Source organism: Coregonus lavaretus, assembly GCF_964263955.1.
Source record: "Coregonus lavaretus genome assembly, chromosome: 23".
NCBI classification, from domain to species: domain Eukaryota; kingdom Metazoa; phylum Chordata; class Actinopteri; order Salmoniformes; family Salmonidae; genus Coregonus; species Coregonus lavaretus.
In genome coordinates, this window is record NC_140010.1 from 2,968,718 (window position 1) to 3,040,644 (window position 71,927).

The window sequence follows — 71,927 nt, forward strand, 5'->3', positions numbered from 1 at the left end:
AATCAAAGGGGGGAATGGGTTTATGTGATTCATGCATCATTTATATATCATTTTTATATTCTTAGTGGATATTGATGTTTAATTTGAAAGGGTTGTTTTGCAAAAGATACTGTTTGGTCGTTTCTTTTCTTTTCTTCCAGAAGCATTTGGGGGAACATGTGACTCAAACAAGGACAATATGAAGGGACAATATGAAACGACAATGACTGGAGGAGATGAAACAAGGAGGGTGTGGCTGATTCCATCATCAACAATCCATTGGAAGAGGAGACTACGGGGAGATGAAGTGTAGTGGACTACATTCCAGTGTCTGCAATGAAATATAGACATGTGTAATACATAATTGTGTCATATTCTTAGGGATTAATTTTGTAGAATGATGTTTGATGTTTTTGAATACATGTGAGGATCTTAGATGTTTTTGTTTATTTCGTGAATGCTTAGGGACAGAGGAAATTTAGGTAGGGAGAGTTTCACTGTAAGGTCCAATGGGTTGACCAGCCTTACAGTGGATGTTTTTGGATAGGATTTTGTTTGCAGGGGCTTACATGTGTATTTAATTGCATTTGAATGGTTTATGAGGTTATCTGGAGTACCGAGGTGGTTGCCTGGGGCAGAGGGACCGTGAGAGAATTTTACTGTCTTGATTAATGGATGGAAGGTTGCCGGACAGTTTTTCGCTCTTACACTCCATAAAGATTTGTTCATATGTCATAGTAATGTATTCACACTTCATAAACAGTTGTTCATATTTCATAGAAAGGTATTTACACTCTAGAGGAGAATGTTTTTGGTTTAATGTTAAAGATACTCAATAAGATAAATTGTTACTTGTTATAATCCTATTCTGTTTGGTTTCGAGACGTTTAGGTTGTCTCGAAAGGGGGGAATGTAGTGTATTGACAATATGATGGTGTTAAATGTTTTTTCAATGGAACTGAAAGAATGTTGATTTTTGGTATCAAGAGGGAAGGTTTTAGTGTGACGCCACATACGACAGATAGGAAGTGTGTTGTAGACACGGGGATTGGACAGTAGAGGGAGCCACCCACATCTTGGAAGGTTATATATACTGGGGGAACAACGACGGAGGGGCAGAAAGCATTAAGATTCATTTGGGACTGCTTCTCCGGATCCGCGGGTCTGTTAACTTATGCTGTAACCTCGTGGTATTAATAAAGGCCTTTGAACACGATGCAGCCTAAGCAGACTCCTTGATTGACGGTAACAACTACGAATAACCGACACTACAAAACCATTGAGGGCTAAAAGTTGTTTTTGTTCTAATAAAACATATGATGTAAGGGGTATGTTTATGGGAATATCAGATTGTGATGATTATATGATAACTTTGGGTATGCATGACCTTAAGGGTAGTAATGAGAAATATGTTACTTTTTATGTTCCAGTTAGTAAGAAGAGCAGGACTTTGAGGGTTAAAAGATTAGCTTTTGCCTGACAATGTGACTATTGGGAATTTTAGAGATATTTTGAGGGTTTGTGGTGATAAAGCATATATATTCTTACCCTATGGATGGATAGGATGTTGTTACATGTCAACGTTGAAGCTTCCATATGAGGCTTTTACTATTAAAAGAGGGGTAGCACCGGACACAGATAAATCTGAATCTAGGGTTGAAAATAGGGTGAAAAGAGACATGGCTACATGTCATAGTCTTCAAGCCAATCATTGAAGGATGAGTCCAAGAGAGAAGGGGGGACTTTTTCCATGATATGGTGTAACATTTGGGAAGATCATATTGATAATGTTAGTTATACTTTCAGTCCAGATAGTTCAGATATTATCACTAGGGTTATATATGCATTGAAGAATATAAGGGATGCATTTGGTAGATCTGAAGGAGCGGAAGTCAGCGAAGACTTGGTTGCAAGATCAGTTAGGCCAGTAGGAGCAGTGATGGATTACATTTTAATAGCAGCTTTGGTAGCACGGTGTGTGATGTTTGTAATGTGTTACTGACCTTTGAGAAAGTTATGATATTGAGATAGGTTGGAGTAGTGATGCCTGGAGACAACACTCAGATGCCGTTGTTGACTGTTCCTGATCTGGATGAAGATGGACAAGGGGGTCTGGATGGAGTATTAATGGATAAATATCCTTTTTGATTATTTGATCATTTTTCAAAAAAAAATTCAATATTAGTGTGATTTTAGTATGATTTTATGAATCAAAGGGGGGAAATGGTTAATGTGATTCATACATCATTTATATATCATTTCTATATTCGTAGTTGATATTGATGTTTAATTTGAAAGTGTTGTTTTGCAAAAGATACTGTTTGGTCTTTTCTTTTCTTCCAGAAGCATTTGGGGGAATATGTGGAGATTGAAATACTCAAACAAGGACAATATGAAGGGACAATATGAAAGGACAATGACTGGAGGAGATGAAACAAGGAGGGTGTGGAAAGGTTCCCATTCCATCATCAACAATCCATTGGAAGTCGAGACTACGGGGAGATGAAGTGTAGTGGACTACATTCCAGTGTCTGCAATGAAATATAGACATATTTGCATGTGTAATACATAATTTGTGTCATATTCTTAGGTATTAATTTTTGTAGAAGGATATTTGATGTTTTTGAATACATGTGAGGATCTTAGATGTTTTTGTTTATTTCGTTGATGCTTAGGGACAGGGAGTCTAGGCAGGGAGAGGTCCACTGTAGGGTCCAATGGGTTGACCAACCTTAGAGTGGACATTTTTTGGATAGTATTTTGTTTGCAGGGGCTTACATGTGTATTTAATTGCATCATAGTTTCAAATGCATTTACATGGTTTATGAGTTTATCTGGAGTATCTAGGTGGTTGCCTGGGGCAGAGGGACCGTGAGAGAATTTTACTGTCTTGATTGATGGATGGATATCTAGAAAGATGGCTGCCGGACAGTTTTTCGCTCTTACACTCCATAAAGATTTGTTCATATTTCATAGTAATGTATTCACACTTCATAAACAGTTATTCATATTTCATAGAAAGGTATATACACTCTAGAGGAGAATGTTTTTGGTTTAATGTTAAAGATACTCAATAAGATAAATTGTTACTTGTCATAATCCTATTCTGTTTGGTTTCGAGACTTTTAGTTAGTCTCGAAGGGGGGAAATGTCGTGTATTAGGATTATGCCTTTGTTAAATGTTTTTCATGAAGAAATGGAATGTTGTTTATCTTAGTTCAAATGTAGCAGTTGGAGGGTGACGCCCCAGGGGGGATAGGTGATTGGACGAAAAAGGGAGCAACCCATTTATTGCCATTGTTTATAAGTAGGACCTAGACGAAGAGCGGTCAGAAGCATTCAGATTAATTTTGGACGGGACTTCTCCAGACACCGCGGGTCTGTAACTTATGCTGTAAACGTGTGATATTAATAAAAGCCTCTAATCATGGTGCAGCCTAAGCGGACTCTTTGTTGACAGCAATAATTGCCAGCATTCACCCGATATGACAATACAAATAGTGGAATCATGCCATAATGGAATAGATCATGCTAAACGAGGTTGGAATGTTCTTATATAAATTCAACAAAATACAATAATTGGTTAATATAACAAAAATCTGTTGAAATCACACGGGATGTATTAGACTTTAGAATTGCATTGGGGGCATAGTTATTTCACTGTACAGCCGTACCTATGGATTGTGGATCAATGACATGTGGTATCAGTCTACTCAGTGACACCCAGAGAACATTAGCGTCGTAGCTCTTATTGCGGGACTCTGAAACCACTGTGAATTGAGCCACATTTATTGTACCAGTCACCCTACTATGTGTACTGAACACTATTCCAGAGGCATGATTCCACCAATTGTTACCTTCTGCATCACTCTCAGAGGGAGTTTTATTTTGAAGGCGAAACGCAAATTCCACTATTGTGGCTCATCCTTATTGTGGCTAGGTTTACAACACATAACCCGGTCCGGTCAAACCGTACTAGCCATATGAAGCTAGCTGGCTTCTTATAACGTTCGTTTTGGGCAACAGGGTTAAGTAGCTGGCTAGCTAGTTATTGCAATAGGAGAACAACAAGTGGCTACCTAGCTTCCTAAATCATTGCTAAGGATATTGAAAATGACTACAGTTTCTACTGGTCATTGTTTTCAGGCTGGTTGCATTGGTGCTAAGGTACCCCAGAAGTTGCTGTCACGCCCTGGCTCTGGGGACTATGTTATGTTGAGCCAGGGTGTGTAAGTCTATGTTTGTATATCTATGTTGGCCTGAGTGACTCCCAATCAGAGGCAACGAGTGTCAGCTGGTTGTCTCTGATTGGGAGCCATATTTAACTATCGGTCTTTTCACTTTGTGTTGTGGTTTCTTGTTCTCATTTTGGTTTGTTTATGTAACCAGAGACATCACGTTTTCGTCAGTTATTTTGATCGTGTGATCAGTCTAATAAATACTATGTTCACTTTCAACGCTGCGCCTTGGTCCTCCTCATTAGACGATCGTGACAGAAGAAACCACCAAAACCAGACCAAGCAGCGTGACGAGGAGAAAGGCTGGAATTACGAGAAGTGGAGAGAGAATTGGATGAGAACCATGGAGGCCTGGTCCACGGGGGAGAGACAAGCCCAGAAAATTTTTAGGGGGGGGCTCACGCCGTGGACGACGGGGCAGCAGGAGTACGGGATAGAGTGGTGCAGAGGGTTGGCAGAGAAGGCCGCCAGGTTAAGGGGGCCACTGGTCACAGAGGAGAGGGAAAGTGTGGAGGCACGGCGAGAGGTACTGGGGTGTGTTACCAGTCCGGTCCGGCCCGTTCCTGATCCCTGCGTAGGGCCAGTGGTGTGTGTCCCCAGTACGGTCCGGCCTGTTCCTGTTCCTCGCATCGAGCCTGTGGTGCGTGTCGTCAGCCCGGCGCGGCCCGTTCCTGCTCCCCGCCCCAAGTCAGTGGTGCGCGTCGTCAGCCCGGTCCGGCCCATTCCTGCTCCCCGCACCAAGTCAGTGGTGCGCGTCGTCAGCCCGGTCCGGCCCATTCCTGCTCCCCGCACCAAGTCAGTGGTGCGCGTCGTCAGCCCGGTCTGGCCCGTTCCTGCTCTCCGCACCAAGTCGGTGGTGCGCGTCGCCAGCCCAGTCCGGCCCATCCAAGCTCCCCGCGCCAGGTCAGTGGTGCGCGTCGTCAGCCCGGTTCGGCTCATTCCTGCTCCCCGCACCAAGTCTGTGGTGCGTTTCGTCAGCCCTGTCCGGCCCGTTCCTGCTCTCCGCACCAAGTCGGTGGTGCGCGTTGCCAGCCCAGTCCGGCCCATCCAAGCTCCCCGCATCAAGTCTGTGGTGCGCGTCGTCAGCCCGGTCCGGCTCATTCCTGCTCCCCGCACCAGGTCAGGGGTGCGCTTCGTCAGCCCGGTCCGGCCCGTTCCTGCTCCCCGCACCAGGTCAGTGGTGTGCTTCGTCAGCCCAGTCCGGCCGGTCCCTGCTCCACGCACCAAGCCTACGGTGGGCGTCGTCAGCCTGGTAAGGCCCGTTCCTCCTCCACGCACCAAGCCAGGGGTGCGCGTCGTCAGTCCAGCACAACCCGTGCCTGGGTCATGTCCGGAGCCGGATCCGCCGCCGAGGCGGAGTGCCCACCCGGTCCCTCCCCTGTTGTGGTTGTTTGGCGCGGTCGGAGTCCGCGCCTTTGGGGGGGGGTACTGTCACGCCCTGGCTCTGGGGACTATGTTATGTTGAGCCAGGGTGTGTAAGTCTATGTTTGTATATCTATGTTGGCCTGAGTGACTCCCAATCAGAGGCAACGAGTGTCAGCTGGTTGTCTCTGATTGGGAGCCATATTTAACTATCGGTCTTTTCACTTTGTGTTGTGGTTTCTTGTTCTCATTTTGGTTTGTTTATGTAACCAGAGACATCACGTTTTCGTCAGTTATTTTGATCGTGTGATCAGTCTAATAAATACTATGTTCACTTTCAACGCTGCGCCTTGGTCCTCCTCATTAGACGATCGTGACAGTTGCTAATAACATCTGTATCAAAGATATTTGCAAAAAATGTTGATCCTGCTCGTTTGAACCTGATCTAATTTCAAATGCTCACACAGACGTTTTCCCATTCGGTCGAACAAATAATGCCTTATTACCAACGCAGTATTGTACAGCTTTGACACTGATCGTAACGGTGGCGTTTGGCTTGCGCCTGCAAAGTCAGCACACACACCAGTCTATAATAGAATTGTGTTATTTGACGTGTCAAATTAAAAGCTTATTTGACGCTTCAAATAGTGTTATTTCACGTGTATCTTTTTTGACAAGCAAAGACCCAAACGGCGTTCCATACAGGCGCACCGGTTTGTGTGTGTGTTTACACCTTGTAGTCCATGCCCCGGCGAATTGAGGCTGTTCTGAGGGCAAAAGAGGGTTCAGGAAGGTGTTCCTGTTTTGTGCACTCAGTGATGCATCTAAGGACCCTAAAACAGGGAGGACAGGCACAGCTTTTAATGTTCTTGAGTTTGAGGCGGCAGTGACAAAAAGCGCAACAGATCACTTCTGTTAACACAAGAAGTTGCATGGCCATTGTTAACATATAGACTAATATGTTATAAATTGTGTTCTTACACTGGTACAGTTATGCCCTATGAGAAATGTACAACTGCGCATGTGCGAAAATAAAGAAAGGGCATTTTCCCGCGTTCTGGTTGAAACACCAACGATGAACATGTGTGTTTATTCCTCCGTTAAGTAAGCCGGTATTCCTGTCCTGAAGATGACAGCACCAACAGGTTATGGGCCCAGGAGGGAACATGGAAGCCGATGGAATAGATTATGTTTCGACGGAGATGAAAAAAACTACGAGTTATGGGAGACAAAGTTTTTGGGACACTTGCGTTTGCTAGGGCTAAAGGCCACCATATTGAGCGTGGATGAAGATGAAGAAGACGGAGAGAAAAATGAAGAAGCCTACGCCGAATTGATACAGGTTTTGGATGATAAAAGTCTTTCCCTGATAATGAGAGAAGCAGCAGATGATGGGAGAAAAGCGTTGAAGATATTGAGGGAACATTATGCAGGTAAAGGGAAGCCACGTGTGATTAGCCTCTACACTGAGCTAACTTCTCTTCAGAAAGCCAGTGACGAAAGTGTTACGGATTATATCATTCGTGCTGAGACGGCTATTACAGCACTGAGGAATGCTGAAGAGACTTTAAGTGACGGGCTGTTGATTGCAATGATTCTGAAAGGTTTGCCCGAATCATTTAAGCCGTTTGCCATCCACATAACGCAGAGTGACGAGCCGACAACTTATGGCAAGTTCAAGACCAAGTTGAGGAGCTATGAAAGCACTGAGAAGTTTAGCGCCATTTCCACTGACGACAACGCGATGAAGGCAAGTAACATTAAAGTTAGCTGGCCAAGAGGAAGAGATAAAGGGACCGAGATAACCTGCTTCAACTGTGGCCAGAAAGGGCACAAGGGCCGGGAATGTACCGTTACTGGAGAGCACAGAGAACGGAGACAGTGGTGTAGTTTTTGCAAGCGCTCCACTCATACTGACGCAAATTGCAGACGAAAAAGAAGAGACAATGTGAAACAAGCAACAGATGCTGAAGGCCACACATTTGCATTCAAAATAAGTGACTGTCAGGTTCGTGGACTGAAACATAAAGGGCTGATGGTTGATACGGGAGCAACGTCACATATAGTCACAGACATCGGGAAGTTTAAGGAGTTTGACGAGACTTTCAAACCGGAAAAACATTCCGTGGAGCTGGCTGACGGAACAAGAACGAATGGTGTCGCGGAGAGGAGAGGTGCAGCGGAGGTTTACCTGAGAGACAACACGGGTCGTCGGGTGAAAACAACGCTGACGAAGGCGCTGTACGTGCCGTCGTTTCCACAGGACATTTTCTCTGTTAAAGCAGCGACAGCCAACGGAGCTTCAGTCAACTTTCGACAGGGGTGTAACAAGCTCATCCACAAGAACGGTACCACTTTTGACATCGAGGAGTACGATAGACTTTACTATCTTAACACTGTAAGTGATGAAAATGATGATGGATGTCATGGGTGCTATGATATTCACACATGGCACAAAATTATTGGCCACTGTAATTTTGAGGATGTGTCAAAGTTAGAAAATGTGACAGAGGGAATGAAAATCACAGGTAAGATTGACAAATCTACCCTCAACTGTGAAATCTACACACAGGGAAAATTTGTTCAGAGCAGAAACAGAGAGCCTGATGAAAAGGCAAAAGCAGCTCTTGAGCTTGTGCACACTGATTTGGCTGGCCCTATTGAGCCAGAGGCGAAAGATGGGTTCAGATATACTCTAGCATTTACGGATGATTATTCAGGAACAGTTTTTGTGTATTTCCTAAAAGCAAAAAGTGATACTGTAAAAGCTACTGAGAAGTTTATTGCTGATGTGGCCCCTTATGGAAAAATAAAGTGTGTCAGGTCAGATAATGGCACAGAGTACACAGCCAAAGAGTTCCAGTCACTGCTCAGTAAGAATGCCATAAGACATGAAACTTCAGCCCCTTACTCACCCCATCAAAATGGGACTGCTGAGAGAAATTGGAGAACACTGTTTGAAATGGCAAGATGCATGCTACTTGAGAGCAACCTACCAAAGAAATTGTGGACATATGCTGTAATGACTGCTGCAGTAATTCGCAATAGGTGTTACAATAAGCGTGTAGGACAGACTCCACACTACATGTTTACTGGGAGAAAGCCTGATCTTTCAAAGATGAAAGAATTTGGATCTGTTTGCTATGCATAAAGACAGAACAAGAAAAAGTTGGACTCAAGATGTGAAAAGGGTATTTTTGTCGGGTATGATAAAAATAGTCCAGCATACCTAGTCTACTACCCAGACACTGGAAAAGTTCTTAAAAACAGATTAGTCAAGTTCGTTACAAAATGTGTAGTCGAACGCCAAACTCAGACAGATTTGGAAATGAGTGATGATCTTCATGGGGAGAGATTTCAATCCCCCATGCCAAAAGCCAAGATGGCAGATCAAAATTCCGAAGGGACACAAGATGTGCAAATCGAGACTTCAGATAGTCAGAGTCCACGCTATCCAGACAGAGAGAGGAAGAAGCCACAGTACTTAAAAGACTATGAGTGTAAAGTGAAGTGTGATGACCAGATACCACCTAGTGTTGACTACTGCTACAGAGTAATGTGCAATGCACCACAAACCTTCAAAGAAGCAATGATTTCACCAAAATCAGAGATTTGGGCTACTGCTATGAAGGAGGAGATGGATTCCCTTAGGGAAAATGATACATTCACATTGACCACACTGCCAGAGGGTAAAAATGCAGTGGGGGGCAGGTGGGTCTATGCGGTCAAAAACAATTCAGATGAGACTGAGACATACAAGGCAAGATATGTTGCAAAGGGATATAGTCAAGTGGCAGGAATAGACTATAAGGAGACTTTTTCTCCAACTGCAAATATGACATCAGTACGTTGTTTGATGCAGCTAGCAGCTCAGTATGACTTAGAGTTACATCAGATGGATGTCAAAACAGCATATCTACATGCTCCTATTGACTGTGAAGTGTACATGGAGCAACCAGAGGGTTTTGAAGTCAGGTCAGATACAGGTGAGCAACTAGTCTGCAAACTGAACAAGTCACTGTACGGCCTGAAACAGTCAGGAAGGAACTGGAACAAAATGTTGCATGATCACCTTAGTGAAAATGGTTTTACACAGAACCCAGCTGATCACTGTGTTTACAACAAACAAACTGCAACAGAAAGGATCATTTTGATAATTTGGGCCAGATGGATAGTGAGTGCCAATATGCACCAGTAACAATCTTTGAAGATAACCAAGGTGCAATTGCTCTGTCAAAGAACCCAGTATGTCGTCAGAGATGTAAACATGTTGACATCAGATATCATTTCATTCGATCTGCGCTCAGTGATGGCAAAATAAGTATTGAATATTGTCCAACGGCAGACATGGTTGCAGATATTTTGACTAAACCTGTAACGAAGTTCAAAAATGAAAAATTCTTGGGTTATATATTTGGAATGTAAACTGACATTTGTGAGATGTATAACTGTAAGCTAAATGTGTTGATAGTTAGGTTGAATACGACTTGTACAGTATAAGAGCAAGTGGGGGTGTTAACATATAGACTAATATGTTATAAATTGTGTTCTTACACTGGTACAGTTATGCCCTATGAGAAATGTACAACTGCGCATGTGCGAAAATAAAGAAAGGGCATTTTCCCGCGTTCTGGTTGAAACACCAACGATGAACATGTGTGTTTATTCCTCCGTTAAGTAAGCCGGTATTCCTGTCCTGAAGATGACAGCACCAACAGCCATACATATTGGCTGCACAGTGGGTGGAAGAGGTGCGGCCAAACAGGGTACTCATCTGTTCTGACTCCTGTGCAGCACTGATTCGTTTAAATTAATTTGTGTCACTGCGCAGACAAAGATGTGTTATATGAGATTTTGTATTGCTTGTTTAGGGCTAGCTAGGGTAGTTGTGTGTTCCAGCACATGTGGGAGTGACAGGGAATGAGGAAGTGGATGTTCTCGCCAAGCAGGCTCTCAAACATCTTAATGTCAACATGGAAATGACAATCAATAAAAACCAGAAGATAAGAGGTTAATAAGAACAGTGGTTACATTTTTTTTTGCAAGAGTTGTGGAACAGGGCGGAAAAGGGAAAGGGACTCTACCCACATGTACATATTACCTCAATTACCTCGACTAACCGGTGCCCCCGCACATTGACTCTGTACCGGTACCCCCTGTATATAGCCTCCCTACTGTTATTTTATTTTACTGCTGCTCTTTAATTATTTTATTTAAAACAATTTTTTTACTTATTATCTATTTTTTACTTAACATTGCTGGTTAAGGGCTTGTAAATAAGCATTTCACTGTAAGGTGTTGTATTCGGTGCATGTGGCAAATCAAATTTGATTTGATTTGATCCTGGAGAAGGGAGGAAAGTGTCATCACAAGGCTCAACAGCACTTTGACATTACAGTAGTAGGAAAACATCCAACTGGGAAGTGTGCAGTGATGTAGTGGTAAAAAAAAAAATGTTGGGGTAAAAACTCTGATCACTGGTCGTGGTGGAAAAAGTAACGCTTCCAATACTTTAAAAAATGTTTATCTCAAAAGTTTGATAAACTGTTGGGCATTGTGTTAAACATGCATATTAAGTACATAAAAAATAAATAAAATAAAAACATTTTCTCCACGGGAAGTGTGATCACTGCCAGGAGGAGATACCAGACTGTGGAACACATCCTATTTCAGTGTCAGTGTAACAGGGTTGGTTATGTTTCCTAAAGAAATGTGTTTTTTAATATTCAAGCACTCTTATTGGTTGGTTCAATTCCGATGACAATAAGGCGTGTTGTTATTGGCCCCGCTTGCAGATAAGGGGAGATCGAACGTCAGGTCTCCCTAGTATGAAAATGTGATGCAAGGCGTAGGTCACGTTCTGAATCCTGTATTCTATTTCTATATTTTACAATGTGTACAAGTTCGCTGTACATTCCTGATTTATACCTGTGTGGGTATATGGTACCTGTTAGGGATTGAGGGGCTTCCTGGGATGTGCTTTGGTATATGATTTCCTGTATATAAGTGTGTTAGCTAGCATGCACCGATGAAATGGTCACATAAACTCACTGCTAACACAGTTGTTTTCATGCTACAGATTTTACCATCGACAGCCATCAACATCATTACGTCCTGCACAACTAAAGTGCTGTTTCCTATTTAATCACAGGTATTTACACATATTTTGTATTGTATTTGTGTATTTTGTTTATACCCCAGTATGAAAAATATGATGCAAGGGATTTTACCATCGACAGCCATCAACATCATTAAAGCCCTGCGCAACTAACGTGCTGTTTCCTATTTAATCACAGATAATAAATAAAGATAAACTGGGACCACTGACTGGGGTGATTTCTTTAAACTAAACACAACGCAGGGAGAGTACGATTAACATCTGTTAAACCAGCAATATGGGATGTTTAAGGAATAATGTTATTGAGGAGCCAAGTTTAATTGATTTGTTAAGAAAACCTTCAGGTGGTCCTCTGTAGCTCAATTGGTAGAGCATGGTGCTTGTAACGCCAGGGTAGTGTGTTCGATCCCCGGGACCACCCATACGTAAAAATGTATGCACACATGACTGTAAGTCGCTTTGGATAAAAGCGTCTGCTAAATGGCATATTATTTTTATATTCCATTTCGTTTAAGACTGGTTTAAGGGAATGGAAGAAGTGTAGCTCAGTTGGTAGAGCATGGCGCTTGCAACGCCAAGGTTGTGGGTTCGATTCCCACAGGGGGCCAGTGAAAATGTATACACTCAATAACTGTAAGTCGCTCTGGATAAGAGCGTCTGCTAAATGACTAAAATGTAAAATGTAAGAAGAACAGAGTTCTCAATCTCAAAGCCCACGCTCCAGTACAGTAGGTGGAGATAATGCGCCATTAACGTTGGATGCCAACCTCCGATAAACCCCACCAAAGAAGAGGACATGTCCCAATGCAGACGCCGTAGTTGTACCACAGATTTCTTATAACTAACTCAAGATAGACCACAACCTGTCGTTTCCAATGGGAGCAAATTAATCATAGTGAGCAGAACAAGCAAGGAGGTGGGCAGAGCCAAGCACGAGCTAGCGAGATCCTATTTGCGCGTTCTAGCATGTATTTGCATATTTCCGTTAGGGAACGCCTAGGAACATATAGATTTTAGTTTGGGGAACAGATAACTGTATTGAGATCAAATGTTTCGTAAATGAGAAAATTAGCAGAATGTCGGCTAAAATCCATCTCGCTCCATCTTCTCCCACCGCCGGTCACTGGGCTTCCTCTTGTCACCATATTTGGTGGTGAGTGGAAATGCTAACCGGATGCTTCAGATTTATACATCCGGTGCAACATCTGGCTCATTGTTCTATCTGTGGTTGTTACTGTATGACGAAAGGTTGTTGAAATTTTTGCTAGTAGCTAGCTAACTAGTTGTCAAACAAACACCATGTCTAGCAGAGGAGGAAAACAGAAGAAAGGTAACGTTGCCAGTGAGCAGGAGGAAGAGGAGCAGCCGCTTCAAGCTGTGTTAGTCGCCGATAGCTTCAACCGGAGGTTTTTCCCCATCTCCAAAGACCAACCTAGGGTATGTGATGATGCCATGGATTGAATAGTACATGCTAGCGGCTCGAAAACTCTAGGTGGCTAAGTGCATGTTATTGTCAATGGATGACAGCGCTAGCATAGCTAGCTAGTTAGCTACCGTTCTTGCAGCGACCTCGTGTTCTTGAAATGCAACATTTCATAACAATTGTGGTCAATATGTTTTCCTGCTAGCTAGTTAGTAATATTGGTGGGAGTAAATCTGTGGGTGCCACATGCCAGCAGTTCTTGTCGGTAACTTAGTCAGGTAGCGAGCCAGCTAATTTAGCACTGTTCCAGATGGCATGATATATGATCATCTCTTTAAGTGGGACACAATCAGATCCATGTAGCGGGACTAATCGTGACAAAAGCACAATATCAACGACAATGTTAATTTATTCATCCTGCTAATAACTGAACATTGGTTAAAAAAAAATAAAAAAATAAACTTGGCTACATAAAGTTGTCATCAGTCTAATCTTGGAATCCAAAACCAAATATCGCGTAATTGCTAGCCAGCATCACTCAGAACTTCAGATTTCTTGACACCATCTTATGCTTTATATGTGAGACTCCAAACCCGATGGTCATTGTTGCACTCATCACATCTCTGCTGTGTTTTGTGCCATCCAGGCTCTCCTACCGTTGGGCAATGTGGCCATGATAGACTACACCCTGGAGTTCCTAACATCCACTGGGGTTCAGGAGACATTCGTCTTCTGCTGCTGGATGTCCAACAAGATCAAGGACCACCTGCTGTAAGAACACACATACACACACTGTCTGACCAGGAAAAACTAGTCATAGAAAATATTTAGCGCCCAAACACACACACACACACACACACACACACACACAGGGTTTTCTCAATATAAATGTTCCCTCATCCTCCCAACAGTAAGTCCAAGTGGTGTCGTCCCACTTCTCCCAACGTGGTCCACATCATCACCTCTGATCTGTACCGTTCCCTTGGCGACGTGTTGCGGGATGTGGATGCCAAGACTCTGGTGAGGAACGACTTCATCCTGGTCTACGGAGACGTGGTGTCCAACATCGACGTCAGCCAGGCCCTACAGGAGCACCGGTCAGTCACATTTGACCCTTGACCTTAGACAACAGGGCTGGAGAAAAAGCCTGCACACCCAGCATCTCGCCAGGAGGAGGGTTTGGGTGGCCAATCCTCATGAGTTGGCCAAACCTCTTCCTGGAGAGCTACAGATACTGGGTGTGTCAGCTTTTGCACCAGCCCTGCTTTAATCTAGCACAGTTGATCCAGCTATTCAAGATTGTGATGAGCAGCTGATTAGTAGAATCAGGTGTATACAATGTAGTACACCAATGGGCAGGTAGGACTATTTCTATACCTTTTCATAGTGATCATGTATTAACACTAGGATTTATGTTGTTCATGAAGGCACCGGCGTAAGGTGGACAAGAACATCTCTGTGATGACCATGGTGTTCAAAGAGTCCTCTCCCGGCCACAAGTCTCGCTGCGAGGAGGATGATGTGATTGTTGCCATGGACAGCAAGAGCAAGCGGGTCCTCCACTACCAGAAGACACAGGGCCTTAAGAAGCTACAGTTCCCCATGGTAACGTAACAGTTCCCCATGGTAACGTAACAGTTCTCCATGGTAACGTAACAGTTCCCCATGGTAACGTAACAGTTCTCCATGGTAACGTAACAGTTCTCCATGGTAACGTAACAGTTCCCCATGGTAACGGAACAGTTCCCCATGGTAACGAGGGATAGGATAGAGTATGATGTGTTTATAAAACTATAGTATCCCCCAAAAGGTCAATTTACTTCACAGCAAGTAGTATAGATAAAAACACAAATATATTTTCAGAATGTGTGGATGTTCAGCGGTGTTGGACTGACTATTGTGTTTTCTCTGTATCGTTGCAGAACATTTTCCAACATGGAAGTGATGAGTTTGAAGTTAGACATGATCTGCTGGACTGCCACATCAGTATCTGTTCCCCACAGGTAATCTACTGTCTGGGCAATTCCATGGTAACGGAATTACGCGGGAAACGGTTTTAAATGTATACAAAACAAAAACCATTGATTTCAAAGTTTAACAAACCATAGAATTTACTCAGAAAGGTCGCATATGCACAGTTGTTCCAGTAAAGTTTTTTTTTTTTTTTTGTTTTGTTTACTCTGTAAATTGTTCAAAGTAATTATTGTGCATAGAGTTGTATGGAATGTTAAACTTTTGAATTCAATGGTTTTTGTTTGGCATACATGTTAAAGTGAAAAATCTGACTCTCAGCTAATTCCTTTACTGTGGAATTGCTCGTCTTTAACCAGGTGAGCTGCAAGTCTCTTGTATGGAAGACAGGACACTGGCTTACAGACATTGTATATGGTTTTGTTTACAGGTAGCTGAGCTCTTCACAGACAACTTTGACTACCAGACCAGGAATGACTTTGTCAGAGGGATTCTGGTCAATGAAGAGGTATGAGAAGACGAATTCAGTGATTATGCTACAGTATATAAGATGTACTGTGTGTGTGTTGTATTGAAACCAGAACAGCCCAAGCAATGCCCCAACCATAGCTTATACACATCCTTACCGAGCAAAACAAGTCTACCATCTCCTCCTCCTCCTGCTCTATAGATCCTTGGCAACCAGATCCACCTGTATGTAACACAGGATGGCTATGGAGCCCGCGTGTCCAACCTGCAGATGTACGACTCCGTCTCCTCGGACATGGTGCGTCGCTGGGTCTATCCCGTCACTCCTGAGGCGAACTTCACAGACCAGCGGGGGCAGGGGTGTACCCACTCCCGCCATAACGTCTACCGGGGCGCGGGGGTCAGCCTGGGGCACGGCAGCCAGATGGAGGAGAACGTTCTGATTGGTCGAGACACCAGCATCGGGGCCAACTGTCATATATCGAACAGCGTCATCGGCAACAACTGCACCATAGGTATTATACTGTTTTACTGTTTCTACAGGGTCACGACAAAGTCATGGAATTTTGAAATGGTGTTTTCCAGGCCTGGAAAAGTCATGGAAAATGTTAGTCCGAAAAGTCATAAAAATGTATTTCACAATGTCTGTTAATGTTATTTATTTAGGCACGGTTTTTTAAAAATATTTCTATAAATAAAAGTCAACATCAACCAGGATTGGAATGGTGCATCAGCTGCATGGGCCGTTTCCCAAGGAGAGACAGACAGTGGGCCGTTTCCCAAGGAGAGACAGACAGTAGGCCGTTTCCCAAGGAGAGACAGACAGTAGGCCGTTTCCCAAGGAGAGACAGACAGTAGGCCGTTTCCCAAGGAGAGACAGACAGTAGGCCGTTTCCCAAGGAGAGACAGACAGTGGGCCGTTTCCCAAGGAGAGACAGACAGTAGGCCGTTTCCCAAGGAGAGACAGACAGTAGGCCGTTTCCCAAGGAGAGACAGACAGTAGGCCGTTTCCCAAGGAGAGACAGACAGTGGGCCGTTTCCCAAGGAGAGACAGACAGTAGGCCGTTTCCCAAGGAGAGACAGACAGTAGGCCGTTTCCCAAGGAGAGACAGACAGTAGGCCGTTTCCCAAGGAGAGACAGACAGTAGGCCGTTTCCCAAGGAGAGACACAGTGGGCCGTTTCCCAAGGAGAGACAGACAGTAGGCCGTTTCCCAAGGAGAGACAGACAGTAGGCCGTTTCCCAAGGAGAGACAGACAGTGGGCCGTTTCCCAAGGAGAGACAGACAGTGGGCCGTTTCCCAAGGAGAGACAGACAGTAGGCCGTTTCCCAAGGAGAGACAGACAGTAGGCCGTTTCCCAAGGAGAGACAGACAGTAGGCCGTTTCCCAAGGAGAGACAGACAGTAGGCCATTACAGCAGGTAGGCCTATCCTATAAACTATGATAGAGCAGACTGACTAGGAAGCCAATTCAAAACATATCTTCTACCCTCTAGTTAACGGTTGAGCTGTTATTAGCATGTAGTCATGTTTTCGTCATGTCCCCAAAAAACTTTCCACCGACACTCGAGAATAAGGCCATACAAAGTTGATTCACTTTTTTAAACAATTGATATGATTCATTTCAACTATTAATTTTGACAAAACTAACAATTCACTTTGACATTGTATTAGTTGGGATTAGGTTCAATTGCGGTGAATCAAATCATGTGTTTGAAAATAAACATTTGATAACCGTGAACATGAATTTTAGGAAAAAATATTAAATGTAGCCTTTGGGATTATGTGGCTTGAACTTGTTTTGTAGATACTTCCAGTTGAGTTGGGCATCCAATGTATGGGACATTGCAACTCAATAGATGCTAGTCAGCCTGCAAAGTAAACACTTCCAAGGTATCTCAGCCCTGTGTAGCTCAGTTGGTAGAGCATGGCGCTTGCAACGCCAGGGTTGTGGGTTCGATTCCCACGGGGGGCCAGTATGAAAATAAAAATGTATGCACTCACTAACTGTAAGTCGCTCTGGATAAGAGTGTCTGCTAAATGACTAAAATGTAAAAATGTAGCTAAGATAAATATGACTAAACTAGAAAAGGTACATTTCCTGAAGAAAATTTATGGGCTTGCTTCATCTGAATAAAAATATTTGTTGCCTGCCATAGCTATTTGATCTTTGATATATTGAATGAGCGAATTATTTCAAAAGGCATAACCTATTTGGTTGTAATGTTGAAATGTTTAACATCAAGAGTGGTCAACCATCTTTCAGGAGAGATAATAGATGCAGGCTTTTGTTCCAGCCCCCCTCTAACAAACCACATTTTAGAAATTAGCTGCTCAACCAGACCTTGATAAACTGGCTCTGATGTGTTTGAGCAGGGCTTGATCAAAAAGCATGCACACCCAGCAGCTCTCCGGACTGAGGGTTGGCCACATTGTTTTATACAGCAGGTATTCTACTTTGTGGATTTTAAGTGCCTTGCTGAACGACATGGTATCAGAGAGCAGCCTCCCAGTGTTGATACCACATCACACATACTTTATTTATACGTACAGAGAGACGCCGCCAAGTGTTGGTAATGGAAATGTTGTTAAAAGTCATGATATTCCATCTGTCAAAATGTGTATGAACCCTGTGTCTATCGTAGGTACAGTAGTGAAGCTAACACCTGAGCTTATGACTACCTATGGTGGTGCGGTTCCCACGATCTAACCTCATGACTACCTATGGTGGTGCGGTTCCCACGATCTAACCTCATGACTACCTATGGTGGTGAGGTTCCCACGATCTAACCTCATGACTACCTATGGTGGTGAGGTTCCCACGATCTAACCTCATGACTACCTATGGTGGTGAGGTTCCCACGATCTAACCTCATGACTACCTATGGTGGTGAGGTTCCCACGATCTAACCTCATGACTACCTATGGTGGTGAGGTTCCCACGATCTAACCTCATGACTACCTGTGGTGGTGAGGTTCCCACGATCTAACCTCATGACTACCTATGGTACAGAACTGAGGTTAGATCGTGGGAACCTCACCACCATAGGTAGTCATGAGGTTAGATCGTGGGAACCGCACCTGTCCTTTCAATATAAACATTCTGAGTGAATCCACGGTGCAGTTTTCCTTCAATCTGCTCTTTGCTCTGCATTACTACTCTGCTAGGTTCTACCAAGATGCCAGTGATCCTGGAGAACCTAGCAGTGGAAAGTCCAACTCTTACCGCCTCTCTCTGTTGTCTCTCTGTAGGGGACAACGTGGTGTTGGACCGGGGCTACATCTGGAACAACGTAGACATCTCCAGCAACGTAGAGATTCACCAGTCAGTAGTGTGTGACGGGGCGGTGGTCAAAGAGGCTGTACGCCTTAACAAACAGTGTGTCCTCGCATACAACGTAAGGCAACTGAGTCTTTACAACCAAATAACACTGTTTTTAATGAAAACAGATTACCCTCTTGAATAGAGATAATCGACTGTTGTTTCTGTAGTGCCTTTCAGTAGCTCTCGAAGTACTTTACATTGTAGGTGCTCATTGTAGGTGCTCATTGAAATATTTATGTAAACATTAGCTACATATTGTAAAACGCCAGCATGAAACATGTTGATAACTGTTTTGCTTTCACTCTTTCCTAATATCAAAATGTTATTAGCTACAGTAAGCTTTCAAAATAGTAACTGTTGAGTACTTTTGGAGTATTTTTTTCCCATTATTCCATGTTGTCTGTTTCCCCAGGTGGAGATTGGTCCGAACCTGTCCCTCCCAGAAGGGACTGTGGTGTCCATGCATCACCCTGAGGAAGAGGAGGAAGATGATGATGATGAGTTCCTCAGTGATGACCAGGAGGTGGGACACAGCAAAGACAAGACCAGGCAGAAAGGTGTGTATTAGTAGTATACCCCCCCCCCCTAATAACTAATTGATTCTAATAACCAACTCATCATCAACCTTTGATTATTTGAATCAGCTGAACTAATTGATCAGTTCAGTGAATGCCTAAATTCAACATACCTGCTGATCTTCCAGGTTGGTTAAATCAAAAAACATGAAGTGCCTCCTGGACCAGGGTGACCTACCCCTGCTCTATACCTTCTACACATTCTTAGTATTTATTACTGTAGTGGGTTTATGGAAAGGATTATGCGATGCTTCAACAATTGATAAGTCTACAAACGATGTTTTGATATGAAATGTATTTTGATCTTGTTTCCAAAGTTATATTGTTATTTCAACGTTATGGAAATCTGTTTTTGGAAATAATATGTCAAAGGTATCTCAGGACATAGCTGTGATATTTATGTCCATGACAGTGAGCAAAACCTTGACGACTGTACAGTACACTTACCTCCCTGTTTCACCTGTTCAGCATTTAATCCAGCAGAGGTAGGACCTGAGGGTAAAGGTTATATCTGGAAGCCTAGTGTGGACGACACTGAGGACGAAGAGCTGGCACAGTGTCTATGGGGTAGGCCACTTTCAAAACAAAACTCATGCAAGGTAGTGTGAAGAGACTGGGTCAGGCCAGCTGTCCATGCCCTCAGTCATAAAATATATATCCTGTTTCCCTAGGCCTGGTGCTGAACCCTGACCCAGAGAGTGACAGCGAGAGTGAGGCCAGCGAGGAATCTCAGGATCGCAGTCGCAGTGTCTCACCTGAGATTGACGACGTCAATGGTGAGGGGTACTGATTGATTTATTAATTGATTAGTTGAATTGATGATACACATCGAAAATGACATATTATCAGCCATAACAAGAATGTGTTTGTGTAGCTTTCCAGTTGGAAGTGGTGGGGACACTACAGAGAGGTTTGGAGGAGAACATTGTCTGTGACAACCTGGTCCTAGAGATCAACTCTCTCAAGTAAGTAGTGGTCAGCTCCTGATAAGTAAGTAGTGGTCAGCTCCTGATAAGTAAGTAGTGGTCAGCTCCTGATAAGTAACTAGTGGTCAGCTCCTGATAAGTAACTAGTGGTCAGCTCCTGATAAGTAACTAGTGGTCAGCTCCTGATAAGTAACTAGTGGTCAGCTCCTGATAAGCAAGTAGTGGTCAGCTCCTGATAAGTAAGTAGTGGTCAGCTCCTGATAAGTAACTAGTGGTCAGCTCCTGATAAGTAACTAGTGGTCAGCTCCTGATAAGTAACTAGTGGTCAGCTCCTGATAAGTAAGTAGTGGTCAGCTCCTGCTCCTGATAAGTAACTAGTGGTCAGCTCCTGATAAGTAAGTAGTGGTCAGCTCCTGATAAGTAACTAGTGGTCAGCTCCTGATAAGTAACTAGTGGTCAGCTCCTGATAAGTAACTAGTGGTCAGCTCCTGATAAGTAACTAGTGGTCAGCTCCTGATAAGTAACTAGTGGTCAGCTCCTGATAAGTAAGTAAGAGTAAGTAGTAGTCAGCTCCTGATAAGAGTAAGTAGTGGTCAGCTCCTGATAAGTAACTAGTGGTCAGCTCCTGATAAGTAACTAGTGGTCAGCTCCTGATAAGTAAGTAGTGTTCAGCTCCTGATAAGAGTAAGTGGTGGTCAGCTCCTGATAAGTAAGTAGTGGTCAGCTCCTGATAAGTAAGTAGTAGTCAGCTCCTGATAAGTAACTAGTGGTCAGCTCCTGATAAGAGTAAGTGGTGGTCAGCTCCTGATAAGTAAGTAGTGGTCAGCTCCTGATAAGTAAGTAGTAGTCAGCTCCTGATAAGTAACTAGTGGTCAGCTCCTGATAAGAGTAAGTAGTGGTCAGCTCCTGATAAGTAACTAGTGGTCAGCTCCTGATAAGAGTAAGTAGTAGTCAGCTCCTGATAAGTAAGTAGTAGTCAGCTCCTGATAAGTAACTAGTGGTCAGCTCCTGATAAGTAACTAGTGGTCAGCTCCTGATAAGAGTAAGTAGTAGTCAGCTCCTGATAAGTAACTAGTGGTCAGCTCCTGATAAGAGTAAGTAGTGGTCAGCTCCTGATAAGAGTAAGTAGTGGTCAGCTCCTGATAAGAGTAAGTAGTAGTCAGCTCCTGATAAGTAACTAGTGGTCAGCTCCTGATAAGTAACTAGTGGTCAGCTCCTGATAAGAGTAAGTAGTGGTCAGCTCCTGATAAGTAACTAGTGGTCAGCTCCTGATAAGTAACTAGTGGTCAGCTCCTGATAAGTAAGTAAGAGGAAGTAGTAGTCAGCTCCTGATAAGAGTAACTAGTGGTCAGCTCCTGATAAGTAACTAGTGGTCAGCTCCTGATAAGTAACTAGTGATCAGCTCCTGATAAGTAACTAGTGGTCAGCTCCTGATAAGAGTAAGTAGTGATCAGCTCCTGATAAGTAACTAGTGGTCAGCTCCTGATAAGTAACTAGTGGTCAGCTCCTGATAAGTAACTAGTGGTCAGCTCCTGATAAGTAACTAGTGGTCAGCTCCTGATAAGTAACTAGTGGTCAGCTCCTGATAAGAGTAAGTGGTGGTCAGCTCCTGATAAGTAAGTAGTGGTCAGCTCCTGATAAGTAAGTAGTGGTCAGCTCCTGATAAGTAACTAGTGGTCAGCTCCTGATAAGAGTAAGTAGTGGTCAGCTCCTGATAAGTAACTAGTGGTCAGCTCCTGATAAGTAACTAGTGGTCAGCTCCTGATAAGAGTAAGTAGTGGTCAGCTCCTGATAAGTAAGTAGTGGTCAGCTCCTGATAAGTATGTAGTGGTCAGCTCCTGATAAGTAAGTAGTAGTCAGCTCCTGATAAGTAAGTAGTGGTCAGCTCCTGATAAGTAACTAGTGGTCAGCTCCTGATAAGAGTAAGTAGTGGTCAGCTCCTGATAAGTAGTGGTCAGCTCCTGAAAAGTAAGTAGTAGTCAGCTCCTGATAAGTAACTAGTGGTCAGCTCCTGATAAGTAACTAGTGGTCAGCTCCTGATAAGAGTAAGTAGTGGTCAGCTCCTGATAAGTAAGTAAGAGGAAGTAGTAGTCAGCTCCTGATAAGAGTAAGTAGTGGTCAGCTCCTGATAAGTAACTAGTGGTCATCTCCTGATAAGAGTAAGTGGTGGTCAGCTCCTGATAAGTAAGTAGTGGTCAGCTCCTGATAAGTAACTAGTGGTCAGCTACTGATAAGTAACTAGTGGTCAGCTCCTGATAAGAGTAAGTAGTGGTCAGCTCCTGATAAGTAACTAGTGGTCAGCTCCTGATAAGTAACTAGTGGTCAGCTCCTGATAAGTAACTAGTGGTCAGCTCCTGATAAGTAAGTAGTGTTCAGCTCCTGATAAGAGTAAGTGGTGGTCAGCTCCTGATAAGTAACTAGTGGTCAGCTCCTGATAAGTAACTAGTGGTCAGCTCCTGATAAGTAACTAGTGGTCAGCTCCTGATAAGTAAGTAGTGATCAGCTCCTGATAAGAGTAAGTAGTGGTCAGCTCCTGATAAGTAACTAGTGGTCAGCTCCTGATAAGTAACTAGTGGTCAGCTCCTGATAAGAGTAAGTAGTGGTCAGCTCCTAATAAGTAACTAGTGGTCAGCTCCTGATAAGTAACTAGTGGTCAGCTCCTGATAAGTAACTAGTGGTCAGCTCCTGATAAGTAAGTAGTGTTCAGCTCCTGATAAGTAAGTGGTGGTCAGCTCCTGATAAGTAAGTAGTGGTCAGCTCCTGATAAGTAAGTAGTGGTCAGCTCCTGATAAGTAACTAGTGGTCAGCTCCTGATAAGTAACTAGTGGTCAGCTCCTGATAAGAGTAAGTAGTGGTCAGCTCCTGATAAGTAAATAGTGGTCAGCTCCTGATAAGTAACTAGTGGTCAGCTCCTGATAAGAGTAAGTAGTAGTCAGCTCCTGATAAGAGTAAGTAGTGGTCAGCTCCTGATAAGTAAGTAGTGGTCAGCTCCTGATAAGTAAGTAGTGGTCAGCTCCTGATAAGTAAGTAGTGGTCAGCTCCTGATAAGTAAGTAGTGGTCAGCTCCTGATAAGTAACTAGTGGTCAGCTCCTGATAAGAGTAAGTAGTGGTCAGCTCCTGATAAGTAAGTAGTGGTCAGCTCCTGATAAGTAAGTAGTAGTCAGCTCCTGATAAGTAACTAGTGGTCAGCTCCTGATAAGTAACTAGTGGTCAGCTCCTGATATGTAAGTAAGAGCAAGTAGTATTCAGCTCCTGATAAGAGTAAGTAGTGGTCAGCTCCTGATAAGTAACTAGTGGTCAGCTCCTGATAAGTAAGTAGTGTTCAGCTCCTGATAAGAGTAAGTAGTGGTCAGCTCCTGATAAGTAACTAGTGATCAGCTCCTGATAAGTAACTAGTGGACAGCTCCTGATAAGTAAGTAGTGTTCAGCTCCTGATAAGAGTAAGTGGTGGTCAGCTCCTGATAAGTAAGTAGTGGTCAGCTCCTGATAAGTAAGTAGTGGTCAGCTCCTGATAAGTAAGTAGTGGTCAGCTCCTGATAAGAGTAAGTAGTGGTCAGCTCCTGATAAGTAACTAGTGGTCAGCTCCTGATAAGTAACTAGTGGTCAGCTCCTGATAAGTAACTAGTGGTCAGCTCCTGATAAGAGTAAGTAGTAGTCAGCTCCTGATAAGAGTAAGTAGTGGTCAGCTCCTGATAAGTAAGTAGTGGTCAGCTCCTGTTAAGTAAGTAGTGGTCAGTTCCTGATAAGTAAGTAGTAGTCAGCTCCTGATAAGTAAGTAGTGGTCAGCTCCTGATAAGTAAGTAGTGGTCAGCTCCTGATAAGTAAGTAGTGGTCAGCTCCTGATAAGTAAGTAGTGGTCAGCTCCTGATAAGTAAGTAGTGGTCAGCTCCTGATAAGTAACTAGTGGTCAGCTCCTGATAAGAGTAAGTAGTGGTCAGCTCCTGATAAGAGTAAGTAGTGGTCAGCTCCTGATAAGTAAGTAGTGGTCAGCTCCTGATAAGTAAGTAGTGGTCAGCTCCTGATAAGTAAGTAGTGGTCAGCTCCTGATAAGTAAGTAGTGGTCAGCTCCTGATAAGTAAGTAGTAGTCAGCTCCTGATAAGTAAGTAGTAGTCAGCTCCTGATAAGTAAGTAGTGGTCAGCTCCTGATAAGTAAGTAGTGGTCAGCTCCTGATAAGTAAGTAGTAGTCAGCTCCTGATAAGTAACTAGTGGTCAGCTCCTGATAAGTAACTAGTGGTCAGCTCCTGATAAGTAAGTAGTGTTCAGCTCCTGATAAGAGTAAGTAGTGGTCAGCTCCTGATAAGTAAGTAGTAGTCAGCTCCTGATAAGTAAGTAGTGGTCAGCTCCTGATAAGTAAGTAGTGGTCAGCTCCTGATAAGTAACTAGTGTTCAGCTCCTGATAAGAGTAAGTAGTGTTCAGCTCCTGATAAGAGTAAGTAGTGGTCAGCTCCTGATAAGTAAGTAGTAGTCAGCTCCTGATAAGTAAGTAGTGGTCAGCTCCTGATAAGTAAGTAGTGGTCAGCTCCTGATAAGTAAGTAGTAGTCAGCTCCTGATAAGTAAGTAGTGGTCAGCTCCTGATAAGTAACTAGTGGTCAGCTCCTGATAAGAGTAAGTAGTGGTCAGCTCCTGATAAGTAAGTAGTGGTCAGCTCCTGATAAGTAAGTAGTGGTCAGCTCCTGATAAGTAATTAGTGGTCAGCTCCTGATAAGTAACTAGTGGTCAGCTCCTGATAAGTAACTAGTGGTCAGCTCCTGATAAGTAACTAGTGGTCAGCTCCTGATAAGTAACTAGTGGTCAGCTCCTGATAAGTAAGTAGTAGTCAGCTCCTGATAAGTAAGTAGTGGTCAGCTCCTGATAAGTAAGTAGTGTTCAGCTCCTGATAAGTAAGTAGTGGTCAGCTCCTGATAAGTAAGTAGTAGTCAGCTCCTGATAAGTAACTAGTGGTCAGCTCCTGATAAGTAAGTAGTGGTCAGCTCCTGATAAGAGTAACTAGTGGTCAGCTCCTGATAAGAGTAACTAGTGGTCAGCTCCTGATAAGTGCTCTACAGAGAAGTGCAAACTTTGTTGAAGTGCAATAATATTTCAGTCCCATTAGAACATATCCAGCTAAATGTTGCTCCATGCTACTATCTTCAATGTATAGATCTTGTACTTCCCCTCTCCCACCAGGTATGCCTATAACATCACTCTCAAGGAGGTAATGCAGATTCTTACCAGAGTTGTTCTGGAGTACCCCTTCCAACTGCAGGGGACGCAACTCACCACCCTACAGTACACTGGTTTACTATTGCCTGTAAGTACCTACAACTACAGCCCTACAACCACCACACCCCAATAAATTGTTCTACAACCAATAATTTGTATAAATATATGTTATTTATCTAGCTCTTCATTTTTACAGACAAATCACTTACAAAAATGACCAGCTCCTATCTCTACCCCAAAACAACTTTTACAGAGGTGTAGCTGTGAATGGGGGACAGAGGGCGAGACGGTCACAGAATAACCTATTTTCTCTTCTCCTCCCCACGCCTCTCAGCTGCTGAAGAAGTGGTCTCCGGTGTTTAAGAACTATATCAAGAGAGCTCAGGACCACCTGGACTGTCTGTCTGCTGTGGAGGAGCTGTTTCTGGAGCAGGACACACACCAGACTGCTATGGTCAAGGTGGGTGAGAGGGTGGGTGAGAGGGTGGGTGGGCCAAATTGTCCGGGAGAGGCTGTCCATCATAGCCTACACCCCGAATATGAGCGTCAGCGCCATATTCGCACTCCTTTTGGGCGCACGTGCGCCTGCTGCTGAGGAGAGAGCGGGAATGAGAGAGGGGGTCACTGTTGATTACGAAGATGGAGGCCTTTTTCATTGAAGTTCGAGGACGAAGAGTAGGTCTATGTCTACAGTGAGTAGAGTACACGTGAAGAAGTTTTAATATTGTAGTGGACTAAGATGAGGAGAACTTTGGCGGGGCCAATTGCAGGCTACTGTCTTTGTAATTTGCTATAGGCTGCTTTTTAAGGACGCAAATGTGTCTCATTTGGCCAATATCCCTTGTTTATTGATGGCCAGTTCGGATCTGAATACATATGGATGTCGGGTAAATTTCTCAAATGTCCGGTGAATTTAAATCTTCCCGGCACCACATTTCCCTAACGGAAACCCTGGCACACACACTGGCAAAGATTTTTCCGGCAGGCAGGCAGACAATGGAATGACTTTGAGTGACAGTGTGAGGACTTTGCATAGGCGGTTTGTTGTGTTTTTTTTTGTGTGACTGTAAAAAAATTCCTGTAACGTAAAATAACATAATTAACCGGTTCCCATCATTATTTAAATAACAGTTCTGTCCCGGAACAGTATAGATCACTTTCGTTTGCGTTTCAGATTCTGTTCCTCTAAAAAAAAAATGCATTTTCAGTTCTGTTCCCTGAACCGGTTCCAACCTGCTTTTTACATTTAAAAAAAAAAATACGTGTGATGTTGGATGTTAACTTGTCTGTTGTTGTCGCCTTCCCTGTAGGTGCTGATGAAAATGTACCAGCTGGAGATCCTTGAGGAGGCGGCCATCCTAAAATGGTTCTCTACAGGAACCACCACAGACAGGAGCAGACAACTACGGAAGAACCAGGGAGTGAGTACCACTTACAGGGCTTCTTACATTATGACAGCAACAAAGGCATTGTGTAGGGAAAGCGATTTTGTTTTCCAACGGAGGGGGCAGTTAAACGTACCCGAAGTGCGTGCCTCTGTGTCTTTTAGAGGTGGCACTGTACGTCCTGAACAGGCCCCAGGCCTAAAACACATGGCTGAGAGGTGATGTCCTGTCTTCCTCAGCTCCAGAAGTTTATCCAGTGGTTGGAAGAAGCAGAGGATGAGTCTTCGGAGGAAGGAGAGTGAGGAAGAGGAATAGAGACTGAAGACTTGAGACTGTTGTGTGAATAGAAACCAATGGTGGTTCCACTTTAAATCTGCATTTAAGAGGACCGGTTTCCCAGACAGAGTTAGGGCTGGATTTAATCCGTATCGCGGAAGATCCGCGTGAAAACATAAAAGGTCATTTCCGATTGAGCCGACATATACAGTGTTTACCATTAATGCAGTCTCATCGAACATTGCCTTTCAATTGAGCTATAACGCAGATCTTCCGCGATACGGATTGAACACAGCCCTAAACCTAGTAGTCCTGGAGTAAAAATCTATTTCAGTGGACGTTCTCCACTGAGGACGCTTTTTAGTCCAGGGTTAGGCTTAATCTGTGTCCGGGAAAACCGGCCCAGAATGTCAAAGGTTATCAGGTTGTACACTGCGGCAGCTTCATATTGCTTCTCCAAAAGGAAATGGTGTTGTTGATATTTAGTGTACAACACAAGGTGACATCTTGCTCACAATGTCACAAGAAGACAAAAGCTGTGGTATGATTTAAACACCCTAATAAAAGAAAGCTTGAACACACTTGAGTAAGGTTTTAATGAGTGAAAACAAGATACTCCCGACACAGACCATCACCAATTAATAAAGAATGTCACAGATCTGTTTTTTTTTACAGTGTTCAGTATAGACAGGTTTTACCGGTCTCTTGTCAGTTCAGAACAATACAACAGATTTCCCTGGGGGCGGTTTGAAGTAACCACAGTGGTTTAATGCTGTATAGAGGTAGTTGTTATACTAGCAAGCTCACCTGCTGACGTTAGTCATACGTCTATCACATAATACACCACAATCTCAGACACCTTACAATCACCAGTTTTGTGGACCGCAGCGACTGGCAAGGAATGATTCAAAGAAAGTACGATTAAAACTTAAATATTTGAAAAATAATCTATTCAGAACTTTTTTCTTTTTTTTTTTTTAAACGACTGGTCTACATTCCAGTATAAGAACTCCTTTGTTGAAGCATCTACTTAAAACACTTGATGTGCCACTGATACGCTGTGGACGGGATTCGTCAGACACAGTCTTGCAATACCTATGGTCCGCCATAATCCTGTAAATTCGGAGTGGTTTTAGTAATATTCACTACAGACGTTTCCCATTCAGCTAGGACATCATCCCTCATTAAAACAAAATATTTGGTTTGGTCCATCATGAATGACTGATCAGCTGTAAAATCACCACGGTTACAATTGTGGACCATGCACTGTCCATATCTACAAAGAACTAGGATAAAGTTTTAAGCGATACTTCACCTTCTGATAGGCTGAGTTGAATTTTCCCCATATTGCTTAAAACCTATCCAATCATTTTAGATGTGCAGGAGGGCATCATCACTACTAGTCCCTTCTGTCCTTTTTCCCCATCGTACTATAAACCGCCCCGGCCAGCAGCGATGCCCCCGTAATCCCAAACAGCGCCGTCAGCCCCTTCCACAGATTGGCCGTGCCCTCGTGTCCCTCTATGAACCCCCTGTAGTCCGTGGGGACCAGGATGTAGCGGCGGCCGTCCTGTGGCGCCTGTAGTCTCACGGTCCCTCCCTCCAGCACCACCTCCCCGAAACCCGTCATAGTGGTCCCGACACGGAGCAGCTCCTCAGTCTCCTTCTGCACCGTGGGCCGCTCGCCGCTGAGGCCCTCCAACAACACGTTCACCAGACCCTCCTGGGCGTGTTTGACCCCGCAGTGAACCCTCTCCAGGAACGAGCCGGAAGCCTCCAGAGGGGAATGGACCTTGACGGTGATGTCGGTGATGCAGGCGCCCGGTTCAACAAGACTGAAGGGGACGGCGTTGTTGGTCTCCTTCCTGTTGGTCATTCTGGTGTTCCTGAGAGAAGAGGGATGAATGGTGGTGTTGAATTTACAGTATGTACTGAATTGTGTTGCAATTGCATTACTTTTAGGTGATGTAGACTCCTGTCAGAAAATGTGATTCTTGAAGACCTACATGATTCCAAGTTCCACTTTGAGCCGGACCACCAAGAGTGTATAGCCTCCATAGTACTATTTAGTTTCCATATGTCCATACTACACTATATATACACAAAAGTATGTGGACACCCCTTCAAAATGTGTGGATTCGGCTATTTCAGCCACACCCGTTGCTGACCGGTGTATAAAAATCGAGCACACACCCATGCAATCTCCATAGACAAAAACATACTGAAGAGCTCAGTGACTTTCAGCGTGGCACCGTCATAGGATGCCACCTTTCCAACAAATCAGTATGTCAAATTTCTAACGCTGCTAGACCTTCCCCGGTCAACTGTAAGTGCTGTTATTGTGAAGTGGAAACGTCTAGGAGCAACAACGGCTCAGCAGCGAAGTGGTAGGCCACACAAGCTCACAGAACGGGACCGCCGAGTGATGAAGCACATAGCGCCTAAAAAAATCGCCTGTCCTCGGTTGCAACACTCACTACCGAGTTCCAAACTGCCTCTGGAAGCAACGTCAGCACAAGAACTGTTCGTCGGGAGCTTCATGAAATGGGTTTCCATGGCTGAGCAGTCGCACACAAGCCTAATATTAGCATGCGCAATGCCAAGCGTCGGCTGGAGTGGTGTAAAGCTCGCTGCCATTGGACTCCGGAGCAGTGGAAACACGTTCTCTGGAGTGATGAATCACGCTTCACCATCTGGCAGTCCGACCAAATGAATCTGGGTTTGGCGGATGCCAGGAGAACTACTTTTACATCTTACATTTTAGTCATTTAGCAGACGCTCTTATCCAGAGCGACTTACAGTTAGTGAGTGCATACATTTTTCATGTCATACAGCCATCACTAATCTAACTATTTACCAACAGGACATGTCTCACGTGATTGATTTTTCATTTCAAAGCCAAACTGAAAACAAAAGGATTGAAAAGTAAATCACATTTAAGAGGTGTTGTGGTCAAAACAGACTGACATACCGTCAAACTCATTGCACTTCAACATACACAGACAGACATACAGGAGTCCCACATTTTTGTCTTTACATGGTGGTCCTCATGGCCAGCAGACAGACAGGAATCCCACCGTGGCAGTCATCCTCTGGTCCTCATGACCAGCAGACAGACAGGAATCCCACCGTGGCAGTCATCCTCTGGTCCTCATGACCAGCAGACAGACAGGAATCCCACCGTGGCAGTCATCCTCTGGTCCTCATGACCAGCAGACAGACAGGAATCTCACCGTGGCAGTCATCCTCTGGTCCTCATGACCAGCAGACAGACAGGAATCTCACCGTGGCAGTCATCCTCTGGTCCTCATGACCAGCAGACAGACAGGAATCCCACCGTGGCAGTCATCCTCTGGTCCTCATGACCAGCAGACAGACAGACAGGAATCCCACCGTGGCAGTCATCCTCTGGTCCTCATGACCAGCAGACAGACAGGAATCCCACCGTGGCAGTCATCCTCTGGTCCTCATGACCAGCAGACAGACAGGAATCCCACCGTGGCAGTCATCCTCTGGTCCTCAGGACCAGCAGACAGACAGGAATCCCACCGTGGCAGTCATCTCCTGGTCCTCATGACCAGCAAAGTTGTGTTTAAAGTCATCTGTCTGCATGTCATGTCCTTCACAGACGTGGATGTCCCAGTATATGATTAAAGTAAACCATAAAACCATGAGTATAAACAGGGCCTAATATGTACTGTTAGGGTCCACCAGCCATTGTGGCAAGGTAGATGGACAAAACATATATAATCTACCAGCCACTCAGATCTTTTTTACCAGCCAAAATATTTTTGACATAATTACAAAAAAAAAATGACCATGCTTTGTAATGTTTCTAGAACAAGAAATGTTTTAGTAAGAAGTACATTTCATATCTTTTTTTTTGTCTTTTAAATCAAAATATCTGAGACAATTATCCAGCTGCCCCTTTAAGAGCGGGAGGTTACCGTAGTAACGGGGCCACTCGAGTTCTGTCACGTGTGATATTTGGGATCTGATTATGGCGTCTCTTCACTCAGTTTAAGCAGCGGACTCAAACTAACGTTGAAAAACAACCGAGCTTGTGAACAAAACAATTTAAAATCGCCAAGAAACACGAGGACAAAGTCTCACTTTGTAGACTTTCAAGTAAATTAGACTAACTTTCATGCCTACAAAACTGTATCTATCAGCACTTCACTCAGTGAGCTCAGCTCCCATGCAGTGTTGCTGCGCGAGGTTGGATATAGGATTAGTATTTATTTGCGCAATTAGCTATGATGCAAAAGAGCAGAAATACTTTGAAAACAGCTACTGCATTATTTTTCTAACATGTGCATGCATACTTGACCTTTGACTGTTTATTCGCAAATGTAAGGCTGGCACTGCAGAGCCCTGCAAACTGACCACCCGCCAACGTGGCTGGTGAAAGACCTTACCCGCCAATATCTAAATCTACCCGCATTGTATGCGCAAGATTATAAAAATCTATAAAGACCTGACCCATCACCAACCACTGTCTCTATAGCTTCCTGAACACGCCAAGCATCACACAATGGTGCAAACGAACCCCGAGGGCTGGGTTGGGAGGTTAAGTCGAGAGTTGTTGGGTTGCTGAACTGGTTGGAAAATCCCAAAGATGGAGAGCAAGGGTTGAGGCGTGCTCTGTGTATGTATTGATGGCACAGACGGGGCAGTCAGGGGACAGAGAGAGAGATGTTGTGAGGGAGTCCCAGACCCAGACCCAGACCCAGTCCCAGACCCAGACCCAGACCCAGACCCAGTCCCAGACCCAGTCCCTCCCTTGGTCATTGGTAGTTCTTGATCGAGGCCAGTAGGGCTGGGCTGTGGTTCCAACTCCATATTAAATGCCCATGATTTTGGATGAGCAGGTGTCCGCATACTTTTGGTCATGTAGTGTGTGTGTACATATTGCTGTATTTATGGCTAATGAATTTTCTGTGTACTTACCATGTTCTAGTGATGTTGTTCCACACATTCCAGTGTTCCTCTACAGCTATCCTCTGGATCACACCAAAGCATCTTGGGACAAACTGACTGGCCAGAGTCTCACCGTCCGCCTGGACCAAACCTGGAACAAGAATACTTCACACGTCTCTAAATGCATACTGGTAATAAAAACACATTATTTAATCAAAAGGCTGTTTAATCAGTTTCGGGGGAGGGGGGTTCCACTTACCTTCCACTGCGACGTACTGCAGTTTTCTGTGGGGCGATGCCTTGAGGATCCTTACCAAGTGTTGATCCGGGATGAATTTGGGTATTTCCTAGTCGGGAGAGAAAAATGAAAACACAGAAACTGTACTGCATTTCACCTTCATGAGTTTGTGTGTGTGTTACCTTCAGCTTGACTAGGTCATCTTTCTTGTCTTTGTATAAGTGGTAAAACAAGCCAGAGAAGGCGAAGCTGGAGCCCACACCGATCAGGACCAACGGGTTGAAGATGGGAAGGTCACTCATCTTGTCAATCTGTGATAGAAAATAAGACATTTCAGCAGAGAAAAACTCCCAGATCAGAAACCTAAAACCAAATCTTGTGTGACTGCTGGCCAACTTCCACAACAACATCCACATCCACATCCACTGTTTGTTGATGTGGATGTTGTGGACAGGAGTTTGGTGGCGCCTTAATTGGGGAGAACGGGCTCGTGGTAATGACTGGAGCGGAATTAGTGTAATGGTAACAAATACATCAAATCAAATTTTATTGGCCACATGCGCCGAATACAACAGGTGCAGACATTACAGTGAAATGCTTACTTACAGCCTTTAACCAACAATGCATTTATTTTTAATAAAAAAAGTAAAATAAAACAACAAAAGTGTTGAGAAAAAAAAGAGCAGAAATAAAATAAAATAACAGTAGGGAGGCAATATATACAGGGGGGTACCGGTGCAGAGTCAATGTGCGGGGGCACCGGCTAGTTGAAGTAATATGTACATGTGGGTAGAGTTAAAGTGACTATGCATAAATAATTAACAGAGTAGCAGCAGCGTAAAATGATGGGGTGGGGGTGGGGGGGCAGTGCAAATAGTCCGGGTAGCCATGATTATCTGTTCAGGAGTCTTATGGCTTGGGGGTAGAAGCTGTTGAGAAGTCTTTTGGACCTAGACTTGGCACTCCGGTACCGCTTGCCGTGCAGTAGCAGAGAGAACAGTCTATGACTAGGGTGGCTGGAGTCTTTGACAATTTTGAGGGCCTTCCGCTGACACCGCCTGGTATAGAGGTCCTGGATGGCAGCAGAAGCTTGGCCCCAGTGATGTACTGAGCCGTACGCACTACCCTCTGTAGTGCTTTGCGGTCGGAGGCCAAGCAGTTGCCATACCAGGCGGTGATGCAACCAGTCAGTATGCTCTCGATGGTGCAGCTGTATAATTTTTTGAGGATCTGAGGACCCATGCCAAATCTTTTCAGTCTCCTGAGGGGGAATAGGCTTTGTCGTGCTCTCTTCACGACTGTCTTGGTGTGTTTGGACCATGATAGTTAGTTGGTGATGTGGACACCAAGGAACTTGAAGCTCTCAACCTGTTCCACTACAGCCCCGTCGATGAGAATGGGGGCGTGCTCAGTCCTCTTTTTCCTGTAGTTCACAATCATCTCCTTTGTCTTGGTCACGTTGAGGGAGAGGTTGTTATCCTGGCACCCACGGCCAGGTCTCTGACCTCCTCCCTATAGGCTATCTCATCGTTGTCGGTGATCAGGCCTACCACTGTTGTGTCGTCGGCAAACTTAATGATGGTGTTGGAGTCGTGCCTGGCCATGCAGTCATGGGCGAACAGGGAGTACAGGAGGGGACTGAGCATGCACCCCTGAGGGGCCCCCGTGTTGAGGATCAGTGTGGCAGATGTGTTGTTACCTACACTTACCACCTGGGGGTGGCCCGTCAGGAAGTCCAGGATCCAGTTGCAGAGGGATGTGTTTAGTCCCAGGATCCTTAGCTTAGTGATGAGCTTTGAGGGCACTATGGTGTTGAATGCTGAGCTTTGGTCAATGAATAGCATTCTCACGTAGGTGTTCCTCTTGTCCAGGTGGGAAAGTGCAGTGTGGAGTGCAATAGAGATTGCATCATCTGTGGATCTGTTGGGGCGGTATGCAAATTGGAGTGGGTCTAGGGTTTCTGGGATAATGGTGTTGATATGAGCCATGACCAGCCTTTCAAAGCACTTCATGGCTACAGACGTCAGTGCTACGGGTCGGTAGTCATTTAGGCAGGTTATCTTAGTGTCTTTGGGCACGGGGACTATGGTGGTCTGCTTGAAACATGTTGGTATTACAGACTCAGTCAGGGACATGTTGAAAATGTCAGTGAAGACACTTGCCAGTTGGTCAGCGCATGCTCGGAGTACACGTCCTGGTAATCCGTCTGGCCCTGCGGCCTTGTGAATGTTGACCTGCTTAAAAGTCTTACTCACATCGGCTACGGAGAGCGTGATCACAGTCATCCGGAACAGCTGGTGCTCTCATGCATGCTTCAGTGTTGCTTGCCTCGAAGCGAGCATAGAAGTGGTTTAGCTCGTCTGGAAGTCTTGTGTCACTGGGCAGCTCGCGGCTGTGCTTCCCTTTGTAGTCTGTAATAGTTTTCAAGCCCTGCCACATCCGACGAGCGTCAGAACCGGTGTAGTACGATTCATGGTTTCCATGTGTTTAATGTCATTCAATTTATTCCGTTCCGGCCATTATTATGAGTGGAAGTTCAGCCCCTGATGACACACGCTTGCATGTAGCTCACTGTAGGACAAGAGGCCAGCCCCGTGGTAAGCTGAGTACACAGCGTGTGCTTTTGTTTTGTTCATCCAGAAATCGTTTTTAGCATAGACCAGGGCTGCCCAACCCTCTTCCTGGAGATCTACTGTCCTGTAGGATTTCAATCCAACCCTAATTTAGCGTATCTGATTCAGCTAGTTAAGGTCTTGTTGAGCAGCTAATAAGTAGAATCAGGTGTGTTTAAATTAGGGTTGGTCTGAAAACCCACAGGACCGTAGATCTCCAGGAAGAGGGTTGGACTGCCCTGGCATAGACGTTACAAGCATTTCGCTACACCCGCAATAACATCTGCTAAATGTGTGTACGTCACCAATACAATTTGATTTAGATACACTACTAGGTTTCTTGGCGTGTGTCCTCTCGCAAATGCCACTATAATAGTACACTACATAGGGACTTTTGACCAGGATTTATTGTTTTCCAATAATCTAGTATTTTTGATGTGGTTTGTTTGGAGAGACTGTGCTAATGATGTGTAAATGCTATTTGCAGTAAAAGTTTAAAGCCGCAATATGTAACTTTTTGAGTGACAGCCCAAATTCCCATAGAAATGTGACTTATAAATCTGTCATTTTCATTGAAAGTAAAGTCTTAAGAAGCGGTAGATCTGTTCCATGTATGCTATTTTTATGCTTCCCGTTCTGAAGTTTAGTTTTTGCGTCTTTTACTTTTGGTTTTGTACACCAGCTTCAAACGTCTGAAAATGCTATATTTGTGGTTATTGAAGATATTTCACAGCGGTTTAGATGTTACAATGACTCTCTACATTCTCTCTTGCTTGTTTTGTGACAAACTGAAATTAGGCCAACTATTAGACTTTTAGCAACCAGGAAATGTCGAAGAGATTTTAAGCATTGGTATTCTTGTCCAGAAACACCTTAATGTCCCTCTCCTGTGCAATGGATATAACAGGGGCGTATTCATTACGCCGATTCTGATCAAAAACATACGAAAGCAAACGGAACGAAACGGGGAGGGACCTACCTGAACTTGTCCAATAGAAACTCTCGTTTTCGTTGCAAAACTCAACTGTTTGCAACTGTTTGGCTAATGATTACACCAAATATTTTTTTTTTATAACTAACCCTCATTGTTCTATCTGTGATTACACCCTGTAGCCTGGCTGTTCACCTTGTAAGAAGAACAAGAGAGGAAGAAGAACTCAACGATATATATTCGTAATGACGGATTTAGTCAAATGGCCTTGATGTGAATGAATAAATCCCAGTACTCACCTATTCGAAAACACAGTCAAAATGTGGGAACGAATAAATCTGAAATAACTCTAGGCGAGTCATTTAGGTTTCACTTCCTTTATTTTACGCGTTGATGACGTTGCACTTGCTAAGCCAGTGGCAATGGCAGGTAAATTGCAATCGTAACCGCCCACTAGTAGTTCTACAAAATGAGTTAGAAGACGAGTCCTACAGGTGGCAGCAAAGCCAATGGTTTTGGTTAGAGCCTTTAACTTCAGCAAAGGGCTCTGAGTTTAGGACGCTTGTCCACTTAATAATTGAGGCAGATAGTTCTCTTTTCAACTGATGTATAATGTATGGTACATTGCATCAGTCACAAAACTATCAATGTTTTGTTTAATATGTCTACTATGAGTTATGAGACATTCAAACTGTCCCTCTCTGTATTATATCTGACTGTGTTGGTTTGTTGGTTGGTTTGTATGTGCGAAGGCTAACTGTCCTGTGTGTCTCCCTCAGCTCAATGACTCATGGGTAAAACTCCACTGATTGTGTCAGTCAGCTTCCTCATCCTGTCTGTTTTATTATTTAAAATGTTCTCATATCTTAGTAGGCTAAACTTTGCTATTGCACACACTGTCTTTAAAATAACGTGTACTGCTACTCTTTGTCTGTCTGTCTCTCTCTCGCTCTCTTTCTGCACCACATTTATCTGTGGAGTGAGTCTTTAAAACCTTTTGAAAAAAAAAAAAAAAAAAAAACTTCAAGGCACTCCTTAGGTTGAGGTGTAAAGTCTGTGTCTCTTTGGAAGCTGTCCTGCACAAGACTTTGCCGCAAACTAAATGTCACTAGCAGACATCATCTCTGTTTTGGTTTGATTTAAAGTACCCAGGCAGAATTTCAAACTACAAAATGTGAGGGGAAAACTGTGATAAACCTCACCCAACTTTCTGTCCGATTCCGGATTCTGAGTAACTTTGTCTGATTCCAGATTCTGTGTAACTTTCTGCAGTCACCTGAGGACGATCATAACAATTGTGCTTAACGGTGGGTCCCCAGGACTGGAGTTTATCCCACAGCGCCTCTAAAAGATAGATCCGTGGGATGGCATGGGCTTATTGTGGCATAATGCTCCACAGGGAACGAAGAAAGAGTTAGTGGCTACACAAAGTAGTCCCCTACTTTTGACCAGAGCCCAATGAGACGTAGCCATCTAACTCTACATTAATTGTAGCTTAAGGCCACAATAAGCCCATAGGGTGCCATTTGGGCCACACCCAGTGAGTCTTGTAATGGTTAGAGGATGAAGCCCTGTGAGTTGACAGACGCTGATCTACAGTAGAGTTAGACAGGATAGGACCTGCTTTGATGTGGAATGATATGCTCTATTTCTCCTGCTGGGCTCAGAAGCCGAGACAGACAGCAGGGAAGACATGCAACCTCGTGTGTCATAAATCATATTACCACCGTATTGATGGCTGCTAGTAGACCAGTGAGTTTTGTGAAGCGAGACTAATTGCCCATCAACTCACCTGTTGTGGATAGTCAGAAACATTCACTTAGTCATGCTTGGGCATTCATCTTTATGTGCTGCCAAATAGTTTAGTTTCTTCAGTTTGCTATGCTTTGTTTCATATTGATAGTCTAAGGTCCCATAGAACTTATTATTATTATTTTTTGTCACGATCTTGCTTTTCAGCTCGGTTTGACTCAGGTATAGATTTATTCAGTTTGAATCATCTTTGTGTCCTTGAAGTCTTGATTTCTTTGTCATTGTGACTGCACCATTCTGAGTACAGCGCTTTGTGATCTAAGAAAAAACTATGGAAGAGAAGAAGATAATAGAGAAATGTATTGCTGACGCATTGCTATTCATATAGATATTTTATTTTTTTGTCATTTAGCAGACGCTCTCATCCAGAGCGACTTACAGTTTTCCTCGCCTGAAAACAGTCTGCTCAAAAAAAACGAAAATGTAACGTGTAAAAAAAACAAAAAACAGATACCTGAAGGATCCTGGAAGATTTTCATATGTTAACATCATACAAACAACATATGACATCTTTGAATTAAGTGCGAAAGACATTTCAGATCTTCTCAACTTTGATACTTTAAACTGTGTGTCTCAACTGAAATCAGCAACCCTCAGTAGCTTTACAGTTACATCAGAAACGAATGGGGCAATAGGGTCTTAGTTATCATAAAATACGGTAGTTCTAATCTCATTAATGCATTTATAAATTATATTCTTCCAAATGAAGAGGTTTATATTATTTTACTACTACAAGACCATGGCGCTTGCCTACGGAGCCGTGAGGGGAACGGCACCTCCTTACCTTCAGGCTCTGATCAGACCCTACACCCGAACGAGGGCACTACGTTCATCCACCTCTGGCCTGCTAGCCCTCCTACCTCTACGGAAGCACAGTTCCCGCTCAGCCCAGTCAAAGCTATTCGCTGCTCTGGCACCCCAATGGTGGAACAAGCTCCCCCACGACGCCAGGACAGCGGAGTCACTGACCACCTTCCGGAGACACTTGAAACCCTACCTCTTTAAGGAATACCTGGAATAGTATAAAGTAATCCTTCAACCACCCTCCCCCACCCCCCCATAAAAAAAAAGTGGTTGTCCCACTGGCTATCATAAGTTGAATGCACCAATTTGTAAGTCGCTTTGGATAAGAGCGTCTGCTAAATGACTTAAATGTAAATGACTGGAAATAACACTGTAACTTCAATGTCTCCCCATTACCTCCAACCGATTCAGTCAGAACTCAGATCCATGACAAAAGTAGGCTAATCTCCTGCAGCCTTGTCCAGCCACCGGAGGTATCTTGTTAGATACTGCAGAACACTGTGCGATTACATTCAGGTTGAACAGCTAAATAAATCCTGTTGTTAACAATAAAGGAAAACGTACAATTTTGTCATTTCATTATATTGTTTTTATCACCGTGCCCTCATTGGACCATGCTTCCTGCCTGGTGGCTATGACGATGAGAACCTGCGACAGCCCTTACCGAAAAAAACGGGCTTCTGGCAAACACTTGTGGCAAACCTTTGGCAAATTTGTGGCAGATTCGTTTTGTGGCAAACTGTGAACTTGGTAAACTTGTGGCGAACATTTTACTGTTTGCTGCAAACTCTGTGTGAATATGTAAAATACAGTGCATTCGGAAAGTATTTAGACCCCTTCACTTTTTCCACCTTTTGTTACGTTATAGCCTTACTCTAAAATTGATTAATTAGTAATACCCCATAATGACAAAGCAAAAACCAGGTTTTTAGAAATGTTTGCAAATTTATAAAAACGGAAATATCACATGTTACATAAGTATTCAGACCCTTTACATTTACATTTTAGTCATTTAGCAGACGCTCTTATCCAGAGCGACTTACAGTTAGTGAGTGCATACATTTTTCATACTTTACTCAGTACTTTGTTGAAGCACCTTTGGCAGCGATTACAGCCTCATCTTCTTGGGAATGACGCTACAAGCTTGGCACACCTGTATTTGGGGAGTTTCTCCCATTCTTCTCTGCAGATCCTCTCAAGCTCTGTCAGGTTGGATGGGGAGCGTTGCTGCACAGCTATTTTCAGGTATCTCCAGAGATGTTAGATCGGGTTCAAGTCTGGGCTCTGGCTGGGCCACTCGAGGACATTCAGAGACTTGCCCGAAACCACTCCTTTGTCGTTTTGGCTGTGTGCTTAGGGTCATTGTCCTGTTGGAAGGTTAACCTTCGCCCCCAGTCTAAGGTCCTGAGCACTCTGGAGCAGGTTTTCATCAAGGATCTCTCTGTCCTTTGCTCCGTTCATCTTTCCCTCGATCCTGACTAGTCTCCCTGCCGCTGAAAAACATCCCCACAGCATGATGCTGCCACCACGATGCTTCACCGTAGGGATGATATTGGCCAGGTGATGAGCGCTGCCTGGTTTCCTCCAGACATGATGCTTGGCATTCAGGCCAAAGAGTTCAATCTTGGTTTCATCAGACCAGAGAATCTTGTTTCTCATGTTCTGAGAATCCTTTAGGTGCCTTTTGGCAAACTCCAAGCAGGCTGTCATGTGCTCATACCTGAGGAGTGGCTTCCATCTGGCCACTCTACCGTAAAGGCCTGACTGGTGGAGTGCTGCAGAGATGGATGTCCTTCTGGAAGGTTCTCCCATCTCCACAGAGGAACACTGGAGCTCTGTTAGAGTGACCATTGGGTTCTTGGTCATCTCCCCGACAAGGCCTTTCTCCCCCGATTGCTCAGTTTTGCCGGGCTGCCAGCTCTGGTTTGGCCGGGCGGCCAGCTCTAGGAAGAGTCTTGGTGGTTCCAAACTTCTTCCATTTCAAAATGATGGAGGCCACTGTGTCCTTGGGGACCTTCAATGCTGCAGACATTTTTTGGTATCCTTCCCCAGATCTGTGCCTCGACACAATCCTGTCTCAGAGCTCTACGGACAATTCCTTCGACCTCATGGCTTGGTTACTCTGACATGCACTGTCAACTGTGGGACCTTATATAGACAGGTGTGTGCCTTTCCAAATCATGTCCAATCAATTGAATTTACCACAGGTGGACTCCAATCAAGTTGTAGAAACATCTCAAGGATGATCAATGGAAACAGGATGCACCTGAGCTCAATTTTGAGTCTCATAGCAATGGGTCTGAATACTTATGTAAATATGGTATTTTGTCCAGGCTGTAACGTAATAAAATTTGCAAAAAGTGAAGGGGTCTGAACGCACTGTAGATCAGGTTTTTGGTTACTATGTGTTGACACTGAAATGTTGTATCTACATAAACCATAACTTTTTAAATGAACTTTTCATAGAAAAAACTGAACATACTACATGTAGTAAATATACTAAACAACATGTATTCAGTGTCTTAACAGATACAAATATATTCAATACAACTTGAAATGTGGTCCTCTGTAGCTCAGCTGGTAGAGCATGGCGCTTGTAACACCAGGGTAGTGGGTTCGATCCCCGGGACCACCCATACGTAAAAATGTATGCACACATGACTGTAAGTCGCTTTGGATAAAAGCGTCTGCTAAATGGCATATTATTATTATTATTATTATTATTGAAATCATCAGCATGGTAATGAAGAAGACTGGATATTTCCCAAATCAATTGTTTGTTCAATATTTATATGTAGCTACAACATTTACATGAGAAAAATGTGAACACTATGGGGATGTTGACCGTAGGAGGTTTAAATGGGCAACTACATAATTATTTACATGAGCCAAGTGATAACTGAGCAACAGATTTCAACCAATGGAAGTTTAAAAGATAATTAACACAATTGTAATAATTTAAATAAAAACTAAATCATACCCAGTTCAGAACTATTGCCTTTTTGAGTGTCCTTTGTCCAAAGCATGCACTGAAACAATCACGCTAAACAAAAACAAAATTAGGATACTGAAAACATTTTACTGATTTTATTTTATTTTTGCATCTTAAAAAGGTAGAAATTGAGTTATGCCTAATATGGCATTTCATATTATTTTCCCAAAATGAATTATTGTTACACTCAACAACAAAAAAAATGCAGTGTTAAAAATAACCCAATTTGGGTAATTTCGACAACCCAGCGCTGGGTCAGTATTGGACAAACACAGCGTCGGGTTGATTCAACCCAGTGGGATTGGGTTGTACTTCTAACCACCTTGGGTTGAGCACTTGACCCAGCTGCTGGGTATGTTAGACTATATTTCTGGGTTAAAACAACCCAGTGTATTGGGTTGTAACATAACCCAGCATATTGGGTTTGGGGTCATTTTTAATGTAACCCTTGTGTTATTTTCAATGTAATCCTAATTGCTAAATGGCATATTATTATTATTATTATTATTATTATTATTATTATTATTATTATATTTTGCTTATACAGTATATGCCTGCCTTCTTTACCATCTCCCTTTCCTACACACAATCAAGAGACAATGTTGAATGTCATAATTAATTACTATTGCCTGCCTTTCAGAACATACATCACGTCAGAGAATTGTCCACAATGCACAAGAATACAGTGGGGAAAAAAAGTATTTAGTCAGCCACCAATTGTGCAAGTTCTCCCACTTAAAAAAATGAGAGAGGCCTGTAATTTTCATCATAGGTACACGTCAACTATGACAGACAAATTGAGGAAAAAAAATCCAGAAAATCACATTGTAGGATTTTTTATGAATTTATTTGCAAATTATGGTGGAAAATAAGTATTTGGTCACCTACAAACAAGCAAGATTTCTGGCTCTCACAGACCTGTAACTTCTTCTTTAAGAGGCTCCTCTGTCCTCCACTCGTTACCTGTATTAATGGCACCTGTTTGAACTTGTTATCAGTATAAAATACACCTGTCCACAACCTCAAACAGTCACACTCCAAACTCCACTATTGCCAAGACCAAAGAGCTGTCAAAGGACACCAGAAACTAAATTGTAGACCTGCACCAGGCTGGGAAGACTGAATCTGCAATAGGTAAGCAGCTTGGTTTGAAGAAATCAACTGTGGGAGCAATTATTAGGAAATGGAAGACATACAAGACCACTGATAATCTCCCTCGATCTGGGGCTCCACGCAAGATCTCACCCTGTGGGGTCAAAATGATCACAAGAACGGTGAGCAAAAATCCCAGAACAACACGGGGGGACCTAGTGAATGACCTGCAGAGAGCTGGGACCAAAGTAACAAAGCCTACCATCAGTAACACACTATGCCGCCAGGGACTCAAATCCTGCAGTGCAAGACGTGTCCCCCTGCTTAAGCCAGTACATGTCCAGGCCCGTCTGAAGTTTGCTAGAGTGCATTTGGATGATCCAGAAGAGGATTGGGAGAATGTCATATGGTCAGATGAAACCAAAATATAACTTTTTGGTAAAAACTCAACTCGTCGTGTTTGGAGGACAAAGAATGCTGAGTTGCATCCAAAGAACACCATACCTACTGTGAAGCATGGGGGTGGAAACATCATGCTTTGGGGCTGTTTTTCTGCAAAGGGACCAGGACGACTGATCCGTGTAAAGGAAAGAATGAATGGGGCCATGTATCGTGAGATTTTGAGTGAAAACCTCCTTCCATCAGCAAGGGCATTGAAGATGAAACGTGGCTGGGTCTTTCAGCATGACAATGATCCCAAACACACTGCCCGGGCAACGAAGGAGTGGCTTCGTAAGAAGCATTTCAAGGTCCTGGAGTGGCCTAGCCAGTCTCCAGATCTCAACCCCATAGAAAATCTTTGGAGGGAGTTGAAAGTCTGTGTTGCCCAGCGACAGCCCCAAAACATCACTGCTCTAGAGGAGATCTGCATGGAGGAATGGGCCAAAATACCAGCAACAGTGTGTGAAAACCTTGTGAAGACTTACAGAAAACGTTTGACCTGTGTCATTGCCAACAAAGGGTATATAACAAAGTATTGAGAAACTTTTGTTATTGACCAAATACTTATTTTCCACCATAATTTGCAAATAAATTCATTAAAAATCCTACAATGTGATTTTCTGGATTTTTTTTTCTCATTTTGTCTGTCATAGTTGACGTGTACCTATGATGAAAATTACAGGCCTCTCTCATCTTTTTAAGTGGGAGAACTTGCACAATTGGTGGCTGACTAAATACTTTTTTCCCCCACTGTATATAACATGTTTAAATAGCACATTTAAACAAAGCCTATAGTCTATAGTATGTCTTATTTCGTAAAATAAGATTTCATAGAATAGGCTTGATTTAAAATTGATTTATATTATTTCGTGAACCAAACAGTCCAAACATCAGACTCAGCCGAACTTGAGGTGCTTTAACTTAGATTGGCGTGCGTGTGAGACACAGCCTGTCTTAAGTGGTATTAACACAGATCTACAGTGGGGGAAAAAATATTTAGTCAGCCACCAATTGTGCAAGTTCTCCCACTTAAACAGATGAGAGAGGCCTGTAATTCTGTAAAAGTGGTATTAACACAGATCTATCAGACAGTGCCAGAGCTAATCATTAGATATTACACATTCACTGACACACTTCAGCTGTCTTAGGCTCATAGGTGACAGCACACACACACCATGATGTTTTGGTCTACATTTGGGTCGAGTCAAAACGTTGTTACAATATTACATTTAAAAGGTCACTCTACTAATGAAATGGACAAATGACTCATTACTCAATAACTGTATTTCATTCATAAAGCACTTTTCACAATCCCCAAAATATAACATTTGTATTTTAAAATACATTTTGTTGCGATAGAATGAAAGCGTACCAGAATGCACTTCGGCCCAGCTTGAACAAAACATTTCATTTTATATTAATCATAAATGTATGAAGACATACAGTATCAGAAAAGTTTGGACACACCTACTCATTCCAGGGTTTTTCTTTATTTTTACTATTTTCTACATTGTACAATAATAGTGAAGACATCAAAATTATGAAATAACACATATGGAATCATATGGTAACCAAAAAAGTGTTAAACAAATCAAAATATATTTTATATTTGAGATTCTTCAAAGTAGCCACCCTTTGCCTTGACAGCTTTGCACACTCTTGGCATTCTCTCAACCAGCTTCACCTGGAATGCTTTTCCAACAGTCTTGAAGGAGTTCCCACATATGCTGAGCACTTGTTGGCTGCTTTTCCTTCACTCTGCAGTCCAACTCATCCCAAACCATCTCAATTGGGTTGAGGTCAGGTGATTGTGGAGGCCAGGTCATCTGATGCAGCACTCCATCACTCTCCTTCTTGGTAAATTAGCCCTTACACAGCCTGGAGGTGTGTTGGGCGTTTGTCCTGTTGAAAAACAAATGATAGTCCCACTAAGCGCAAACCAGATAGGATTGTGTATTGCTGCAGAAGCTGTGGTAGCCATGCTGGTTAAGTGTGCCTTGAAGTCTAAATAAATCACAGATAGTGTCACCAGCAAAGCACCCCCACACCATAACACCTCCTCCTCCATGCTTTACGGTGGGAAATACACATGCGGAGATCATCCGTTCACCCACACCGCGTCTCACAAAGACACGGTGGTTGGAACCAAAAATTTCCAATTTGAACTCCAGACCAAAGGACAAATTTCCACCGATCTAATGTCCATTGCTCGTGTTTCTTGGCCCAAGCAAGTCTCTTCTTCTTATTGGTGTCCTTTAGTAATGGTTTCTTTGCAGCAATTCAACCATGAAGGCCTGATTCACAGTCTCCTCTGAACAGTTGATGTTGAGATGTGTCTGTTACTTGAACTCTGTGAAGCATTTATTTGGGCTGCAATTTCTGAGGCTGGTAACTCTAATGAACTTATCCTCTGCAGTAGAGGTAACTCTGGGTCTTCCATTCCTGTGGTGGTCCTCATGAGAGCCAGTTTCATCATAGCACTTGATGGTTTTTGCGACTACTCTTGAAGAAACTTTCAAAGTTCTTGAAATGATCCGTATTGACTGACCTTCATGTCTTAAAGTACTGATGGACTGTCGCTTCTCTTTGCTTATTTGAGCTGTTCTTGCCATAATATGGACTTGGTCTTTTACCAAATAGGTCTATCTTCTGTATAGCCCCCCTATCTTGTCACAACACAACTGATTGGCTCAAACGCATTAAGAATGAAATAATAATTCCACAAATTAACTTTAAAGAAGGCACACCTGTTAATTGAAATGCATTCCAGGTTACTACCTCATGAAGCTGGTTGAGAGAATGCCAAGAGTGTGCAAAGCTGTCATCAAGGCAAAGGGTGGCTACTTTTAAGAATCTCAAATACAAAAATATATTTTGTTTTGTTTAACACTTTTTTTGGTTACTACATGATTCCATATGTGTATTTCATAGTTGTGATGTCTTCACTATTACTCTACAACGTAGAAAATAGTAAAAAAAAAAAAAGAAAAACCCTTGAATAAGTAGGTGTTCTAAAACTTTTGACCGGTACTGTTTACCTGCACTTCGAAGAGAAGATCTTGGGCTTCTCTCAGCTGGCAAAGCAATGTTTTTTGTCCTTGAAGTCCGCGATCCAGTTTCCCCGAACCTTATCTTAGCTCACTGGTCACCATAGCAACACCCACCCGTAGTCTGCGCTCCAGCAGGTATATCTCACTGGTCATCCCCAAAGTCAACACCTCCTTTGGCCGCCATTCCTTCCAGTTCTCTGCTGCCAATGACTGGAACGAACTTCAAAAATCTCTGAAGCTGGAGACTCTTATCTCCCTCACTAACTTTAAGCATCAGTTGTCAGAGCAGCTTACCGATCACTGCACCTGTACACAGCCCATCTGTAATTAGCCCACCCAACTACCTCATCCCCATATTGTTATTTATTTTGCTCATTTGCACCCCAGTATCTCTATTTGCACATCATCTCCTGCACATCTAGCATTCCAGTGTTAATACTAATTGTAATTATTTTGCACTATAGCCTATTTATTGCCTTACCTCCATAACTTGCTACATTTGCACACACTGTATATATATTTTCTGTTGTATTTTTGACTTTATGTTTTATTTACCCCATATGTAACTCTGTGTTGCTGTTTTTTATCGCACTGCTTTGCTTTATCTTGGCCAGGTCGCAGTTGTAAATGAGAACTTGTTCTCAACTGGCTTACCTGGTTAAATAAAGGTTAAATAAAAAAGAAAGTAAAAAAAAATTAAAACACAAATCCTCCTGTATGAGCCTCATCTGCACAGCATACAAATTCCTCATTCATCACTGTGTGGTGGATATACTGGCTATCCCATGCCCCCTTTTACAGTATGATTTGTCTAGCTGCTGATCACCAATGAAGGATAACTCAAATAAGAGCAATGTTATGGTTTCAGCCAACTGATTCAAGAGGAGGTATAAGTGATGCTGTCTACACCCTCAGATGATGCAGGTTAGGTTAGATTAGACAGATTTGGGCATTTCCACATACTCCTAATGTAATCTCTGTATTGTATTGCTTCCAATTGGCTCAATCATCCCCCCTTCCTCTCCCCTGTAACTATTCCCCAGGTAGTTGCTGTAAATGAGAATGTGTTCTCAGTCAACTCTTGTTGAAAATGGCGCCAACAGACATGGCAGCTCTGCTCCTAAGCAACTTTGCAGTATGTTTTTTTTGTGTGTTATTTCTTACATTATTAGCACAGGACATTTTTGTGTTATTATATACAGACGGAAATAACTTTTGGATATCAGAGCGGCAGTAATTCACCTAGCATTAAGACCGGGAATACGACTTTCCCGAATTGGATCCTTTGTTCGTACACCCCAGGGTGATTCCAGAGGCTGATCCAAAACACAGACGGCAGAGAAGAGGTATTCGGAGTGGACTTCTAGTCCGACTCAGGAGGCGCGCACACCATCCACCGCTTCCGAGTATATTACTCGCTAATGTTCAGTCCCTGGATAATAAAGTAGACGAGCTCAGGGCGAGAATCTCCTTCCAGAGAGACATCAGGGACTGTAACATACTCTGTTTCACGGAAACATGTCTCTCTCAGGATATACTGTCTTTGTCCATACAGCCAGCTGGGATCTCAGTACATTGCGCAGACAAAAAAAAATACTCTCCGGGAAGAAGAAAGGCGGGGATGTTTGTTTCATGATTAACCACTCATGGTGTGATTGTGATAATACAGGATCTTAAGTCCTTTTGTACCTCACAACGACCTAGAATACCTCACAATCAAATGCCGACCGTATTACCTCCCAAGAGAATTCTCTTCGGTTATAGTCACAGCCGTGTATATTCCCCCTCAAGCCGATACCACGACGGCCCTTAAAGAACTTCACTGGAATTTATGCAAACTGGAAACCACATATCCTGAGGCCGCATTTATTGCAGCTGGGGATTTTAACAAAGCAAATTTGAGGAAAACGCTACCGAAGTTCTATCAACACATTGACTGAGGTACTCGCGCTGCTAAAACATTCGACCACTGCTACTCCAACTTCTGGGATGCCTACAAGGCCCTCCCCAGCCCTCCCTTTGGCAAATCTGATCACAACTCCATTTTGCTCTTCCCTTCCTATAGGCAGAAACTCAAACAGGAAGTACCAGTGCTAAGGACTATTCAACGCTGGTCTGACCAATCAGAATCCACGCTTCAAGATTGTTTTGATCACGCGGACTGGGATATGTTCCGGGTAGCCTCCGAGAATAACCTTGACGAATACACAGATACGGTGACTGAGTTCTTCAGGAAGTGTATAGGAGATGTTGTACCCACTGCGACTATTAAAACCTACCCAAACCATAAACCGTGGATAGACGGCAGCATTCGCACAAAACTGAAAGCGCAAACCACCACATTTAACCATGGCAAGGTGACTGGGAATATGGTTAAATACAAACAGTGTAGTTATTCCCTCCGTAAGGCAATCAAACAGGCAAAACATCAGTATAGAGACAAAGTGGAGTCTCAGTTCAACGGCTCAGACACGAGACGTATGTGGCAGAGTCTACAGACAATCACGGACTACAAAGAGAAAACCAGCCACGTCGCGGACCTTCTTCGCCCGCTTTGAGGATAACACAGTGCCACCGACGCGGCCCGCTACCAAGGACTGTGGGCTCTCCTTCTTCGTGACCGACGTGAGTAAGACATTTAAGTGTGTTAAGCGTGTTCTTGCTGAATAATTTGAGGTAGCAGGTCGTCGGGTGAGGTTGTGTCTCTCTCTGGCGGGAGGTAAGCTTGGCTTTATACATAGTTTGGGCTTTGTCGAGTAAAGCTTAAACTATGTATTTAGAATGTAGTTAGGTATTGTAGGTAGTTATCGTGGGTTGTTGTATGTAATTATTGTAGGTTAGCATTGTATTCGGCTGAGCCTGGTGAAGCACGAAGCTAGCTAGCTAACCCACTACCTGGACTAGCTGGCAGGTAGCTACTGGCAACTATTAGCAACGGTGGATAGTTGTTTAATGCCTGGGAGTGCCTGTAATTACGCCAGCTGGCTGCCTACAATAATTACATACAATAATGCCTACCATTCAGCTGTTTTCTAACCTTATTGTCTGAAGCGTTAACGTTAGGTAGTAAGTGGCTACTGTGCTTGAAATTTAGCTAGCTTGTTGCTACCTGGATAGCTACTAGTAAACACTAGCTGGAACGACCTAGCAAACAGACACGAACTGGCTGAGTCAATTCAGTGGCTAGCTTTGCACTTGGCTAGCTAACAGTAGCTGCTAAGGGTAAGTTATAACCTACATTTGTGTTTTGTTTTTACATATTGGTAGCCAGAGTCGTTCAAGGGAATTCGGGACATGGGTGACTAGTTAACGTTAGCTTGGCTCTCTCTGTGTGTTCGTGCCATGAAAGGAGGGGTTTCTTCTTTGTCTGAAAGCAATGGCTAGCTAGTATGCTAACTATTCTAGCTAACTAACTGGCTGAATAAGTTGACGACGGACTCGCTCAAGCTGTCGGGACTAACCCACAATGTTAGACACGGACATGAATGAACTGCTTGGCGTGCTGACACACTGGTGGTTTGTTGTGGCCGAGTATTGGTGCTAAACCGTGTTGTTGGAGTCCGGCATGCTAGCTGGCTGTGGCGTCTTATGACTAGGTGCCCTGGACGATTTTCACGGAAGAATACTGTACCAAGTTAGCTAGCTGAATAAACTAAGTTAGTCTATTCCTAGAAAACATTGAACCGCTGTAGTTTACAACAATTATAGTTTCTGAGGTGGAAGTTGGGAGAGTTATATTTGGGTGTTGTGGTGAGGGAGGCCCCGCTCTCTCCTTTCCCAGATGTTTACTTCATTTCATTCCGATCTCCTTTGCATTATTGTAGCCATTTTCTGTATCCTGTCAACTATGCCTCTGTCTATCCCTGTTCTCTCCTCTCCACACAGGCTATACAAACGCCTCACACCGTGTGGCTGCTGCCTCTCTAACCTGGTGGTCCCTGCACGCACCACCCACGTGGAGTTCCAGGTCTCAGGCAGCCTCTGGAACTGCCGTTCTGCTGCCAACAAGGCAGAGTTCATCTCAGCCTATGCTACCCTCCAGTCCCTCGACTTCTTGGCGCTGACGGAAACATGGATTACCACTGAAAACACTGCTACTCCTACTGCTCTCTCCTCGTCTGACCATGTGTTCTCGCATACCCCGAGAGCATCTGGTCAGCAGGGTGGTGGCACAGGAATCCTCATCTCTCCCAAGTGGACATTCTCTATTTTTCCCCTGACCCATCTATCTCCTCATTTGAATATCCATGCTGTCACAGTCACTAGCCCATTTAAGCTTAACATCCTTGTCATTTATCGCCCTCCAGGTTCCCTTGGAGAGTTCATCAATGAGCTTGACAAGTTCCTTTCCTGAGGATGGCTCACCCCTCACAGTTCTGGGGGACTTCAACCTCCCTACGTCTACCTTTGACTCATTTCTCTCTGCCTCCTTCTTTCCACTACTCTCCTCTTTTGACCTCACCCTCTCACCGTCCCCCCCTACTCACAAGGCAGGCAATACGCTTGACCTCATCTTTACTAGATGCTGTTCTTCTACTAATCTCACTGCAACTCCCCTCCATGTCTCCGACCACTACTTTGTATCCTTTTCTCTCTCGCTCTCCTCCAACACTACTCACTCTGCCCCTACTCAGATGGTAATGTGCCGTCGCAACCTTCGCTCTCGCTCTCCCGCTACTCTCTTCCCTCATCTCTTCCCTCTGCTCAATCCTTCTCCCTCCAATCTCCTGATTCTGCCTCCTCAACCCTCCTCTCCTCCCTTTCTGCTTTGACTCTCTATGTCCCCTATCCTCCCGGCCGGCTCGGTCCTCCCCTCCAGCTCCGTGGCTTGATGACTCATTGCGAGCTCACAGAACAGGGCTCCGGGCAGCCGAGTGGAAATGGAGGAAAACTAGATTCCCTGCACACCTGGCATCTTTTCACTCCCTCCTCTCTACATTTTCTTCATCTGTTTCTGCTGCTAAAGCCACTTTCTACCACTCTAAATTCCAAGCATCTGCCTCTAACCCTAGGAAGCTCTTTGCCACCTTCTCCTCCCTGCTGAATCCTCCTCCCCCTCCCCCCTCCTCCCGCTCTGTGGATGACTTCGTCAACCATTTTGAAAAGAAGGTTGACAACATCCAATCCTCGTTTGTTAAGTCAAATGACACTGCTGGTCCTGCTCACACTGCCCTACCCTATGCTTTGACTTCTTTCTCCCCTCTCTCTCCAGATAAAATCTTCCGACTTGTGACGGCCGGCCGCCCAACAACCTGCCCACTTGACCCTATCCCCTCCTCTCTTCTCTAGACCATCTCCAGTGACCTTCTCCCTTACCTCACCTCGCTCATCAACTCATCCTTGACCGCTGGCTATGTCCTTTCCGTCTTCAAGAGAGCGAGAGTTGCACCCCTTCTCAAAAAACCAACACTCGATCCCTCTGATGTCAACAACTACAGACCAGTATCCCTTCTTTCTTTTCTCTCCAAAACTCTTGAGTGTGCCGTCTTTAGCCAACTCTCTTGCTATCTCTCTCAGAATGACCTTCTTGATCCAAACCAGTCAGGTTTCAAGACTGGTCATTCAACTGAGACTGCTCTTCTCTGTGTCACGGAGGCTCTCCGCACTGCTAAAGCTAACTCTCTCTCCTCTGCTCTTGTCCTTCTAGACCTGTCTGCTGCCTTTGATACTGTGAACCATCAGATCCTCCTCTCCACCCTCTCCAAGCTGAGCATCTCCGGCGCGGCTCACTCTTGGATTGCGTCCTACCTGACCGGTCGCTCCTACCAAGTGGCGTGGCGAGAAGTTGTCTCCGCACCACGTGCTCTCACCACTGGTGTCCCCCAGGACTCAGTTCTAGGCCCTCTCCTATTCTCGCTATACACCAAGTCACTTGGCTCTGTCATATCCTCACATGGCCTCTCCTATCATTGCTACGCAGACGACTCACAACTAATCTTCTCCTTTCCCACTTCTGATAACCAGGTGGCGAATCGCATCTCTGCATGTCTGGCAGACATATCAGTATGGATGATGGATCACCACCTCAAGCTGAACCTTGGCAAGACGGAGCTGCTCTTCCTCCCGGGGAAGGACTGCCCGTTCCATGATCTCGCCATCACGGTTGACAACTCCGTTGTGTCCTCCTCCCAGAGTGCGAAGAGCCTTGGCGTGACCCTGGACAACACCCTTTCGTTCTCCGCTAACATCAAGGCGGTGACCCGATCCTGTAGGTTCATGCTCTACAACATTCTGAGAGTACGACCCTGCCTTACACAGGAAGCGGCACAGGTCCTAATCCAGGCACTTGTCATCTCCCGTCTGGATTACTGCAACTCGCTGTTGGCTGGGCTCCCTGCCTGTGCCATTAAACCCCTACAACTCATCCAGAGTGCCTCAGCCTGTCTGGTGTTCAACCTTCCCAAGTTCTCTCACGTCACCCCGCTCCTCCGCACACTCCATTGGCTTCCAGTTGAAGCTCGCATCTGCTACAAGACCATGGTGCTTGCCTACAGAGCTGTGAGGGGAACGGCACCTCCGTACCTTCAGGCTCTGATCAGTCCCTACACCCAAACGAGGGCATTGCGTTCATCCACCTCTGGCCTGCTGGCCCCCCTACCTCTGCGGAAGCACAGTTCCCGCTCAGCCCAGTCAAAACTGTTCACTGCTCTGGCACCCCAATGGTGGAACAAGCTCCCTCACGACGCCAGGACAGCGGAGTCACTCACCACCTTCCGGAGACACTTGAAACCCCACCTCTTTAAGGGATACCTGGGATAGGATAAAGTAATCCTTCTACCACCCCCCCCCCCCCCCCCAAAAAAAAAAATATAACATTGTAAAGTGGTTATCCCACTGGCTATAAGGTGAATGCACCAATTTGTAAGTCGCTCTGGATAAGACGTAAATGTAAATGTAAATGTTAACCCTCACAAGGCTGCCAGCCCAGACGGAATCTCTAGCCGCGTCCTCAGAGCATGCGCAGACCAGCTGGCTGGAGTGTTTACGGACAAAATCAATCTCTCCCTTTCCCAGTCTGCTCTCCCCACTTGCTTCAAGATGTACACCATTGTTCCTGTACCCAAGAAAGCAAAGGTAACTGAACTAAATGACTATCGCCCCGTAGCACTCACCTCTGTCATCATGAAGTGCTTTGAGAGGCTAGTTAAGGATCATATCACCTCTACCTTACCTGACACCCTAGACCCACTTCAATTTGCTTATCGCCCCAATAGATCCACAGATGATGCAATCACCATCGCACTGCACACTGCCCTATCCCATCTGGACAAGAGGAATACCTATGTAAGAATGCTGTTCATTGACTATAGCTCAGCATTCAACACCATAGTACCCTCCAAGCTCATCATTAAGCTCGGGGCCCTGGGTCTGAACCCCGCCCTGTGCAACTGGGTCCTGGACTTCCTGACGGGCCGCCCACAGGTGGTGAAGGTAGGAAACAACACCTCCACTTCGATGATCCTCAACACAGGGGCCCCACAAGGGTACATGCTCAGCCCCCTCCTGTACTCCCTGTTCACCCATGACCTCCAACTCAATCATCAAGTTTGCAGACGACACAACAGTAGTAGGCCTGATTACCAACAATGACGAAACAGCCTACAGGGAGGAGGTGAAGGCCCTGGGACTGTGGTGCCAGGAAAATAACCTCTCCCTCAATGTTGACAAAACAAAGTAGCTGATCGTGGACTTCAGGAAACAGCAGAGGGAGCACGCCCCTATCCACATCGACGGGACTGCTGTGGAGCAGGTGGAAAGCTTCAAGTTCCTCGGTGTACACATCACTGATGATCTGAAATGGTCCACCCACACAGACAGTGTGGTGAAGAAGGCGCAACAGCGCCTCTTCAACCACTAGGTGGCTTCCACCCGGTTACGTAACCCTGCACCTTAGAGACTGCTGCCCCATATACATAGACTTGAAATCACTGGCCACTTTAATAAATGGAACACTAGTCACTCTAATAATGTTAACATATTTTTTGCTTTACTCATCTCATATGTATATACTGTATTCTATTCTACTGTATTTTAGTCTATGCCACTCCGACACTGCTCATCCTGTCACGTCTCCTCCCGTTGCTCCCCTCCTGCGCTCTGATTCGCCGGTCTACTGAGCCACCGGTCTGAGCGCACCACCTCGGCAAACACAGGAATGGAAACCCAACGCACCCTAAATCACCTCCAGCGCACCTGCACCTCGTCATCTCATCACCACCCCTATTTAGCCCTGGACTGTTCTGGATGATGTTGTGTGTGGTTTTTTAGCTTCGTGTCATTTACTCTATCTTTGTTATTTCTCTTTCTCATTGTTTAGTAAACCTTGACCTTGTTTATTCCTGCGTCTGTGTCCTGCCACTTCGTATACTCAGTACTCGTCACACATCCTAATATTTATAATATTTATATATTCCTTGATTCCATTATTTTACTTGAAGGTTGTGTGTATTGTGTGTATTGTTGTGAATTGTTAGATATACTGCACTGTTGGAGCTAGAAACACAAGCATTTCGCTACAACCGCAATAACATCTGCTAAACATGTGCGCTTGGAGTCTTTCCTACTTTGGCAGTGACATTGTGTCGTGTGTGAATCCAAGGTACCTTAGGACACATCAACCAGTATAAACAACCTGTGCCCTGCATTCAAAGATGATCTGGCTATTTGAATGATCGTTTAAACTTTTTCATATTTGACTGGCTCTTAGGCTCCTTCGGCATATTTCCAGTGATTTCAGTAAAACTGGATTTGATTGTCGGATTTACCTTCCTTAGTTGGAGACAGACTGGAACAGAAAGGTTTGTGTGTGTGTGTGTATGTGTTTGTGTTTGTGTATTGGTGATGGTAAACAGGTGAGCAAAACCATTTACTTGTTGGCTGAGAAAGAAGAGAGTGGCAAGAGAGAGGACAGGAGGGTAGAGGAGAGAGTAAGGAGAGAGGAGAGAGGACAGGAGGGTTGGGGAGAGAGAGAGGAGAGAGGACAGGAGGGTAGGGGAGAGAGGACAGGAGGGTTGGGGAGAGAGGACAGGAGAGTTGGGGAGAGAGGACAGGAGGGTAGGGGAGAGAGGACAGGAGGGTTGGGGAGAGAGGACAGGAGGGTTGGGGAGAGAGGACAGGAGGGTAGGGGAGAGACAGGAGGGTAGGGGAGAGAGGACAGGAGGGTAGAGGAGAGACAGGAGAGAAAGGAGGAGAGAGGAGAGAGGACAGGAGGGTAGGGGAGAGAAAGGAGGGTTGGGGAGAGAGGACAGGAGGGTAGGGGAGAGAAAGGGGGAGAGAGGAGAGAGGACAGGAGGGTTGGGGAGAGAGAGAGGAGAGAGGACAGGAGGGTAGGGGAGAGAAAGGAGGGTTGGGGAGAGAGGACAGGAGGGTTGGGGAGAGACAGGAGGGTTGGGGAGAGAGGACAGGAGGGTTGGGGAGAGAGGACAGGAGGGTTGGGGAGAGAGAGAGGAGAGAGGACAGGAGGGCAGGGGAGAGAAAGGAGGGTTGGGGAGAGAGGACAGGAGGGTTGGGGAGAGAGGACAGGAGGGTAGGGGAGAGACAGGAGGGTTGGGGAGAGAGGACAGGAGGGTAGGGGAGAGACAGGAGAGAAAGGAGGAGAGAGGAGAGAGGACAGGAGGGTAGGGGAGAGAAAGGAGGGTTGGGGAGAGAGGACAGGAGGGTAGGGGAGAGAAAGGGGGAGAGAGGAGAGAGGACAGGAGGGTTGGGGAGAGAGAGAGGAGAGAGGACAGGAGGGCAGGGGAGAGAGTAAGGAGAGAGGAGAGACAGGAGGAGAGAGGACAGGAGGATAGGGGAGAGAGTAAGGAGAGAGGAGAGAGGACAGGAGGGTTGGGGAGAGAGTAAGGAGAGAGGAGAGAGGACAGGAGGGTTGGGAGAGAGTAAGGAGAGAGGAGAGAGGACAGGAGGGTAGGGGAGAGACAGGAGGAGAGAGGACAGGAGGGTTGGGGAGAGACAGGAGGAGAGAGGACAGGAGGGTTGGGGAGAGACAGGAGGAGAGAGGACAGGAGGGTTGGGGAGAGACAGGAGGAGAGAGGACAGGAGGGTTGGGGAGAGACAGGAGGAGAGAGGACAGGAGGGTTGGGGAGAGACAGGAGGAGAGAGGAGAGAGGAAAGGAGGGTAGGGGAGAGAAAGGAGGGTTGGGGAGAGAGGACAGGAGGGTAGGGGAGAGAAAGGAGGAGAGAGGAGAGAGGAAAGGAGGGTTGGGGAGAGAGGAGAGGACAGGAGGGTTGGGGAGAGAGAGAGGAGAGAGGACAGGAGGGTTGGGGAGAGAGAGAGGAGAGAGGACAGGAGGGTTGGGGAGAGAGAGAGGAGAGAGGACAGAGGACAGAAGGGTAGGGGAGAGAGTAAGGAGAGAGGAGAGACAGGAGGAGAGAGGACAGGAGGATAGGGGAGAGAGTAAGGAGAGAGGAGAGAGGACAGGAGGGTTGGGGAGAGAGTAAGGAGAGAGGAGAGAGGACAGGAGGGTTGGGGAGAGAGGAGAGAGGACAGGAGGGTTGGGGAGAGACAGGAGGAGAGAGGACAGGAGGGTTGGGGAGAGACAGGAGGGTTGGGGAGAGACATGAGGAGAGAGGAGAGAGGACAGGAGGGTTGGGGAGAGTGAGGAGAGAGGACAGAAGGGTTGGTGAGAGAGTAAGGAGAGAGGAGAGACAGGAGGAGAGAGGACAGGAGGGTATGGGAGAGACAGGAGGAGAGAGGAGAGAGGACAGGAGGGTTGGGGAGAGAGTAAGGAGAGAGGAGAGAGGACAGGAGGGTTGGGAGAGACAGGAGGAGAGAGGAGAGAGGACAGGAGGGTTGGGGAGAGAGAGAGGAGAGAGGAGAGAGGACAGGATGGTAGGGGAGAGAAAGGAGGAGAGAGGAGAGAGGTCAGGAGGGATAGGGCTGATAGGGCTGTACACTGGGGGAATGTATGGCTCTTAGTTAGCGGCCAGCTGCCAAACAAGTCCATTTATAATTACTTTTAGAAGTTTTAGGATTAAGATTCTTTAAAACATTAATGGACACTATAATTGTCTGTCTTTAGGGGGTTATTGAAAATGAAACACAGGCAACAAAATCATTGTTTCACATCTTGTTTTCATACTTGTTCTTATAAAGGCACAGTTGAATCAGAAGCTCATGTGTTGTATAACTTCATATTTCCAATGTCATCAAGGCTCTTTTCCAGCCACATTAACGGCTTCTATGACTTGAAAGTCAGTCAGTGAAAGTATGTGTTTCATTTCATTAAACAGGTCAAACATGTGAGATTGTATCTAAACTTCCACGTTCATCCGGTAATATAATATATTTTTAATCAGAGAGTCAAAAGATCTTTATCAGCCTAGCCATAACCCATTTAAATCCAAATACTATTTTTACTGTGATAAAAATTCCTACTTTGATTTGATCCTGAAGGGATTTGGGCTGTCTGCCTAGCCCCCATATCTTTACTATAACTATCATCCGTTTAGATAGAACAGTCTGTGATGCATTTTATAATAATAGTACACATTTTCATCTGACTTGGGTTCCTATCTAATCATCCAGGGGCGACCCGTCGTTCAGGGCAGGTGGGTTCCTATCTAATCATCCATGGGAGACCCGTCGTTCAGGGCAGGTGGGTTCCTATCTAATCATCCAGGGGCGACCCGTCGTTCAGGGCAGGTGGGTTCCTATCTAATCATCCATGGGAGACCCGTCGTTCAGGGCAGGTGGGTTCCTATCTAATCATCCAGGGGCGACCCGTCGTTCAGGGCAGGTGGGTTCCTATCTAATCATCCATGGGAGACCCGTCGTTCAGGGCAGGTGGGTTCCTATCTAATCATCCAGGGGCGACCCGTCGTTCAGGGCAGGTGGGTTCCTATCTAATCATCCATGGGAGACCCGTCGTTCAGGGCAGGTGGGTTCCTATCTAATCATCCAGGGGCGACCTGTCGTTCAGGGCAGGTGGGTCAGAACCCCACCTGTTTTGAGCCCCACCTGTTTAGCAACATTTAAAAAATATATATATGATTATTATTGTTCATTTATTTTGTTGCCTGTTTTGCATGTCATTTTGGCATAAATACGTGTCAAATATCAGTTTGCAAACATTAATAAAGAAAAATATTGAGTTAATAAAGTTGCATACAAACATGGTCTCTTTTTTGCTTTTGTGAGTAAAGCAGCTCCAAAATGCAGGTGTTTCAGCCTAGCTCAGTGCTTTCTGTGGTGGTGGGGCAGCCAGCGGAAATTACAGAGCGTAGGGGTTGGTAATTTTCTCTAGTTGCACCGTGATTGGCTCAGTGTTCTGTCACTCATGGGGACACTACGTCACCGCAAAATCTACAGGGAGAGCTAGAAAGTTCAAGCCGCTTGGGTGCTGCCACAGAGTTACATTAGAAGGGCCCATCCAAGAAGACTCAAGGTCATTGGCCACAGATAAAATAACGTCAAATCACGTTATATCTACCGTAACTTTGATTGGACTGATCGTGTCAGCATCATACTTTCGAAATCTTAGCTAGCAAGCTAGACAAGCAGTCATCATCATCAATCCTTGTCATATGAAGATAAATTATAGATTTATAGGAAATAAGAATTTGACACCCTCTCAATCAGAAAGATTTCTGGCTCCAAGGTGTCTTTCATACAGGTAACAAGCTGAGATTGGGGGCACACTCTTAAAGGGAGTGCTCCTAATCTCAGTTTGTTACCTGTATAAAAGACACCTGTCCACAGAAGCAATCAATCAATCAGATTCCAAACTCTCCACCATGGCCAAGACCAAAGAGCTCTCCAAGGATGTCAGGGACAAGATTGTAGACCTACACAAGGCTGGAATGGGCTACAAGACCATCGCCAAGCAGCTTGGTGAGAAGGTGACAACAGTTGGTGCGATTATTCGCAAATGGAAGAAACACAAAAGAACTGTCAATCTCCCTCTGCCTGGGGTTCCATGCAAGATCTCACCTCGTGGAGTTGCAATGATCATGAGAACGGTGAGGAATCAGTCCAGAACTACACGGGAGGATCTTGTCAATGATCTCAAGGCAGCTGGGACCATAGTCACCAAGAAAACAATTGGTAACACACTACGCCGTGAAGGACTGAAATTCTGCACAGCCCACAAGGTCCCCCTGCTCAAGAAAGCACATATACAGTCCCGTCTGAAGTTTGCCAATGAACATCTGAATGATTCAGAGGAGAACTGGGTGAAAGTGTTGTGGTCAGATGAGACCAAAATCGAGCTCTTTGGCATCAACTCAACTCGCCGTGTTTGGAGGAGGAATGCTGCCTATGACCCCAAGAACACCATCCCCACCGTCAAACAAGGAGGTGGAAACATTATGCTTTGGGGGTGTTTTTCTGCTAAGGGGACAGGACAACTTCACTGCATCAAAGGGACGATGGACGGGGCCATGTACCATCAAATCTTGTGTGAGAAACCTCCTTCCCTCATCCAGGGCATTGAAAATGGGTCGTGGATGGGTATTCCATCATGACAATGACCCAAAACACACAGCCAAGGCAACAAAGGAGTGGCTCAAGAAGAAGCACATTAAGGTCCTGGAGTGGCCTAGCCAGTCTCCAGACCTTAATCCCATAGAAAATCTGTGGAGGGAGCTGAAAGTTCGAGTTGCCATGAAAATTATCATATTTTTAAGTGGGAGAACTTGCACAATTGGTGGCTGACTAAATACTTTTTTCCCCCACTGTATATGTGCTTTCTTGAGCAGGGGGACCTTGCGGGCGCTGCAGGATTTCAGTCCTTCACGGCGTAGTGTGTTACCAATCGTTTTCTTGATGACTATGGTCCCAGCTGCCTTGAGATTTTACGGCACTACACTACAACACGTGGGATTTTACTACACTACAACACGTGGGATTTTACGACACTAGAGTGACGTAGGGAGAATGGGTCCTCTGTTACACTGCAAGGGGGAAGACAGAGACACAGACGAAGGAACAAAGAGAAGAGATTTGAACACGAATGGAATCTTCTGGTTGTTACATCGGCTGTTGGTTAAAGATGAAACTGTTTTCTTGAGACCTATTGAATTGATAAATGAGAGAGATATGTTGACGTATTAAAAATAAAAATAATTAAGTAAATAAATAAAATAAAAATGTTATTGAGCTGTTTATTCCTGAGTTAATTCTTAGAGCGAATGTGAGTGGAGGAATATTGAATGGTTGAAGTGACTTAGTGATTGCATAAACTGCTAAATTCTTGTCTGTTTCTATGCTCTTTTGTCATATGAGAGGCGATGGGACGAGAGAGAGAGAGAGAGAGGAGGTGCTGACGTGTACATCACGTGAGAAGGGGTGACGCGACAGAGGATCGAGTCAAAAGGTTTTGGTGCTGTTCTGTTTACAAAATCTTCCCCTACAGGATATTTGATGTTATGACAATTTCACAGAGACTTGGCAACAGACTGATCAATTGAATAAAATGTGCATTTTGGAGTTTCGGGGCATCAGTTGGTTTGATTACATTTGTGTTGGGAATCGAGTACTGACATTATTCTGTAAAATTAAGATAATTGGGTGCTTATAAAGCAAGGGGGTTTATGGGTATTGTAGTGTTGTAGGATTGGAAGTCTTTATTTTTGGATTGCTCTGAAGTTGACTACTTGCATTTACTTTCCGGATGGGTTGTGGTAAGATAGCCACTAATTGATAAATTGGTAAAATAGGATATAGAAATAAAAAATTGTTTTTGATTATATAAGAGAAACAAAGGTATAGAGAAAATGCTAAAGGAAGAGAAGGCGACAGAAAAACTAAGGGCAGAAGTCAGTATACCTTTCTCACATACGGATTCAGCAAAAAGACCCCCACCTTATGAGAAGGAAGTAGAGCTTAGGGATGTTTATCCTCAGCTTCCAGTGATCATCCAGGAGGGTGATTATTGCATCAGAGATGAAGATGAACGAATAATAGAGAGAGGAGAAGCAGAAATGACGATAAAGGTGAATCCAAAACTCCAAAAGAAGGAAGAAAATGAGATGTCTGGAAGAGAAGAGTGAGGTTAAGGGAGATGGAACTTGAAGATGATGATGATGAAGATGAGAGTGATTGAGAAGAGATCATGGGTGGATATGACTCTGTGATCAGAAGGAAGTTGGCAAGAGAGGAAAGAAGAAGGATACTAGAGATTTGATCTCTGATGAAAGTGAAGATGGAGAAAGCAATGAAGATTTGGAGATTAAAGGTGCTTTATGTTCAAGAGGATTTTGTTCAACAATGATTAGCACAGAAGAAATAGAAAGAGATATAGACCGATGCGTATCATGCCAGGATAAGGCGAATAGTTTAGAAGAAGTAAGAGAACTGCAAAGTACAACTCGAGAAGCTGAAGATACAGAAGAGAAGAAAAAACTGCTGAGAAAAGGATCCCAAGAATTGGAGGAGAAGAATACATTGAGGCCAAGGAAAAAGGCCACTAGTAAGAAGATGATGGAAGATGATATTTCGGGGACAAAACTTAGAATATAAGCTTTTGAAGAATACTGATATGTCAACAACAAAAAGGAACAGGACCAAGAAACTCTCAGAAAACTCAATCAAATACAACTGGTGGAGAATAAGAAGGAGAAGAGAAGCTTTGGTTATGAAGAATCAGAGTGAACCAAATCAACAATCACTGCTACAGCTTCAACTGAACAAGGTCAAATGCAATTGTACCAGCCACCAAGTGCGGTACCAGTTGTTCCATATCCACAGCCAGTTTCTGGACAGACACAGAATTGGAGAGGAAGAGGACGAGAAGGCTTAGAAGGAGGAGGAAGGTTTCAGCCACACTTCCAGCAACTTTCAGAAGAGTGTTATAATTGTGGACAGGTTGGTTACTTTACCTGTGAGTGCAATGGGCCAGGAGGAAACAACAGAGGAAATTTCTGAGGAAGATAAAGGAGCAAGTGAAGATCACCTGTACTCCAGGTGAACCCTTAAAGGAGCAAGGATTCTAGAGTGCCTAGAAGATCCGAAGGGGGGTGTCAGCTGATAGCACCAATTAGGAAGAAAAATATCTAACAATTGAAGTGAAAACAAAGGACTATGAGAAATGATGGTGAATAGTGGAAAAGCTTTTATCTGTGTTGAGCCTAAAGAGGTTAAACATCTCACTATGTAAAATTAACTAAATAGGATAGGGATTTGAGGGAGTAAAACAGTTGATTACTCTTAAGGAACCAATTGAGATCTGCTATAAAAATCAAAGAGAAATTAAAATACACATACTGGTATTAGAACATATACCTATTGCATTGTTGGGAAGAGATGCATTGTGTAAATTGAACTGTACAATAAGATGTAAACTAGACAGCTGTCTGGTAGAAGATTTTAAAAGAGTAGGGTTTTTGGGAATCTATTAGACTGCCTATTAGACAATCTGTCTGGAAAATAAAGTTAAAAGGGGTGATTTATTCTGGGTTACATTCCTACACCAAGAGATTTCAGACTAGGCTAAAAGATGTTTAGTCGTTTGCCAAGTCTGTGTGTGAAGAAGTCAGAAGCAGGTGGGGACTTCCCGATCACATATTCTAAAAATTGGTGGTAAAGGAATTTTGTGAATAGATCAGTGGAAAAGTTTTAAAGGTTAGGAGAAAAGATTAGATTAAAAAAGTTATGAGAACTAGGGTTGAAGGAGCTCTAGGGCAGTAAGCTAAGTTTCAAAGTTAGTAGTAAGAGAGAGAGAACAGTGGTGAAGGGAAATTTAGAGTTCAGTGGGAAGATAGATATGGTAGGAGTTTAGATCTGTTAGGAGCAGATGCATTGAGAAAGTATGCGTTGCTGAATGATAAGAGAATATTGAGGGTGATTGAGTATCTATATTTACAATTCCCAGCAGGAAGATCAAGGTAATTGTAGGTGTATTTTTTTATAATCAAAAGTTTGAAAGTGAGGGTTTAGAGTAGGAAGAGAGAGTGAATGTAGTGACACTAGTGGTGATAGATGGAAGTACAAGTAAAGAGTTCAAAGCTTTGGGGAAAGTAGATGAAACAACGACAATGACATCAACACTTTAGTATATTATAACAACAGTGGGAAGCAATTTAACTCTTTCAACATTGATAGTTATTAAAGCCATAAATGTATCGCATTTGATTACAAGGGAACCAATAGCTCAAGCACCAATTTTAGAAGAAAATACTGTTATTAGGGTTAGGATGGGTGATACAGCTCATCTTCCTTGTAGCTGTGAGAGATGGAGTGGGGGAGGGGATGTTCCTCCCACATGGAGAGATAATTATGGAGAAGAAGTATTGTTATTAGGACCAGAAGTAGAAGCTGTTGCACCTAGTCAAAGGAAGTATATTTTGTACAACGATATGAAGTGGAAGAGGGTTATGAGTGATTGTTCACTTATTTTGCGTAATGTTACAGAGAAAGATCAGGGAGAATATATGTGTACTTATCTAGTGCAAGCATTAACATTTGTTCCGGTTAAGAATTATTGGTTAAAAGGCTATGTAATTCGTAAAGTGACGCTTATAATGGAAGAGTTGAAGTCTGTTAAAGCTTCCACAGTCACCGAAGGAGTTCAGGAGAAGTATATTACAGTAGCCACTCCAACAGTAAATAATACACAGAGGATATTGGTGGCTTTCCCACTAGAAGTAGTTAAGGGTGTTAATACATCAACTAAATCAACTACTTTGTCGTTGTCAAAACATTTGTTTTGGTTTAGGTGTTCTTGGTTAAATGAATTACCCTATGTGAATTTGTTAGATGGGAAGGAAAATCAGTTAACAGCGAACCCTGAAGCATTGGAGGTGAAACCAGTGAGGGCTAAAAGTTGTTTTTGTTCTAATAAAACATATGATGGAAAGGGTATGTTCATGGGAATATCAGATTGTGATGGTTATATGATGACTTTGGGTAAGCATGAACATAAGGTTAGTAATGAGAAATATAATGTTACTTTTTATGTTCCAGTTAGTAAGAAGAGCAGGACTTTGATGGTGAAAGATTAGCTTTTGCCTGACAATGTGACTATTGGGAAATGTAGAGATATTTGGAGGGTTTGTGGTGATAAAGCGTATATATTCTTACCCTATGGATGGACAGGATGTTGTTACATGTCAACGTTGAAGCTTCCATATGAGGTTTTTACCATTAAAAGAGGGGTAGCACCGGACACAGATACATCTGAATCTAGGTTTGGAAGTAGGGTGAAAAGGGACATGGCGACATGTCATAGTCTTGAAGCCTATCATTGGAGGATAAGTCTAAGAGAGAAGGGGGGACTTTTTCCATGGTATGGTGTAACATTTTTGGCAGATCATATTGATAATATTACCTATACTTTGATTCCAGATAGTTATAGATGCATTGAAGAATATAAGGGATGCATTTGGTAGATCTGAAGGAGCTGGATGGTCAGCGAAGTCTTGGTTGCAAGATCAGTTAGGCCCAGTGGGAGCAGTGATGGTTTACGATTTAATAGCAGTTTTGATAGCACTGTGTGTGATGTTTGTAATTTGTTACTGACCTTTGAGAAAGCTATGATATTGAGATAGGTTGGAGTTGTGATGCCTGGAGACAATGCTCAGATGCCGTTGTTGACTGTTCCTGATCTGGATGAAGATGGACAAGTGGGACTGGATGGAGTATTGATGGATAAATATCCTTTTTGATTATTTGATCATTTTTCAATTTTTTTTTTTTTCTCAATATTAGTGTGATTTTAGTATGATGTTATGAATCAAAGGGGGGAAATAGGATGATGTGATTCATATATCATTTTATATCATTTTTTATATTCTTAGTTGATATTGATGTTTTAATTTGAAAATGTTGTTTTGCAAAAGATACTGTTTGGTCTTTTCTTTTCTTCCAGAAGCATTTGGGGGAATATGTAGAGATTGAAATACTCAAACAAGGACAATATGAAGGGACAATATGAAAGGAGAATGACTGGAGGAGATGGAACAAGGAAGGTGTGGAAATGTTCCGATTCCATCATCAACGATGCATTGGAAGAGGAGACTACGGAGGAGATGAAGTGTAGTGGACTACATTCCAGTGTCTGCAATGAAATATAGACATATTTGCATGTGTAATACATAATGTGTGTCATATTCTTAGGTATACATTTTTGTAGAATGATATTTGATGTTATTGGATACATGTGGGGATCTTAGATGTTTTTGTTTATTTCGGGAATGCTTAGGGACATGGAGTCTAGGCAGGGATAGAGATCCACTGTAGGGTCCGATGGGTCGACCAGCCTGAGAGTGGACATTTTTTGGATAGTATTTTGTTTGCAGGGGCTTACATGTGTATTTAATTGCATCATAGTTTCAAATGCATTGATAAAGATTTATGAATTAATCTGGAGTACCTAGGTGGTTGCCTGGGGCAGAGGGACCGTGAGAGAATTTTACGGTCTTGATTGATGGATGGATATTTGGAAAGAAGGCTGCCAGACAGTTTTTCGCTATCACACTCCATAAAGATTTGTTCATATTTCATAGTAATGTATTCACACTCCATAAAGATTTGTTCATATTTCATAGTAATGTATTCACACTTCATAAAGATTTGTTCATATTTCATAGAAAGGTATTTACACTCCAGAGGGAAATGTTTTTGGTTTAATGTTAAAGATACTCAATAAGATAAATTGTTACTTGTCATAATCCTATTCTGTTTGTTTTCGAGACTTTTTAGTCTCGAAGGGGGGAATGTCGTATATGAAGACTTTGTTAATGTTTTTAAGTGGAATCTGAGAGGATGTTTATTTGGCAGAAAGAGAGCCGTTTTTAGTGTGACGCCACATACAACAGACAGGAAGTGTGTGTTGTAGACAGGGGATTGGACAGTAGAGGGAGCCACCCATATCTTGGAAAGATTATATATACTGGGTAAAAACGAAGAAGAGGTTAGAGCGGCCATTGCAATCTGGGACGCCGTTCTCCGGGTGATCTTGACACCTGTAAACGCATGCTGAAATCTTGTGATATGAATAAAACTTATGATCAAGGTTCAGTATGAGCGGACTCCTTTGTTTGACAGCAATAATTACCAGCATTGACGCGATACTACATTAGCACAGCTGAAAACTGTTGTGCTGATTAAAGAAGCAATAAAACTGGCCTTCTTGAGACAAGTTGAGTATCTGGAGTATCAGCAATTGTGGGTTCGATTACAGGCTCAAAATGGCCAGAAACAAATAACTTTCTTCTGAAACTCGTCAGTCTATTCTTGTTCTGAGAAATGAAGGCTATTCCATGTGAGAAATTGCCAAGAAACTGAAGATCTCGTACAACGCTGTGTACTACTCCCTTCACAGAACAGCGCAAACTGTCTCTAACCAGAATAGAAGGAGGAGTGGGAGGCCCCGGTGCACAACTGAGCAAGAGGACAAATACATTAGAGTGTCTAGTTTGAGAAACAGGCGCCTCACAGGTCCTCAACTGGCAGCTTCATTAAATAGTACCCGCAAAACACCAGTCTCAACGTCAACAGTAAAGAGGCGACTCTGTGATGCTGACCTTCTAGGCAGAGTTGCAAAGAAAAAGTCCAGTGTCTGTGTTCTTTTGCCCATCTTAATATTTTCTTTTTATTAGCCAGTCTGAGATATGGCTTTTTCTTTGCAACTCTGCCTAGAAGGTCAGCATCCCGGAGTCGCCTTTTCACTGTTGACATTTAGACTGGTGTTTTACGGGTCCTGAGGTAAAATGTATAAAACAGTCACGATCACAGCTGAAAACTCCCTCGAGAGGTAGAAGGGTCGGCATTTGACCATCAGGTAGTCCAAGATGGGTGAGCAATGGGTCGACACTTCCACGGTGCTCGAGTCAGCACACCAGTTGTTGTTGATGAAGATTTCCCTTACGCCACTCTCCTGTCTGCACGGTGAATGGAGAATCCATCAAGTTGGATAGCCATGGGAGGTATGTTGCCCGAGAGCCATGTTTCTGAAAGAAATAGAATATTGCAGTTTCGAGAGTCCCGTTGGTAGCAGATCCGCGATCGGAGGTCATCCATCTTATTATTAAGTGACTGTACATTGGCCAGTAGAATGGAGAGGTGGCCGGTTTTCCCTTTGCCTTAATCTCGCGTAGGATCCCCACTCTTTTGCCTCCGTAACAACAGTGTTTCCTCTTCGGTAGCCTGAAAATTGGTTCGGAATTGAAGCCGGAATCGAGGTAAGTAACAACCAGTCTGATGTTCAAAAGTTATTGTCGGTTGTAAGAAATAATAGCGGAAACATTTCGTGAAATATAAAGTTAAAATAAACGACAAAAGAATCACAAAATAGCAAAGTTGGGTCGGAGCTTGCAAAACGGTGGCCATCCAGTATGGAGCCATCTTCATCTTCATCATCCATCTTAAGCGAAGTCCTCAGTTATTGTTTTCTGTGCTAGCTAGCTACTTCTGGAAAACTGACCTTTTAATGTCGGTGTTATAAATCAGAGTGGCAACCTGCACAGTCGCTTTCCATGAAGTGCTTAGCTATAAATGCTTTATTAATGGGAAAATAGACTTGGATTAACATTGACTGCATATAATTCATACATAGACCTTTCATGTGTACGTTATAGACCAGACCAGTATGACCAACTCAATTGTGATGTGTAGGAGGGCTGTTAATGAGTTATGAAAGAGCTATGATATGACCCTCAACTACATGATTTTGATCCGTAAAATGTACCCTGAGGGTTCAACCATTAATATAATAATATGCCATTTAGCAGACGCTTTTATCCAAAGCGACTTACAGTCATGCGTGCATACATTATTTTGTGTATGGGTGGTCCCGGGGATCGAACCCACTACCTTGGCATTACAAGCGCCGTGCTCTACCAGCTGAGCTACAGAGGACCACTGACCATTGACACCAGTGAGAAGAAGATGAAGGTACTGTAAATCATGGGCCTATACCGGCCAGTGGGGGAAATGGAACGGTACAGGCTATACACTATATACACAAAAGTATGAGGAAACCCCTTCAAAATAGTGGATTATGCAATTTCAGCCACACCCGTTGCTGACAGGTGTATAAAATCGAGCTCACAGCCACGCAATCTCCAAAGACAAACATTGGCAGTAGAATAGCCATACTGAAGAGCTCAGTGACTTTCAGCGTGGCACTGTCGTAGGATGCCACCTTTCCAACAAGTCAGTTCGTCAAATTTCTGCCCTGCTAAAGCTGCCCCGGTCAACTGTAAGTTATGTTATTGTGAAGTGGAAATGTCTAGGAGCAACAACGGCTCAGCCGCAAAGTGGTAGGCCACACAAGCTCACAGAACGGGACCACCGAGTGCTGAAGCGCGTAGCGCGTAAAAATAGTCTGTCCTCGGTTGCAACACTCACTATCGAGTTCCAAACTGTCTCTGGAAGCAACGGGAGCTTCAGGAAATGGTGTTTCCATGGCCGAGCAGCCGTATACAAGCCTAAGATCACCATGCGCAATGCCAAGCGTCGGCTGGAGTTGTATAAAGCTTGCTGCCATTGGACTCTGGAGCAGTGGAAACGCATTCTCTGGAGTGATGAATCACTCTTCACCATCTGACGGACGCCTGCCCCAATGCATAGTGCCAACTGTAAAGTTTGGTGGAGGAGGAATAATGGTCTGGGGCTGTTTTTCATGGTTTGGGCTAGGCCCCTTAGTTCCAGTGAAGGGAAATCTTAACGCTACAGCATACAATTACATTCTAGACGATTCTGTACCTTCATCTTTCTGAATAAAGTGTGAGTAGTATTTTCTTCCTGCCTGGAAACCACACTAAATCCATGCTCTATTGTTTTAGAAAGTTACCGTGTTTTGTTCAGTAATAACAGGTTAATAACCAGGTTAACTTTATTCAGCCCTGACAGTTCAAATGTACACTAGTGTAGAAAGTACATGTAAATACTATGGACTACAGTAGGTCTCCAGGCACAGGTTGGGGAGCCACTATGTTTATCACAAACATAATTTATATATTTAGATAAGTAATCTATTTGTTATCAACATTTTATTTCATGTTCCCTGGTTGTAAATGCGAGGACTAGAGAACATAAACTCAGCAAAAAAAGAAATGTCCCTTTTTCAGGAGCCTGTCTTTCAAAGACTATTCTTTAAAATCCAAATAACTTCACAGATCTTCACTGTAAAGGGTTTAAATACTGTTTCCCATGCTTGTTCAATTAACCATAAACAATTAATGAACATGCACCTGTGGAACGGTCGTTAAGACACTAACAGCTTACAGACGGTAGGCAATTAAGGTCACAGTTATGAAAACTTAGGACACTAAAGAGGCCTTTCTACTGACTCTGAAAAACACCAAAAGAAAGATGCCCAGGGTCATCTGCTCATCTGTGTGAACGTGCCTTAGGCTTGCTGCAAGGAGGCATGAGGACTGCAGATGTGGCCAGGGCAATAAATTGCAATGTCTGTACTGTGAGACGCCTAAGACAGCGCTACAGGGAGACATGACGGACAGCTGATCGTCCTCGCAGTGGCAGACCACGTCTAACAACACCTGCACAGGATCGATACATCCGAACATCACAGCTGCGGGACAGGTACAGGATGGCAACAACAACTGCCCGAGTTACACCAGGAACGCACAATCCCTCCATCAGTGCTCACTGTCCGCAATAGGCTGAGAGAGGCTGGACTGAGGGCTTGTAGGCCTGTTGTAAGGCAGGTCCTCACCAGACATCACCGGCAACAACGTCGCCTATGGGCACAAACCCACCGTCGCTGGATCAGACAGGACTGGCAAAAAGTGCTCTTCACTGACGAGTCGCGGTTTTGTCTCACCAGGGGTGATGGTTGGATTCGCGTTTATCAACGAAGGAATGAGCGTTACACCGAGGCCTGTACTCTGGAGCGTGATCGATTTGGAGGTGGAGGGTCCGTCATGGTCTGGGGCGGTGGGTCACAGCATCATCGGACTGAGCTTGTTGTCATTGCAGGCAATCTCAACGCTGTGCGTTACAGGGAAGACATCCTCCTCCCTCATGTGGTACCCTTCCTGCAAGCTCATCCTGACACGACCCTCCAGCATGACAATGCCACCAGCCATATTGCTCGTTCTGTGCGTGATTTCCTGCAAGACAGGAATGTCAGTGTTATGCCATGGCCAGCAAAGAACACGGATCTCAATCCCATTGAGCACGTCTGGGACCTGTTGGATCGGAGGGTGGGGCTAGGGCCATTCCCCCCCAGAAATGTCCGGGAACTTGCAGGTGCCTTGGTGGAAGAGTGGGGTAACATCTCACAGCAAGAACAGGCAAATCTGGTGCAGTCCATGAGGAGGAGATGCACTGCAGTACTTAATGCAGCTGGTGGCCACACCAGATACTGACTGTTACTTTTGATTTTGACCCCCCCCTTTATTCAGGGACACATTCATCAATTTATGTTAGTCACATGTCTGTGGAACTTGTTCTGTTTATGTCTCAGTTGTTGAATCTTGTTATGTTCATACAAATATTTACACGTTAAGTTTGCTGAAAATAAACGCAGTTGACAGTGAGAGGATGTTTATTTTTTTGCTGAGTTTAGATGTTTCCAACAGAATAAACACAAAAGGTTTTCATTGCTTCTGTCTTTACTAGAGCATCCTTTCAACTGAATCCAAATACAGAATTGCACAATATTTACAAAACAATAGGAATGTCCCAAAGTATTACATAGAATGTCAAATATTGTTATTCTTGTAGATATTCTATCAAATGACTGAGAATATCAATAAAGTGTGTTTAAAATAATACAACTGGACACATAACACAAATACTAACTTAAAAATAATTACATAATACATTATATGCATTGAAATCCAGTCAACACCTGAGAACTGTAAATAACCACAATAAAAAAACAATGATAAAACTGTACTTCATTCCTTAGCTTCACCATAACTAGAACAACTGTATGAGGTACGTTCACGTATTCACATGTACAATGAAATACAACAAGGTAAACAGCACTCAGATTTCTGAAAAGGTTTTAGAAACCTAGTGGGAAACAATTCGGTACCATTGAAATCCGATCTCTTACCTCGTAGAGGCGGCAACAAGCTAGGGGGGGGGGGGCAACTTTAAACATTTTACGCCCCCCATTAACATTTTACTTCACCATATGGCTAAGTGCCATGGGTAACCGCCTTGTCTTCTAACTAAAGATCTTCAGTGGATAAGTTTATGTTTTGAACAAAAAACACATACAGGTGCGTCTGTACTGAAACTCTAATACTATTGAGGGGAATGTAAGAGTAAGACTTATGACACCAAACTATGCACTAAGAGACTCTGCCTTACAATGAAAACATCTGCGCTTCAATCCTGCGCATAAATTCGATGAAAACTAAGCTTTTTTTTCTTGGAATATTATCCAGCTATATTTAAACCCAACATATTCTGGCGCATAAAACTGTCTTCATCAATGACTAAACATCTGGTTGATAATGGACAGCTAGATACTAGATACAATGAGGGAAAAAAGTATTTCCTCCCCTGCTGATTTTGTACGTTTGCCCACTGACAAAGAAATGATCAGTCTATAATTTTAATGGTAGGTTTATTTGAACAGTGAGAGACAGAATAACAACAAAACATTTTTATAAATTGATTTGCATTTTAATGAGGGAAATAAGTATTTGACCCCCTCTCAATCAGAAAGATTTCTGGCTCCAAGGTGTCTTTTATACAGGTAACAAGCTGAGATTAGGAGCACACTCTTAAATCTCAGCTTGTTACCTGTATAAAAGACACCTGTCCACAGAAGCAATCAATCAATCAGATTCCAAACTCTTCACCATGGCCAAGACCAAAGAGCTCTCCAAGGATGTCAGGGACAGGATTGTAGACCTACACAAGG

At 43.9% G+C, this 71,927-nt stretch overlaps 2 protein-coding genes across 3 annotated transcripts; one reads left to right on the forward strand and one right to left on the reverse strand.

Moving 5' to 3' along the window:
- The first annotated feature begins 12,574 nt into the window (after positions 1-12,574).
- On the forward strand, positions 12,575-27,832 carry LOC311098912 (translation initiation factor eIF2B subunit epsilon-like). Of its 2 annotated transcripts, XR_014609666.1 has the most exons (17): positions 12,918-13,134; positions 13,767-13,891; positions 14,032-14,217; positions 14,548-14,725; positions 15,043-15,123; positions 15,522-15,599; positions 15,762-16,074; positions 18,811-18,956; positions 19,296-19,440; positions 19,927-20,025; positions 20,130-20,234; positions 20,333-20,423; positions 25,555-25,678; positions 25,925-26,050; positions 26,901-27,011; positions 27,215-27,386; positions 27,520-27,832. XR_014609666.1 is itself a non-coding variant. In XM_084139459.1 (16 exons), exons 1-16 carry the CDS (start codon positions 12,997-12,999, stop codon positions 27,275-27,277), a joined length of 2,109 nt encoding a protein of 702 aa, XP_083995585.1. In that variant the 5' UTR covers positions 12,575-12,996; the 3' UTR covers positions 27,278-27,832. The 2 variants fall into 2 exon arrangements, 1 of the variants encoding a protein (XP_083995585.1); XM_084139459.1 differs by having other exon boundaries at positions 12,575-13,134; positions 27,215-27,832.
- On the reverse strand, positions 27,829-36,347 carry LOC311098914 (mitochondrial ubiquitin ligase activator of nfkb 1-A-like). Its single transcript, XM_084139461.1, has 5 exons — positions 36,252-36,347; positions 32,592-32,720; positions 32,431-32,518; positions 32,202-32,322; positions 27,829-29,137 (listed from the first exon to the last, which is right to left on the reverse strand). The coding sequence occupies exons 2-5, from the start codon at positions 32,709-32,711 to the stop codon at positions 28,651-28,653; spliced, it is 816 nt and encodes a 271-aa protein (XP_083995587.1). The 5' UTR covers positions 32,712-32,720; positions 36,252-36,347; the 3' UTR covers positions 27,829-28,650.
- Between the last annotated feature and the right edge of the window lie 35,580 nt (positions 36,348-71,927).

Coding starts and splice junctions, on each gene's coding strand:
- LOC311098912 (XM_084139459.1), top strand. CDS start 12,997: ATGTCTAGCAGAGGAGGAAAACAGAAGAAAGGTAACGTTGCCAGTGAG. Junction 13,892..14,031: donor AAGATCAAGGACCACCTGCT/GTAAGAACACAC, acceptor TCCTCCCAACAG/TAAGTCCAAGTGGTGTCGTC. Junction 25,679..25,924: donor ACACTGGTTTACTATTGCCT/GTAAGTACCTAC, acceptor CACGCCTCTCAG/CTGCTGAAGAAGTGGTCTCC.
- LOC311098914 (XM_084139461.1), bottom strand. CDS start 32,711: ATGAGTGACCTTCCCATCTTCAACCCGTTGGTCCTGATCGGTGTGGGC. Junction 32,519..32,591: donor ATGACCTAGTCAAGCTGAAG/GTAACACACACA, acceptor TCTCCCGACTAG/GAAATACCCAAATTCATCCC. Junction 32,323..32,430: donor GCAGTACGTCGCAGTGGAAG/GTAAGTGGAACC, acceptor TTCTTGTTCCAG/GTTTGGTCCAGGCGGACGGT.